Source organism: Quercus lobata, chromosome 2 (assembly GCF_001633185.2).
Source record: "Quercus lobata isolate SW786 chromosome 2, ValleyOak3.0 Primary Assembly, whole genome shotgun sequence".
Lineage (NCBI taxonomy): Eukaryota > Viridiplantae > Streptophyta > Magnoliopsida > Fagales > Fagaceae > Quercus > Quercus lobata.
In genome coordinates, this window is record NC_044905.1 from 26,128,400 (window position 1) to 26,189,347 (window position 60,948).

General features: G+C 36.6%; 4 protein-coding genes and 1 long non-coding RNA gene across 7 annotated transcripts; 2 read left to right on the top strand and 3 right to left on the bottom strand.

Annotated features, from left to right (window-relative positions):
* Positions 1 to 7,053: 7,053 nt before the first annotated feature.
* Positions 7,054 to 8,724, top strand: LOC115977881 (UDP-glycosyltransferase 88F3-like). Its single transcript, XM_031099909.1, is given in 2 exon segments — positions 7,054 to 8,029; positions 8,031 to 8,724. Coding segments are annotated over 2 exon segments (1,440 nt in total). The 5' UTR covers positions 7,054 to 7,154; the 3' UTR covers positions 8,596 to 8,724.
* A 19,198-nt stretch (positions 8,725 to 27,922) lies between these two features.
* Positions 27,923 to 32,671, top strand: LOC115975110 (UDP-glycosyltransferase 88F3-like). Of its 2 annotated transcripts, none has more exons than XM_031095761.1 (2): positions 27,923 to 28,262; positions 30,511 to 32,671. In XM_031095761.1, the coding sequence occupies exon 2, from the start codon at positions 30,858 to 30,860 to the stop codon at positions 32,298 to 32,300; it is 1,443 nt and encodes a 480-aa protein (XP_030951621.1). In that variant the 5' UTR covers positions 27,923 to 28,262; positions 30,511 to 30,857; the 3' UTR covers positions 32,301 to 32,671. The 2 variants fall into 2 exon arrangements, with proteins under 2 accessions (XP_030951621.1, XP_030951620.1); XM_031095760.1 differs by having other exon boundaries at positions 30,840 to 32,671.
* Positions 32,672 to 38,954: 6,283 nt separating this feature from the next.
* Positions 38,955 to 46,040, bottom strand: LOC115975111 (transcription factor bHLH80). Of its 2 annotated transcripts, none has more exons than XM_031095762.1 (5): positions 45,433 to 46,040; positions 45,186 to 45,326; positions 44,982 to 45,047; positions 39,662 to 39,730; positions 38,955 to 39,371 (listed from the first exon to the last, which is right to left on the bottom strand). In XM_031095762.1, exons 1-5 carry the CDS (start codon positions 45,931 to 45,933, stop codon positions 39,300 to 39,302), a joined length of 849 nt encoding a protein of 282 aa, XP_030951622.1. In that variant the 5' UTR covers positions 45,934 to 46,040; the 3' UTR covers positions 38,955 to 39,299. The 2 variants fall into 2 exon arrangements, with proteins under 2 accessions (XP_030951622.1, XP_030951623.1); XM_031095763.1 differs by having other exon boundaries at positions 38,955 to 39,515.
* Positions 46,041 to 51,104: 5,064 nt separating this feature from the next.
* Positions 51,105 to 51,809, bottom strand: LOC115974503. Its single transcript, XR_004087930.1, has 2 exons — positions 51,557 to 51,809; positions 51,105 to 51,387 (listed from the first exon to the last, which is right to left on the bottom strand). It is a non-coding gene; the product is annotated as an uncharacterized LOC115974503 (long non-coding RNA).
* A 6,998-nt stretch (positions 51,810 to 58,807) lies between these two features.
* On the bottom strand, positions 58,808 to 60,583 carry LOC115962051. Its single transcript, XM_031080920.1, has one exon. The coding sequence runs from the start codon at positions 60,581 to 60,583 to the stop codon at positions 58,808 to 58,810; it is 1,776 nt and encodes a 591-aa protein (XP_030936780.1).
* Positions 60,584 to 60,948: the final 365 nt, after the last annotated feature.

Genomic DNA, 60,948 nt, shown 5'->3' on the forward strand with positions numbered 1-60,948 from the left:
AAAATGAAAATCCAAAAATCAGTATTTTCAATCGATCAAAACTTTGGCTCGATCGATTGAAAATGGTCAGAAAAAATCTTGGAGTCTCTGGATGTCTCGATCGCTGTTCGATTCCTGTTCGACTGATCGAAAAGAGCACTCGATCAATCGGAAGTAACTTTTGACTGATCAAAAATTGTGAAATAGGATTTTTTGTAAAATTTTCTAGTGATTGTTCAAAAAGGTTGAAGAGGTTTCAAGCATTGTGAACGATTTTATGAAATATTTTAACTCTCTATATGTGCTTTTTGATGAAATATAACCCTATTGGTATAAATAGATGCTTATGTTTACTTGAAAAATAAGTTAGAAAAATACACAAGAAATCTTGTAGTCATTCTTTAGAATTGTTATCTGTAGAACCCAACATCTTGGTTGTATCTTGGGGACAAATTTGCGATAACCCTTTAGCAACAAGTGTGGGGGGCAAATATTGTCTAAGGAAAACAATATTATGCCTCCAAGTTATCTATTTTTTATTTGTCTTTTGTGTTAACCTTGTTCTTCAATTATTACTTTGTGTAATATCTCCAACATACATATACTATAATTTTTAAATATATGTGTAAGACTACATATACTATAATACTTAATATGCGTAAGATGGGAAAATTACATATACTATAATTTCTTAATATATGTGAGACGAGAAGAGTACACATACTTAAACATTTTCAACAAGAAAATGAAGCATTTTTATAAACTAATAGACGGGACTGCAGACAGTATGGAAATGAAGTATTCTATAAACTATTAGGCGTATAACAAAAAGATACTCATAAATATTTTCTACATGGAAATGAAGTATTCCTATAAACTAATAGACAACATGGAAATGAAGTATTCTATAAAAGTACAACAAAGATCACTAAGATCATCACAAGTTCTATCTTATTAAAAATTAGAAACAAAAATTATCATAAGTAGTATTAAACTTAGGCAAGAATTTTAACGTAAAACTAATTACGTTTATTTTTCTAATAATTTGAAAAATATATGTGTGTGTGTGTATTTAAAGCCAAAATTTAGAGAAAATTCAATTAGATTCCAAATTATTTATATTTTTACGATAAAAATGTGTTTATTTTTGAATACATCTATGCGCATGCATGGAGTTACAAGCTAGTATATTATATAATCAGTTGTCATGTGATAGGAAAAAAAAAAAAAAAACAATTAAGACCATAACCAATTTTCACATTTCTCTTATGTGGCATGCTATAATTGATTGTCTATCACTTTTATATAAAAGTAAAACTAACTGCAGACTCACGCGATATGTGAGAATATAAATATTATGTAATAAGTTGTAATATATAAAAAGTAACCATTACTTTAAGTATTGTCTATTTAAAAAAAAAAAAAATTACAAGTATTTTTTTTTTAATTTTTTTATCTCTACAAATATATCATTTATTATTATTATTATTATTATTATTATTATTATTATTATTATTATTATTATGTTTGATTAATATTTTTTTAAAGTGAACCATATTCTTCTAACTTCTATTGTAGTGTATTATATTTGCTTAATATACAACTAAACTTTATAAGTTTCAAATTTATTATTCAAATTTCTCATCTCTTAAGAAATAAGGAAATTATCATAATAATCAAAATTCATTACAAAATTACAGTGTTATATCTTAACCAAAATTAAAATGAAATTAAAGGAATAAATAATAGGCTTTATAATAATTTTTTACTCAAATAATTGGTAGGCATATTCAAATTTCTATTTCCCAAAAAAATTAAGTATTAACCCAAACTAAAATTCAACCAAAATTATAAAAGGGAAAGAGAAGACTTTTTGATGAGATATTAAAAATTAAAAAAAAAAAAAAACACAATACCAAAACACATATTGAAAAAAAATATATATTAACCTTAGGGGTGTCAATTCGGGTTAGCGTGTCGGGTTCGTGTCGTGTCGAAGTAGGGGTATTCAACTAAATGGCTCAACCTTAACCCGACCTATTTAATAATCGTGTCAAGATCCTTCAACCCTAACCCGACCTGTTAATAAGGCGGGTTGACTTAACCCAACCCATTTGACACGCTTAATAAACGAGTCGTGTTGGGTTGACACAAATGTAACACAACCCATTTCAACCTGCATAATATTAAATATAACATCCATCTAGATATAATTTTTTTACATCCCAAAAAGCAGTGCATACACTTCAAGTCTTCAACCCACATTCAAAATAATATAGTTCAACAAAAATATAACATTCATCTAGAAATAAGTTATTTACACTCTAAAAGAAATGTATACACTTCAACCCAAATACAAAATAACAAAGTTTAACAAAAATAAAAATAATATAGTTCAACAAAAATATAATATTCTTGGAACTCGCCAAATGCTAAGTATCAATATTGAAAGAATTTGAGCAAACAGTAGACTAATTCTGACTATGACCATGATTATCATCCATAGATTCTTTGTTGATGTTCAAATTCATAACATCTTCCACAAGTTCATCCAATTTCATTTGTGTAAGTTCTATGCCCAAAAAAAAAAGAAAGTATTAGTAGTTCTAGAGTCTATAAAGTTTCAATTTCCAATTATATCCCTTGTAAATTTTTGTAATTACTTACTTTTCTTTTTAAATTTAAAATATATGTTGGATATAAAAGGTATTTGACAAATCTAAAATAAAATAAATATTAATTTGTTATACGAGTTAAACAAGTTGTGTTAAGTGGGTCATTTCAGATTAACACAAATAAATTGGCATGTCAAACGTGTCTATTGCGGGTTATGCGGGTTGACCCGTTTATAACCCGTTTCTTATCGTGTCGCTATCGGATCGACCCGTTTATGACCCAAACCTACTAAGGTCCAACCCTAACCTGAAAAAACCCATGTCGGGTTCGTGTCGTGTTCGTAGGTTGGGTTGAACATTGACACCCCTAATTAACCTTAATTAGAATTATAAGAAAGAACAAAAATTCACCGAAAGAAAGTAGAGAGAGAGAGAGTACTCACAGTTTTGTGTGAGAAAATATGGATTGAATGGAAAAATGATATCAAATTTATATAAAATAAAATTGGTAGAAGAAGAGTTAAAATATAAAAAAGAGGAAGAGAGTATAATGGTAAAGTAGTGGAGAGATAAAAAGGTAAAAAAGAAAGGGAAATGTTGGAAGAAGTGTAACAATAGATGTGTGAACTAATAGGGAGAAGAAGTGCTTTTTTTTTTTTTTTTTTTTTTTTTTAAATAAGGGGAAGAAAAGTTTAAATATAGAAAAGAAAATATAAAAAATAAATGAATAACGTGGCTGCTAATGTGGCTCAACAAGAGCGTAATAACAATAATTACTATGCTTCAGCTTTTAGTAATATACTAATCGTTAATCCGTGTGATACATGGAAAAACTATTAAATATGACTTAGAAGATTATTCAATCACACACACAATCTTCTATTTTTTCCTATTTGATTTGATTTATTCTTTCTATTTTTTCTCTCTCCTATATTTATCTTTAATCTTTATTTAATTTTTATCTTTTTCTTTTATCCACCATAGAAGTTAATACCTGATTAAAAAAAAAAAAAAAAAAAAAAAACTCTACACTCTAAGTGTTTGTTTAAGAACAGTTTATTTAGCTGAAACTGATTTTTTTTTTTACTGAAAGTACCATAGATAAAGCTAAAATGTAGCTGAAATAGTACAGTAGAACCCATAAATAGTATCAAAAAGTACAATGAGACCCATGAATAGTAGCAAAAATAAATTGAATAGTAGCAAAAATAAACTAAATATTTTTTTTTTAATAAAAAAAACTGGCTTTTTAAACCAAGCCGCAAGCTAAATGTATATCTATATAGGCGTAAATGCACTTTTAGTCCTACATTTTGAACTTTTTCCATTTTGGTCCTTACATTTTATTTTTTCCACTTTTAGTCCCTAAAACCAATTAGCGCGTCTCATTTTAGTCCTTTCCGGCATCTAACTAGCGGAAAAGGTTGACGTGGCAGCCGGAGCGAATAAAAAAATAATATAAAATGCCAGTCAACATTTAATTTTTTTAAAAATAATTTATAAATTTTAACTAAATAAAAAAATTAAAAACATAATTAAAAACAAGAACACAAAGAACACAAAAAAAAACCCAGAACCAAACACAAAGTCAAATTTAAAAACACAAAAAAGAAGAAGAAGAAGGAATTCAAAATCCCAAAATGGCAGAACACAGGAGCATAGACCCAAAAAAATCATACATTCTCAAACCTTCGTCTCTCTCTCTCTCTCTCTCTCTCTCTCTCTCTCTCTCTCTCTCTCTCTCTCTCTCTCTCTCTCTCTCTCTCTCTTCCAAACCCAGCTCAAACACAAACCCAGAACCAACCCTTCCATAACATTCTCAAACCTTCCTCTCTCTCTCTCTCTTCCAAAACTCTCACAAACATCTTTCAAACTTTATGGCTGGCCTCCTTCACTTATCACCACTGCCACCACCACAATCGGCGGTGGTTTTTTCTTTTCTTTCTCTGACCGACCCTCTTTTCTATATCTCTCGATTCGCTCAAACTCATACCTAAATGGCTCAAGCTCATCCTCTCTAAATTCTATCTCATAGATCGATGTCTTTCTCTCTTAAATCGGTGTTTTTCTCTCTCAGATCAGTGGGTCTCTGTCAAATTGATGGGTCTTTCTCTTTCATCTCTCTATATCTCTGCTCAGTGGTGGAGATCACGGTTGAGGTTGAGATTGAGACAGATGGTCGTGTATTCCGATGGTGGGTTTGTGGATTGTGATTCCGATGAGTGGGTTTTCGAGTTGGAGATCTGGGTTTGTGGATTTATGGCAGATTGGTGGGTTTGTGGGTTGTGATTCCGATGAGTGGGTTTTTGAGTTGTAGATAAGTGGGTTTATGGGTTTGTGGCGAAATGGTGGGATCTAGAGGATGGTGGAGATCAGTGCGTGTTCGAGTTGGAGATCAGTGGGTTTGTGGGTTCAAATTTCTAGGTATGTAGATCTTGAACGACGCTTGATCCACAAAAATGAGATGTGGAGGTTAAAGGGCAAAACAGAGGGATTGAGCTGGGTTTGTGTTTGGTTCTGGGTTGGTTCTGGGTTTGTGGTTGAGCTGGGTTTGTGTTGAGCAATCAAGTTTTCTTACAATATTCTTTTATGATTTTTCTGTATTCGATTTCTGGGTTTGTATGATTTTTTTGGGTTTGTGCTCTTGTGTGTTCTGCCATTTTGGGATTTTGAATTCCTTCTTCTGCTTCTTTTTTGTGTTTTTAAATTTGAGTTTGTGTTTGGTTCTGGATTTTTTGTGTGTTCTTTGTGTTCTTGTTTTTAATTCTGTTTTTAATTTTTTTATTTAGTTAAAATTTATAAATTATTTTTAAAAAAATTAAATGTTGACTGGCATTTTATATTATTTTTTTATTCGCTCCGGCTGCCACGTCAGCCTTTTCCGCTAGTTAGATGCCGGAAAGGACTAAAATGAGACACGTTAATTGGTTTTAGGGACTAAAAGTGGAAAAAATAAAATGTAAGGACCAAAATGGAAAAAGTTCAAAATGTAGGGACTAAAAGTGCATTTACGCCTATCTATATATTAATTTAGACTTATAAAAAAAAGTTTGGCTCTTGTACTTTTTTTAATTGGAATCTCCTTTTATTTTAATGAGAAACTGTTATATCACCCACTAATTAAATAAAATGTGGAGATTAAAACTACTATCACTTATTATCATGTATTTAAAATAAAAGAAGATTTCTCGATAAAAAAGTACTGGAGGTAAGTCAAACCTATAAAAAAAAACTATATTTATGATTTATCTACTCTTCTACATGATAATATATTTTATTTTTCCTTTTCACTTTCTTCCCTCCTTTTTCTTCGCATATCATCTTTTTTGCTCCACAGTTGGCTTCAGCCACTGACACACGTTACCTCTCCACACTATTTGACACACTACTCCACATCCACAAAGGGTAAATTAAGATCTGATTTCAAATAAAAACATATATTTCACTCTTTTTTGGTCTTTCCTCATACAAGTTACAAATCTCTCTTTGTTTCCTCATATAACTGGCAGCCATTGCATCAAGTATTGGTCCACAGACAAAGGTCTCTCTCAGCAGCAATGGCCGAAGTTCTTTTTGCTTGATAAGGGACTGCATTTTTGTGTTTAAATTAGTGCCAGTCAAAGTACCAATACGAAATATATCGGCCGTACTAGTTAGGACGATAGCTGCTTCAAAAGGCTGAGAAAAGAGAGAGACAGCAGCTACTTCAAAGAAGGGAGGAGAGATGAGAAGAGAGAAATTTTTTTTTCAAAAAATATCGAGATTTGTAATTTGTATTTGATGAAATAAAAAAGATATTTATTATTATTTTTTTAATAATGCTAATGTATAAAAATATAGGAGTTCTAAAGGTTTTGGTTTTATATGTGTATATATATATATATATATATATATAAATATAGGTTATCAGTTTTTTTTCATAATTCATAATAAGTGGTATTAAATAATTGAAAAAATATATTTATATATATATATATATATATATATATATATGAAATTAGCCATGGTCATAAAATTTATCATAAAGAAAATCAAAGCACCTATGAGATTTCAACAAAAGATTCCAATCACGATTGATAGGTTTGATCGACAACCTATTTTTTCCTCACATGTGTGACTGACGACCTATTTTTGTCATTTTCTTACATCAAACTGCAATCTTCAATAGTGTACGTAGAATAATTGTTTTTAGAAAAGAATAATTGTTGAGTAGGTAGCTTTTACAAAGTAGGTAGCTTTCACAAAGGTGGTGGACCCAGAGGCCGATTACACAATAATTTTCAAATGTAGAGTTGGTTTCAAGACTGATTAGTTAGCTTTCAAAAATTAGAGGCGGTTTTCACAAATGAGTTAAAAGAGTACAGTAAACTCTACACATAAGTATCACTACCGGACCTATTCCTCTTTTGAGAGAAAGTAGCAAACTCTTTTTTATTTTGCTGAATAGAAAGTAGCAAACTCTGATAGTATTTAAGCATTGCCTGTGAGGGTTCAGCGTTGTACTACTGCTACGAAAGTAAACACTAACACACGAAAAAAAAAGAAAAAAAAAGAGGCAGAATGCAAGACACAATAATTTTATTCCCAGCTCCAGGCATGGGCCACGTGATTTCAATGGTTGAGCTAGGCAAGCTCATCCTCCACCACTATTCTAACAACTTCACCATTACCATCCTCCTCACCGCCGGCTCTTTCTGGAACACCCCAAGTGTCACCTCTTACATCCATCGTATCTCTCAATCCAACTCCAACATCTCCTTTTACAGCTTACCCTCTGTCTCCGTTGATACCACCCCAACTCGAAGCCGTGCAGCCATGGCCTTTGACTTCATCCGTGTTAGTTCAACCCATGTCCCAAATGCACTCCAACAAATCTCCCACACTTCCACCATTCGTGCTCTTATTATCGACATTTTCTGCACCTCTGCTCTTTCTATAGCCAAACAACTCAACCTTCCTGTTTATTATTTCTACACTTCTGGTGCTTATGCTCTCGCTGCCTTCTTATACTTCCCCAAAATCTATGAACAAATAACAAAGAGCTTTAAGGACCTCAACAACACCGAGCTTCACTTGCCTGGAATGTCACCATTGAAATCCACACACATGCCTGAACCGACCCTTGACCGAGACGACCCAGCTTATTGGGATATGGTCTATTTCTGTTCACATCTTCCGAAATCAAATGGAATTATAGCTAACACGTTTGAGGACCTGGAGCCAAAAGTCATAAAGACCATTGCTGATGGTGTGTGTGTTCCTGATGAGCCAACTCCGCCTGTTTACTATATAGGACCTTTAATTGCTGAAGCCGAAGAACGAGCAGGTGATGATGGAAATGAAGGCGGTGATGAGAATGAGTGTTTGTCATGGCTAGACAAGCAACCGAGTAGAAGTGTTGTGTTCTTGTGTTTTGGTAGCCGGGGATCTTTCAGTGGCACAAGTGAGAGACATAGCTAATGGCTTGGAAAGGAGTGGACAAAGGTTCTTGTGGGTGGTGAAAAAGCCACCACAAGATGAGAAAACTAAGCAAACTGAGCAGAATACATTGGAGTTTAATTTGGATAGTGTGTTCCCAGAGGGGTTCCTAGAAAGAACAAAAGATAGGGGCATGGTGGTGAAGTCATGGGCACCCCAAGTGGCGGTGCTAAGAAAGGAATCCGTTGGCGGGTTTGTGACACATTGTGGGTGGAATTCGGTGTTGGAGGCAGTGGTTGCCGGAGTGCCGATGGTGGCGTGGCCACTCTATGCTGAGAAGCATCTGAATAGAAATGTTTTGGTGAAGGATATGAAGATGGCTATTGGCGTTGAGCAGAGAGAGGCTGATGGGTTTGTGAGTGGGGATGAGGTTGAGAGAAGGGTTAGAGAGTTGATGGAGTCGGAAGAAGGGAGAGAACTCAGGGAAAGGATTTGGAAGATGAGAGAAATGGCTTCGGCTGCTTTAGGAGAATTTGGTTCGTCTACCAGAGCCTTGGTTAAATTTGTTGAGGCACTTGGGTAGTGCCGGTAGTGGATTTGGATACTATGTTGAGTGAAAAAATTTCTCCTACACATGTTTGTGGTTGTGGAGAAGATGTAATGTAATGTAATTGAGCAATTGAGTGAGTTTCAGAAAGATTGTGTTCAAATCTTGTCAAATTATTTGTTGTGAAAGATTTCTGTTAATACATTTCTGGTTGCAGTACTCCTTGAATCCCTTGTATTTTTTTATCTTCTTTTGAATGATTTATTTTCTAACTAAAGGATACGACTAATTTATTGCAAGATAAAGGAATTGGATCCTAATTTTGCCATGATATCGAAGGAGAAGAACTTGGATCCAACTATTTTGGCATTGCTACAGAGGTGTAGTTTGGATGCAAATAGAGATCATCGTGACTACACTGATATCACTGTCATTGACTCGGAACAGTGGAGACAATGCTATGCCCGATCAATTTTTTTTTTTGTCAGAAGAGATGATGATTCATGAGCTTGAAGAGTGGCTTCCATTGTCTAGACTCTAGACTTGTACTACACCATGTAGAGGGTGTTGGAACTTTTTAATATTAAACAATTAGAATGAGTAAATGTTATAATATAAATGTAAAGATGTGGGAGTGAATATGGAAGATGAAGAGTTATGAAAATGTTTAATCTCACATTGAAAATGAGAGAGACTATTTTATTCTTTTTAATTGTGATGATTAATGGGCTAACATGAATTGTCTCAGATATTGAGCTAGATACGTGTGCAAGGGGGAGGTGAATGCTTGGTGACTCTAGTAAAACCAAGGTTCTTAGGAGTGGTGAGGTTGAATTGAAATTCACTTATGAACGTGTGCTAACATTGAAAGATGTACTTTACACTCCGTCCATGAGGAAGAATTTGATGTCAAGTTTTTTGCTTAATAAGGCTGGCTTCAAGCAAACTAGGGAATTTGATAATTATGTAATCACAAAAAAGGGATTATTTGTGGGCAAGGGTTATGCTTGTGATGGAATGTTTAAATTGAATGTTGAGAATAATAAAGCATCTACCAGTTCAGTTTATATGCTTTCTTCTATTAATTTTTGGCATGCTCGTTTGTGTCATATAAATAGTAGATATGTGGGAATCATGAGTAGTTTAGGATTAATTCCAAGACTGTCAAAAGATTTTGAAAAATGTGAAACTTGTAGTCAAGCTAAGATTACAAAAAGACCTCATAAAAATGTTGTAAGAAATACCGAATTGCTTGAGTTAATTCATTCCGATTTATGTGAATTTGAGGGAATTTTAACTCGTGGAGGAAATAGATATATTATCACTTTTATTGATGATTTCTCAAAATATACAACTATTTATTTGTTGAAAAATAAAAGTGATGCTTTTGAAAAATTTCAAGATTTTTTAAAAGAAGTTGAAAATCAATTTGGTAGAAAAATAAAAAGAATAAGAAGTGATAGAGGCCGTGACTATGAATCAAGTGCATTCAACTCATTTGCTCAGTCTTTGGGAATTATCCATGAAACTACTGCACCATATTCACCTGCTTCTAATGGTGTGGCTGAAAGAAAAAATAGAACTTTAATTGAGTTAACAAATGTCATGTTAATTGAATCTGGTGCACCTTTATATTTTTGGGGTGAAGCTATTTTAACTGCATGTCATGTTTTGAATAGGGTGCCACATAAAAAGTCACACACCACACCTTTTGAGATGTGGAAAGGACATAAGCCAAATTTGGGATATTTGAGAGTATGGGGTTGTTTTGCTTATGTAAGACTTACTGACCCTAAAATGCCTAAATTAGGTATAAGAGCTACTACTTATGCTTTTCTTGGTTATGCGATTAATAGTGCAGCTTATAGATTTTTTGATCTTGAAAACAAAATAATTTTTGAATCTAGTGATGCAATTTTTCATGAAGAAAAATTTCCTTTTAAATTGAAAAATAGTGGGGGTGAAGAAAATATTTTGTCACAACCTAGTTCTTCTACTTCACATTTACAAAATCAAGAAAATTTTGAAATGGAACCTAGAAGGAGTAAAAGAGCTAGAGTTGAAAAGGATTTTGGTTCTGATTATTATGTTTTTAACATTGAGGAAAATCCCCAAAATTTAAAAGAGGCTTTAACATCACTTGATGCTATATTTTGGAAAGAGGCTGTAAATGATGAGATGGAATCTCTAATTTCTAATAGAACTTGGAAATTAGTAGATCTTCCACCGGGTTGTAAGACCATAGGTTGTAAATGGGTCCTTAGAAAAAAGTTGAAACCGGATGGGTCAATAGATAAGTTTAAAGCTAGACTTGTTGCAAAAGGCTTTAAACAAAAAGCTGATCTTGATTTCTTTGATACATTTTCTCCGGTAACAAGAATTACATCTATTAGATTGTTAATTGCCATTGCTGCAATTTTTGATTTGAAAATTCATCAAATGGATGTAAAAACTGCTTTTCTAAATAGGGACCTAGAGGAAGAGATTTATATGGACCAACCTGAAGGCTTTGTAGAGCCTGGACAAGAAAGCAAGGTATGTAAGCTAACTAAATCCCTATATAGCTTAAAACAAGCACCTAAGCAGTGGCATGAAAAGTTTGATTCCTGCATGATTGAGAATGGTTATAAATCAAATGAATGTGATAAATGTATTTATTCTAAATCATGGAATAATTTACATATTATTATTAGCTTCTATGTGGATGATATGTTGATTTTTGGCTCAAATATGCATGTTATAAATGAAACAAAAAATATGCTTAAAAGCCATTTTGATATGAAAGATCTTGGTGAGGCTAATTTTATTTTGGGTATGAAAATTACAAAAACATGTGATGGAATATATCTTGATCAATCACATTACGTTGAGAAAATATAATTTTCATGATCATAAAAGTGTAGCTACTCCTTTTGATTCTAGTGTTCATTTATTTCCTGTGAATAATGATGATGAGATTTTTAATCAAAAGGATTATGCTAGTATCATTGGTAGTTTGCGTTATGCTACTGATTGTACTGGACCTGACATTGCATATGCAGTAGGAGTGCTTAGCAGATTTACTAGCAAGCCTAGTAAAGATCATTGGCTAGCTATTGAGCGAGTTATGAGATATTTAATTGGTACCAAAAACTATGGCTTATTTTATAAAAAATACCCTGCTGTGATTGAAGCTTTTAGTGATGCGATTGGAATACTTTGTAAGGTGATTCTCTCTCTACCACTGGTTATATTTTTACTTTAGGTAGTGGTGCTATTTGTTGGAAATCTAAAAAGCAAACGATAATTGCTAATTCAACAATGGAAACTGAATTAATAGCATTAGCTTCAGCTAGTGAAGAGGCAAATTGGCTTAGAGATTTGTTATATGAAATTCCACTTTCGGAAAAGCCAATTCCACCTATATTAATTCATTGTGATAGCACTGCCGCAATTGGTAGAGTTAAAAACCGTTACTACAATGGTAAATCCAGACCTATAAGAAGAAAGCACAGTACCGTGCGATTTTATTTGAGTAGTGGCATCATAACTGTGAATTATATTAAATCTAATGATAATCTTGCAGATCCATTTACCAAGGCCTTGGCAAAAGATAGAATCTGGAATACATTGAGGGGGATGGGACTAAAGTCCATAGAATCATGAGCCATGTATGAGGATACCCAACCCAAGGACCAGAGATCCTGAGAATTGGGTTCAATGGGAAAAACGAATCATATGATGGTCGTAAGAAATGCACTATTTATTTTTTTTTAAATTATTTATTCTGTAAATAATTTTTTAATTGTTCATCCTTATGATGTAAGTGCATTTATCCTGTAATGTGGAGAGGTTGAGTAAAAAACTCTTAATGAAATTTGTAACTCGTATGAGTAGGGTGTTAGAATTACAGGAGCACCCCTGACAAATTTCACCTATGTGAGTGTGGGGGTGGGGCCGCTTCCTATGAGATTTGGACTTAATCTGAAATACACTCATGAAACTGGGATCAGCACATGGCCGTAAAGTGCTAGCTATAAAAGCTCATGTCAACACCTGGGTTGTTATGTGTAAGCAGTGATGCTTAATTTCCCTAAAGCAGTCCTAGTTCAAGTCGGAGACCACTACGACTCTGGAGTTGAGATCGCTGTTTTACTAAGTGAAAGTTCAATGCAGAGCACACCTTCATGATGCATAGTGACCCATCTTTGCCTGGTAATCTCTCTTTAACTAAAATTTAATATTAAAATGAGTGGGGGATTGTTGGAACATTTTAATATTAAACAATTAAAATGAGTAAATGTTATAACATAAATGTAAAGATGTGGAAGTGAATATGGAAGATGAAGAGTTATGAAAATGTTTAAGCCCACATTGAAAAGGAGAGAGACTATTTTATTCTTTTTAATTGTGGTGATTAATGAGCTAACATGAATTGTCTCAGATATTGGGCTAGATACGTGCGCAAGGGGGAGATGAAGAGTAGAGGTATCAAAAATGGAAATGAATCAGTCCCTTGGATCCTCCTACTTGACAGCCCATTCAATAATATTCAAAAGTATTATTTAGTTTCTCTTTGTGTGTTATTTCCATTATTATTGTGTTTGCACCAACAGAGGGTATTCCAGACTTCATCCTTGAAACAATCATTGTGGCAATTTTTCGTCCAATGACTATCAAAATCATTAATGCTACACACCAACTGGTAGTACGATTTCTCTTGCTTGACTAAAAATTTTCGTTTTAATTTGGTAGCACTCTGATTAATTTATAAATCTTTCTGGTTTAATGGTGGGAACTGGGAACTAATGGAAATATATACTTTAGAGGTGTTTTTGGTGTAATTATTTCTCCTCATTTAGATATTTGGTGTAAGTGTTGTATTTGTAGTTTGCGTTTGGCTTTGCAGTGCTGCAGTTCTCTCTAACATGCTAAAATGTCTGAATGAATTTTCTGAAATTAAATTTTAGAGGTATTACAACATACAGGTATTACACATATAAATTAAACTAAATTATAGAGTTTTCAAACAAGTTCGATGGCACAGTCTGAAAAGTTGAAGTTGCCGGCTGCAAACAAGTTGTACAAGAAAGTATAAACGGACTAATATATAGTATAAGTCCAAACAAATCACCTTACAATACTCCAAATCCAATAGCAATGTTTTAAAGGTAAAGAGTGCAAGAAAAAGCTTGAATAGACGATGATGACCAAATATTTCGTGTTGTATCTGTGTTTGGTTTGATTAGAAAATATTTTTAAGTGTTTGATTGTATCCCAATAAAAATTACGAAAAACCGGCGATGATGGAGACCAGAGTCTGACAATGGCAAAGATTGGAGGTTACCAGCGGTGGTTGGCGACTGGAGACCAAAGACCTTAGTGTGAGGTGGAGTAAAAACTAATTTCCATTGTGAGTATCCTTATTTTATGGTCAACTAGAAAATAATTTCTAGTTGACCAACATTTTCAATGGCCCTAAACACTCATAAATGTGGAAAATACTTTCAATCGCCTGAAACACCTACAAATTAAAAATATATTTTTAGGAAATAAATTTTCATTGAACAAAATACAAAACCAAAACCAAAACCGAAACAGGAAAAAAAAAAAATCTGATATATATATAATTTTAATTGTCCAAGTCCAAGTCATCTGTTTTGACCAAATTTGAAGTGAACCCATTTTTACTCCAAGTCAAAGTGTTCGAATTCAAGTGGGTATTTTTAGTTCGGGTTATCGGTTGGTTCCAATTTTATAAAGTCTATATATATATATATATATATATATATATAAAAGTTTTCCATTCATTTATTTGAAAACATGCAAATAAAATTAAGAGGAAATTACACTTTACCCATGTGTAGATTGTCTAAAGAATATTTTGTCTACTTGTAGTTTAAAAATTAACACTTTACCTACCTAAGGTTAGCTTCGTTTGTCTCTCCAATCCGTCTTTATTAAAAACAAGGATAAGTTTGTATTTTTGTTATTATTATGTCTCTCTCCTATCAAAACATTAAAAACTAAAAAATAAGGGAAAAAGAAGATCAAAAAGCTAAGTTTTGTAAAAATTAAAACCTAACTTTTACATATCTTTTCATGTATCAACTTTTATGTTTTCTTTTCATGTCTACTAAAATTTTATCATTATGTTAATTTATTACAGGTTTTCGTGCCATTGGATTTGGTGTCTTTTTCTCCACCGTCAGTGCCTTTTTCATCAACTTCGCTCCCAGAGTAAAAACCCATCCAGTAATTCTCTTTCTCTTAGCTTTTCTTCTTTCGGAATGAATTTTCTTATTAGGAAAAAATAGAAAAGAGAAAAAGGAAAACTGTTCCAACAAGATATGCCTTGTTCTGTGGTGGAGAAGTTTTTGCACTTTAATTTGTTATTTTTAATATTTTTTTATTTACCATACCACACCTTTGGTGTGATAGTCACACAACAAGTATAAGTACTTGTAAGGGTGTGGAAGGTAAGGGTTAAGGTTCAAGTCTCCAAGAGAAAATTTCACATACATATACACTTAAATTAGGATAGAGTATAATTCTTTTATATTAAAAAAGAAAAATTATATTTAGAATGTCACTTAAAAAGTGATTATCGAATATAATTGGGTTATAAAAGGAAAAAGAAAAAACAACCATGATTACCAAAAAGAATGCAAAATAATTACAATTAAAGGAAAAGTTAATGGCTTTTCATGTGGTGCCTATCTGGCTATTGGCTAGTCAACAAATTGTTGACCAAGCTTGAGCAGTAAGGACTAGGGTTTTGAAATCAAAACCATTTAATGAACCGAAAAAGAAAGAAATTCAAGATTTTTGAGGTCGGACCGAGGTTCAACTAAGGTCAAACCGTGATGTATCATTTAATTTTTTTAATATATTTGATATTTAAATTGGTTTATATTTATTAATTTTTCATTCCTGACCAACAAAATGTGCGTGGCCCAATGGTTTGAAAAGAGGAGGAAAGAAAGACCTAAAAGTTAAGTTTTAATTTTTACAAAACCTAGTTTTTAGATCTTCTTTTCCCTTGATTTTTTTTTAGTTTTTTACTTTTTAAGAGGAGAGAGAGACATAAAAGAGTAACAAAAATATAAATTTGTCCCTATTTTTAACCGAGGTAAGTAACGGAAGATAAACGGAGCTAATCTTAGGTGGGTAAAGTGTCAATTTTTAAACTACAGTTAGGCAAAGTGTTTTTTGGTTGAACCATAGGTGAGTAAAGTATAATTTTCCCTAAAATTAATTAATTATATTCCATTAATTTCTTTACTTTTTTTATATTTTTTTATTACTTCTATCAAATTTATTTTTTTGAGAAGAAGGCCAAAGTGGCCTATTTATTCAATAGCTGAAAAATCCAACAAATAATAATTATAAAGATCTAGTGGAATAGACTTCATCCAAACCGATAAAGGAGAAGAAAACTTTGCTCTCTTAGCTAAGGCAGCTGCGAGTGCATTACCTTACTTACAAATGTGAGAGAGAGAAAAACAGTGAAGAGAGTTAATAGACAACAAGATGTCTCTAATAATATGGCCAAAGGAAGAATAGAATAACTGTCCTTTACGAAGCGCATTGATGGAGGTCTCAGAATCACCTTCAAAGAAATGCCAACTTCATGAACAAATTGGACTGCACGTCTTGCTGCCAATGTTTCCAGAGTTAGTACCGAATTAATTTGGTATGGGAATTTTCTCAGTCATAGCTGCTAGGACCTCGCCTCAATCGTTCTAAATCACCACACCTAAACCTGCTGCATTTATATCCTTAAAAATGGCCCCATCAAAATTAGTCTTAACACCACCCTGATCAGGAGGCTTCCACTGTAGTCTGCAGGGATGCACCTTCTTCCTTAGGGCAGGCCGAGACTTATGAAATTCTTGGAGATGTTTTTGTGCCAAACCAGCTATCTGATGCAGCGGTTAGACCACCTCGCCAACCCGAACTGTATTCCTTTTATTCCAAATTGCCCAACAAGTCATAACAAACACTTCAGAGTTGATGTGTGAGCTAAAAACTAACATTACCAGAACAGAAAAATAGTGAATTCTGGAAAATTCCGAAGGCAAAGTAGGGAAGCAAGAATTCCAGATCGGTTGAAGTTTTTCACAAGACCAAAGAGCGTGCATGGTGTATTCTTCTCTCACTTTGCAGAAGCTACAAATATATGATTGGGTCACCTTTTTCTTTAATAAGTTCTGCATGGTAGGAATGGAATTAGTACAAGCTCTCCAAAGAAAAGATTTAACTTTGTTCGGAACTTTTAACTTTCACAGGTTTGACTAAAATTTTTTTGTGCCCGCAGTATTCGAAGATGAAGCTGCATCTCTGCTACTCGATTCACAAAGCAAATTATACCCCGACTTAACCGTATACAAACCATTGTAGAATGTGGCCAAAACAGAACATCATCCTGTGATGACGATCATAATGGTATGGTCTTATTTCTATCACTTAAATATGATATATCAGTTCTCATGATTCTCAGACACAGACCGGACCGTACCGTTTAACTTGGTTAACCGTAAACCCCTCGTCATTGAGGGTTTTTTTTTTTTTTTTTTTTTTTTTTTTAATATTAATCCTAAGAAGAGCCTCTCTGTGTGAAAAAAGTATGGAACTACTCGAACTGCAGTAAGACCATACGGTTCTAAGAACCGTGGCCAACTTTAGCGGTTTGCACGGATCTTTTTTTTTTTTTACTATATTTTGGTTGGAAAACAAATCTCAGTTGGTAAAGAATTTAAATATTTAAAAAAAAAAAAAATCAAGAGAGACAAAGAAAACAGAAAGCCATGTTACTACCATCACTGTTAATTTTCCGATAGTATACTGATTATCCCCACCTCCCATTTTCTTTTTCTCCTTTTTGGCAACACTTTGCCCAACAAGCAGCAGCAAGAAACTAATCTCCTCATATTGTTTCTTGTTTCTTGGGTAGTGCACTTATAACTTGTATGTATTCTTGTTTTTGTTAAAGTGTGCCCACTGTTTCGCCTGATCAGAGCCTCTCCAACAGCTTGACAAAATTTTTGCACTGTTTGGAGAGCAAATAGTTTTAACTACCTATTTTTTCAAATACATTTTTAACAGACTTTTTAATTATTTTCTATTATATTTAAATATTATTTTTTCATCATTTCTTTAATATTATTTTTATTCTTTATTCATAATGTGCACAGAAAAAGAGAGAGAGGTTGAATATTTTAGTCATAAAAATTCATTTGAAGAGCAATAGTAACTTCTCATATGTGTAGAATACTGTAACTTATCTACTCTATTTTTTTACAATTTGGAAAGGTTGTTGAGCTAATTTTTGTGGGTTTGCTCTCTAAACATAGTTTTAGAGAGGCTCCCTAACACCACTATCCGGCATAGTTTTCAGAACCGGACCGGACCGGGAGGTCGGACCGTGAAAATCGAGAACCGGGATAAAAACCGGATTTTTTAAGCCTAAAGAACCGGATTTTTTGTTAATTCCGTGAACCGCTAAAATCGGGGTTGGACCGCACGAACCGGTGAGAACCGTGCGGTCCAACCCCTTAGCAATTTTTTTTTTTTTACAATTTTATTCTATTTAATTAAATTATCCTTTCTAAAAAAAAAATTAAATTATCCATCTCTTACAAGGAATAAAAAAAGATTATAATTAAAATCCTTCAAAGATATTCAAATTTACTTCAAAAATTAATCATAAATTTTAATGTTTTCATGGTTATTATTTTATTTTATTAACTTTCTTATTTAATTATTAAATATATGCTTGAAAATCATTAAATTTCCCTCACATATATAGATATATTGTCAATTTTGCTAGTTTTATAAATTTAATATCTATATTTAGGCTTTAATTAATTATTAAATTAATTATGACGTCATCACGGTTTGACCCCGGTTCGACCTCGGTTCGACCTCAAAAACCTTGAACCTCTCCCTTTTACGGTTCAATAAACGGTCAGGGTCTGAAAACCTTGCTATCCGATACCCTCGTGACCTTGTGAAGCCTAATAGATTAATAGTGAAATTTGACTTTTCAATTGTATTTAACTTTTGTCACCCGCGAATATTAATATCACTTATCAGCTTGTAAGTTGTATCTTTATCTTTTTTTTTTTTCTTCTTATATATATATTAACCATAGGTGTCCTCTTCTTTTTTTTTCTTTTTTTTTTTATTTAATTTTTTTATAATGTTATTTCAGGTAAGTGTCCTTTTGAAGTTATAATTCTTATATAAGTCCAATTAATGCATGCCCTAATACATTAATCATTCATTTTTTTTAAAATACTTTATGGGAATTGAAAAAACTACAAAAAAGAGTTAGTAACTTTTTCATTTTCCCATAAAAAGTTTCTTAAAATGGTTAATTAATATATGTCTTAAAGGACCAATGCATACTCTGGATGCGATAGTCACTCCACAAGTATAAGTACTTATGAGATGTGAGAGGTAAGGGCTAGGGTTCAAGTTTTTAGGAGGGAGCTTTACATACATATACACTTAAATTATGTTAGAGTAGAATTTCTATCTTATATAATTTCTATCTTATATATATATATATATATATGTTTTAAGGGCACCTGTTAGTAAAACCCTTCTTATAATAATAATAATAATAATAATAATAGAGATGGGTTCAAGTTATACCTGATGTAACTCTAAAGAGTTACACATTTTTTAAACCATTGGATTTAAGTAGATCCAATGGTAAAAAAAAGACCCTCATTACTGCTAAAATTCTTATTAGGATCTTGTAGGGCCCGAAATATGAGGTCCCAACCCACTTTGTGTTAAAGGCCCAAAGCCCAGGCCGAGGAGCCCGACTGCCAAGGACGCGCAATGAAAGCTGCTTGAAGGCACAAGGATGTGGCCGAGGACGACTTTACGTCCAACATCTTACAAAAACGCCTGAAGAAAAGGACAGATTCAGTACAAGAGCAGCACAAGGGAGAAAGCTGCCAACACCTTAATGTGGAGCCCAGCACCTGACAAACCCATACCCCATACCATCCTATCCAGCTTTTTCCCAACCACTCTGACGTGAGGATTGATAGGATGAGTAATTGCCCCAAAACAAAGAGAAACTGACACGTAGATGAAGAAGGGGAATTGAATACTAGTATAAAAGGGAAAAGAGTGCAAAAAAGAAAAGAGAGGGGGGAGGGAGCCCCGGAGAAAGGAGGAGACAAAGGAGGAAGAATGGTGAGAATGTAATGCTCCTCGGACTAATTCCGAGGAGCCCACCTTTCTCACCACATCCATGTAAGGCTTAGCTATACAGGCCAAATCCATCTGCGTATGGGCTTCCATGAAAATTCTGACTAAACCGCTGTCCAACTACCAAGGTCCAGCCTTTCCAAACCCACTCTCTACAAATCGTATTGTTAGGGCCCCTTGACATACGAGCCCATCCTTGGGTCGTTAAAAATTGTGTCCCTACAGATCTCATTAATTATCTCTCATTGATTATATTTTATATCTATCTCTAAACCCAAAAAAAGTCTAATATTTGACTCTCTCTCTCTCTCTACGTTTCTCTCTCTATCTCTTTCTCCTCCACCGTTATTCCACCTTCATGGATAGATTGCCAGCAGAAGGTTGTGAAGCAATGCTCTCTCATCCCTGCAAATCATACATTCAGAAAAGAAATATATATGATGAACGGACTTTAAAACACAAACCAGCAATAGCTGCTAACCATAAACGCAAGAAAGCATGAAAACATCATAAAAAATATATATATGTAGACTCCACCTAAAACCGTTACCCAAGGCTTGCAACAAATAATTTACAAGTAAATGATCAAAAACCTTTTGCTGACAATTGCTTCACAGCGTTTGCAGGGGTGAGAGACCATTGTTGGTTTGTGTTGAAAAGTCCGTTCATCATACATATTTCTTTTTTGAATGTATGATTTGCAGGGATGAGAGACCATTGCTTCACAACGTTTGCAGGGGTGAGAGACCATTGCTTCACAACCTTCTGCTAGCAATCTATCCATGGAGGTAGAACAATGGTGGAGGAGAAAGACATAGAGAGAGAAACGTGTAGAGAGAGAGAGAGAGAGTCAAATATAACACTTTTTTTGGGTTTAGAGATAGATATAAAATATAATAAATGAGGAATAATTAATAAGATCTGTGGGGCCCAATAATCTATGGGCCAGGCCCATTTGCTCGTGGAGAGTCCGAAGGCCCAAGCCGAGAAGAGCTATGACCCAAGCCCGATACATAGAGCACAAGACTGTTTTGGAATACAGCCGAGGACAGTTCAGTCCTCGGCAGATCCAAAATCCCACCGGAATAAAGGGGTAAAACTGGTATAGGACTAAACTTGAAAGGAGACCTAAAATATCTTGGGAAAGTTACCCCTATGACCCTTCCCAGATAAGATTCTGCACCTAGCAGAGTCGTATTCTTCAGCCTTATCAATCATCCCCAACAATTTTGGGATTAGAGTGATGAGACAAATATCAGTCTTGTAAAAGTTGACCCTACACGTGGACGAAGGACAGTTAACGCAGACGAGTATAAAAGAAGAAAGTAAGTAAATCTAAGGGGAGGCCCATCCCACCTCCAAAAAGAAAGAGAGACTACATGGGTGAGAACCCCTAAACAACACCTGAGATGACGGAAAAAACCCATCGTCGGGTAACCGGGGTAAGACCTTAATGGTCCTCGGATCAAGTCCGAGGAGACCCATCCCATAGGATGCGACGCCGTAGGGCTTAAATGTTCAAGCCCAAATCCTTTTTCTACACGAATTCCTCTAAAACCAAGACCGGGCATCGCCCCGTGACCAACGGCTAACTTTTCAAACCCACTCTCTACAAATCATATTGTGAGGGATCTTTCATATGCGAGCCCAACATCATTATTGGGCCGCGAAGGAATTGTGTCCTTACAATTGGCGCCGTCTGTGGGAAAAGCTTGCGCGTTGGCGAAGGTGGCGTTGGAGTCAACTCTCTAGCAAGCAGAAATTCTTGGGGTTTCCTCCGTCTCCGGCGACATACAGTTGCTGCTCCGGCGTAAACTTCTGCAAGGGGTTATGCCTTGCAGTGCCAAGGGCGTGGGCATGTCTAGGGGCTTCCGGGCTCAAGCCACCTATTTCCGCCCTGGCATAGGGGTTTATTGTCGAAAAATAAACTTTACAAGTTTTGGACAGAACCAAGGCCTTGCATGGTCCTCGGACTCAAGCCTATGGGGAAACCAAGTACAAAAAATAAACCTTACAAGTTTTGGACAGAACCAAGGCCTTGCATGGTCCTCGGACTCAAGCCTATGGGGAAACCAAGTTCAAAAAATAAACCTTACAAGTTTTGGACAGAACCAAGGCCTTGCATGGTCCTCGGACTCAAGCCTATGGGGAAACCAAGTACAAAAAATAAACCTTACAAGTTTTGGACAGAACCAAGGCCTTACATGGTCCTCGGACTCAAGCCTATGGGGAAACCAAGTGCAAAAAATAAACCTTATAAGTTTTGGACAGAACCAAGGCCTTGCATGGTCCTCGGACTCAAGCCTATGGGGAAACCAAGTACAAAAAATAAACCTTACAAGTTTTGGACAGAACCAAGGCCTTGCATGGTCCTCGGACTCAAGCCCATGGGGAAACCAAGTACAAAAAAGAAAGAATCATAAGTTTTGGACAGAACCAAGGCCTTGCGTGGTTATCGGACTCAAGCCTATGGGGAAACCAAGTACATAAAAGAAAAACTGTTACTTGAACATTGAAATCCATCCGAGGAGAACTCCCCGTTAACAGTTGGGTTGATCCCTAAAACTGCACGGATCCCCCAGTCTACCCTCGGATCCCCAACACCAAAGGGATTGATGTGATATAGTGCAATATATTACCCAAAAACACAATCAAAGTCCCTCGCTACTCGGCCACCCTCTCGGACATTGGTCTAGCATGCATCGCGCAACACTCAGCGGTTATCCCGGTTAGTTCCAAGAGTTTAATTTATTAAGGCTTACCCTTGTTATACTTGATAATATTTGTGAGTTTAAACTGGTAGGAATTTGCGTTAAGACATTTTTCTGCCCGGAATATCATTAAGGGCAAGCTTACATTTAATATTCATGCGCAAAGTAGTTGTTGCAGAGAAGAAAAGTATGTATAAAGAAATAAACTTATCTTTTATTAAGACAAAGGAACAGTACAGTGTACAGTGAAAAGTTAAAACAAGCTTACATTACAACTAACTACGCAAGTGAAAAGAAAAGATACAATAGAATGAAGAAAAGCCGAAGAAAAAAGGCGCAGATGAGAGATTGGCTACTGTTCCAAGATGTCGTCTAAGGAAACTATTCATCGACGCTTCTACATGCCCATAACTCAGGCAGCCAAAGAGCCCAACTTGGGGCCTGCACCGGTGAAGAAAAGGTGCAGGGAACCTGACCTCAGGCTAACACCATCTACAGAAAAGGTGCAGGGAGCCGGAAGTTGGGGAGCCCCCGCAAAAATTTGCCTGCTACAAGGCAGATGGCGCTGATGGCGGAAATTCCTTCTTCTGACATACCAAAAATCTAGCATGACCAGAACCTGCTTCGGATTTTGACTAAAAGAGGGAGGAATACCATCTTCCTCCTGTCAAGACGGAAGACTGGCTTGAATCTGTGCCATCCTTGTCCATACCATATCACCTTGAGGATTCGGTGCCTCTGAAGCGTGCGGAGACCTTTCATCCCCATCCACGCCTCAAACATCTTGCTTTGAGGCAGTGGCACTAGAAAGAGAGATCGCGGATATGGAAGAAATATGGTTCTGAAGGGAATAGGAGAGTTCATGTGCAAGTGAAGTGATCCCCTATCCCATTTATACTCAGAAGTAAACCGGTGGCATTTAATTCACGTAGCGTCCCAAGGAACGCTACAGACAAAATGTCTCTGGCTCGATTTCCAACGTCGTCTGCAACCCTGGGGTTAAAGGAGTCTCAAGAAGGCGCACCTCGAACACTGGGACGCCAAAAAGTACCGCGTGATCAAAGACTACGGAAATACCTCTTAATTTGTGGGTCCAGTAAATTCGCGGCCCAGGCCCGTTCAGCATATGGTCCCAGGGACAGAACCAAGGCCTTGCATGGTCCTCGGACTCAAGCCTATGGGGAAACCAAGTACAAAAAAGAAAAAATCACAAGTTTTGGACGGAACCAAGGCCTTGCATGGTCCTCGGACTCAAGCCTATGGGGAAACCAAGTACAAAAAAGAAAAAATCACAAGTTTTGGACAGAACCAAGGCCTTGCATGGTCCTCGGACTCAAGCCTATGGGGAAACCAAGTACAAAAAGAAAAAATCACAAGTTTTGGACAGAACCAAGGCCTTGCATGGTCCTCGGACTCAAGCCTATGGGGAAACCAAGTACAAAAAAAGAAAAAATCACAAGTTTTGGACAGAACCAAGGCCTTGCATGGTCCTCGGACTCAAGCCTATGGGGAAACTAAGTACAAAAAAGAAAAAATCACAAGTTTTGGACAGAACCAAGGCCTTGCATGGTCCTCGGACTCAAGCCTATGGGGAAACCGAGTAAAAAAAAATAAATTACAAGTTTCATACAAAACCAAGGCCTTGCATGGTCCTTGGACTCAAGCCTATAGGGTAACCAACTGCTCGGATGGGAAAGTTCCCGGCTCAAATACTGTAAAATGTTAAGGCCGATAAAAGTGTTAGGATGATGGTGGGACACTCCACTATTTGGTAGCCTAAGGGGGCTGTTCATTTTGGTGGATGATATGTCTTTGAATGATTACTTCCTACACCGCATAGAGCATCCAGCTCTAATCCCAGCATTGTTTCGGGCAAGTATCGTTATTCACAGGTACGCATTGCTATGTCAAGCAATTCTGTTAAAGTTATGGTGACATCTTTTTATCAGCAAGTATTTTGGCCTTATTTGTCATCGATTCAAATGCTATATTATTGTGCCGAGCAGCGTTTGCAAATTTAAAAAAAAAAAAAGAGCATAGAGACAGAACATGCGAAATAAAATAACAACAATTTTTATTAATACGAAAAATTATTACAACGTACAAAGAGGGGCTCAAACAAGCCTATACAAAATGTGAACTGCCTAAGCAACGATAACATCCGCAATACAGATAAGTAAACAGTCAGGCGTCTTTTAAACTCGTCTTCAAAGTCTCTCCAATCTCTGCCTCAATACTGCTCATATTACGATAAGAACCTTCTTTGGAAAAGATGAAGGAGAAGGAAATAGTAAGGAAGAAATCAATGAAGAAGATGGAGGAGATGAATGAGGAAGATGGAGGACATGAGTAAAGAAGGAGGAAAAGAAGAGAGAAGAGATGAAAAGAAAGAAAAGGAGCAAAAGAGGGAGAAGAGAAAGCACCAGAATGGATCTGGTGCTGGGAAGACTAAGAAAGGGAAGCGGAGAGGGCCACCAGTGAACGAAGAGAGGAAGAAGCAGAGACACTTAGTCCCTGCCTCGGTCCTGACTCCTAACACGCTGGAGCCATATTAGGTGAGCTCATAAGAGAGCGGTTGGTTATGATGATGGGAGTTCTCGACTCAGTCACGCCAAAAGTTAGACGTGATGAGTCCCTACTTCGGATTTTGGCTGAAAGGAAGGTGGGACGAATCTTAAGTCTCCGCCACCCTTGCCCTAACCTAGCCATTTCGAACTTTATTAGAACACGGTGCTTTGAGGAGGCGTATGGTTCCTTCATCACTCGTTATGGTAAACGTATTCTGATTGGGTGTATAACAATTGGGTTAAGTGAACGCTAAGGAAGGATGAGGGTTTCAGATCTTAGAAAGATGGAGGGGTGTCTACACAAAAGTGACGGCTTCCTACTTGCCTTCTTATAGGAAAGGCAAAACGGAAGGTATTAAATTCATTCAGGTTTCCAAAAGAATCTGAAGAATAAAGATGTGTCCGTTTCACTTCCCCACCTCATCAGATGAGCCATCGGACGTAAATAAGTCTCGTAAAGGGAATGTCATTAAAGACGCGTCTTGGACAGCCAAACGGCAGGAGCGAGTCACGAGCAAATTAAAGGGAGCGCCTTGTAAGCCGATATATCTTCTGGGCAGGTGGAGAAACCGTCAGCATTAATGGAGGGCTATATTAAAGGAGCAGTAATAAAAGCTCGGCATTGCCAAAACCCCCCTTTCCAACCGGGAGGTTAGACAGCCGGGTTTTGAGGGGCTATTGTGGGGCTCAATAATCTATGGGCCAGGCCCATTTGCTCGTGGAGAGTCCGAAGGTCCAAGTCGAGGAGAGTTATGGCGCAAGCCGAGGAGAGCTATGGCCCAAGCCCGATAACATAGAGCACAAGACTGTTTTGGAATACAGCCGAGGACAGTTCAGTCCTCGGCAGATCCAAAATCCCACCGGAATAAAGGGGTAAAACTGGTATAGGACTAAACTTGAAAGGAGACCTAAAATATCTTGGGAAAGTTACCCCTATGACCCTTCCCAGATAAGATTCTGCACCTAGCAGAGCCGTATTCTTCAGCCTTATCAATCATCCCCAACAATTCTAGGATTAGACTGATGGGACAAATATCAGTCTTGTAAAGGTTGACCCTACACGTGGACGAAGGACAGTTAACGCAGACGAGTATAAAAGAAGAAAGTAAGTAAATCTAAGGGGAGGCCCATCCCACCTCCAAAAAGAAAGAGAGACTACATGGGTGAGAACCCCTAAACAACACCTGAGATGACGGAAAAAACCCATCGTCGGGTAACCGGGGTAAGACCTTAATGGTCCTCGGATCAAGTCTGAGGAGACCCATCCCATAGGATGCGACGCCGTAGGGCTTAAATGTTCAAGCCCAAATCCTTTTTCTACACGAATTCCTCTAAAACCAAGACCGGGCATCGTCCCGTGACCAACGGCTAGCTTTTCAAACCCACTCTCTACAAATCATATTGTGAGGGATCTTTCATATGCGAGCCCAACATCATTATTGGGCCGCGAAGGAATTGTGTCCTTACAATATCTTAATCAGAATAATAATAATAATAATATTATTATTATTATTATTATTATTATTACAAGTTTAACTAATCAACATATAAATAGATAAAGAAATATTATATTCATTTTTAATTGGATTATTTTTAGTTAATTTTTTTATTTTTACTAATGTAAGGACTCAATTTGTAACAACCCCAAAATGATGTTGGGTTCGCACGTTAAGGGCCCAAACAATATAATTTGTAGAGCATGGGTTTAAAAGGCTAGGCCTTGATCACCGTGCGGTAAGTGGTCATGGTACTTGTAAGGAGATGAACCATGTTTGCTCGAGAAGTCTTTCTCCTTGGCATGGCCTAGGAGGCTCTGATTCTTGGCCTTTTTTCCCAGCCCCCCCTTTCTGGATTGCTTACTTCTCTTTTTATATTAGCCTTTACTCTTCCTCCAACATCCATGTGTAGGTTCAGCTTTCCAGGGCTAATACTTGTCCCATCAGCCCATACCCAAAGTGGTTGGGGGTGGTTGTAAAAACTGAAAAGCATTGCTCTGTCTAGCGCAGAGTATTTAATTGCAGTAATGACAGCATTTCCTTTGTCCTTTGTCGCCATATTATCCAGGGGTCCTTTCTCCATCAACATAGATGTGTTCGGTTTTTTTCAAAACTGTTCCTATACCGTTCTTGCCATTTCTTTTAGGAGTGCCTTGGGGATGCTAAGAACAGAATCATCCTCTGCTGTGTCTTAAGGCTATTTAGACTTCCATTGTATGTCCTCGGCTATATCCCTCCTCGGCTCGAGTCTTGGGCCCTAATGTAAAGTGGGCCAAGGTTACAAATTCTTTGACCCCACAACTAATTATAAATATTTATTTGTATTTTAAATAATTATTAATTTAATTATAACGTCATCAAGAATCGATTGCGGTTCAACTTTAAAAATCCTGAACCACTCTCTTTTATGATTTATTGAATGGTTCGAGTTTAAAAATCATACTGGTTCCATTCCATTCCTTGGCCAAACAAACTACAGAAGGGTGTGCCAAAGGCTAAATTTTTGGCATTTGACACACCAAACACCAAAAGACCTCTTTTAAAGCTAAATTTTTTTAGAAATGCTATGTTCACAATATTTTCACAACAAATTCTAAGTGGTAGATTGTTATTAATTGTTATTATTGGAGTAAAAAAGTAATCTCAGTACAAATTTAAACTAATAACAATTAATTATTTATGATTTGTTATAAAAATATTGTGGACATAGTACTTTTCAAAATTATTATTTACTTTCTACTTATCATTTTTTTTTTTCAAAATTTTTACCATCAATAAACAGCAAAATTTTATCTTTGGAATGGTAGGTATAAATGCTATTCATTTTTTGTTCATCTTCCCTCTCTTCTCAAACAAAATATCTCCTCATTCTCTCTCAGCCACTCATTATTTTCAGCCTCGCTCTCTCTTAACTCTTGTTCACTTTTGTGAGCCAACACTCCCAATCCTCTCTACCACTTTTATCACACAAATTCTAGCATCACTCGTTTTATCTTCATCTCCCTCACCGAGTTTTTTCTTTTTATCTCCACCTCCCTCACTTTAATGCTAATGATATTATAATATATTGGTAACTTTGGTTTTCCTAGTACAAGATGATACCCATCTCTACATACTCTCTAATAATAATAATCTGACTTCAGTCTTCTCGTTCACGTACACACTACACTACACTACTAGCAGAGGCCAATCAGAAATCTAAGCTAATTGAATTCCAGGTTAGACAAATTTATGACCATTTGCTACCTATGCCTTCTGCTTTTGATTTCGAATTCATTTTTTGCTTTGTTTTAGTAGAGAATGATTACGTTATTACTTTTTCTTTTCTTTTTTTGAATTTCATAACAAATTATTGTTTTCAGCTGAAAATTCTAATTTAGTTGCTGCACCGTAATATCAAATCAATTATCAAGGACCTTTCTTCCTTGTATTAGTCAGAATTTGTGTTTCACTGAATTTTTTAAAAGCTTCAAATGTTTGATTGTTATGAGTAAAGGTGGGTATCATTTTTTTTTTTTTTTTTTTTTTTTGTATAATGAAATTGAAATGTGGATGAATTAGCATTGCCGGTCTAAGCTTAATTTTGGTTCATAATATAAAGGGAAGTAGGGAACCTTACCCAGTTGCGTTCAATTTGTTAGAATGTTATTACTCCCATTCCCATAGCAGAATGAATTTTATATTAAGGGTGTTTTAAGTCTTGTGTGATACCATATATATATATATATATATATTTTCCCTGCCTACATTGTGTAAGAGACTTAGAGCCATGAAAATGTCACAAATTTCATTGCATAGGAAAAAAAAAGAGAGAGAGATAGAGAAAGAGAAAGAATTCTGTCTGTTAAATGCCATATTGTGGCTTGGGTGGAAGGACACATGGGATCAAATGCCATATTGTGGTTATGCTATTGGAGCTGTTGATAGATGCCTCTATGTACCTATTAAGGTCCTCACTACCTCGATCCTTCTCCAATGCCTTGGTTGCAGCCTTCAAGTGTGCACAGGCTACCAACTCTCTGGCTCTATTGAAAACCAGTAACAACCCATATTAGCTCTCAAAATAGATTTAGAACAGCTCATAATTTCTATTTTGGATGACCCAAGTGTTAGTAGAGTCATCAGAGAGGCTGGTTTTTCAAATGCTGGGTAGAACAAGCTGTTTCTTTGGAGATCTTTTCTCAAATTCAAAGTCCTATGAGTAGCCAGTCCAAGGAAAACGCCAAACCTCTAGTTCTTGGTACTAAGCTCCCTCTTTCTCATCCTTTTATAAGTTTGGAAATCTTCATAATTTCTAGTCTTATATATTCTTTCAATTGGGTTGGTTCATGATAATTTTGAATCAAATAATGTTTACGATTAGCTAAAGGAACTTAAAAAATTAATGACAATTTGTCTAGATTGAGATGTGAAGGTTTTTGTGAGTTTTTTTTTTTTTTTTTTTTTTTTGACAAAATCTATTTGTGGTTTAGTTATTAAATCTTTTGGAATATTTTGTGGAGATTGGCTGTCACGTGCTAAATGTTAAGTGTAAATTTTTTTAAAAAGCATCTTTGACATTTTCTTCATGGGGAATATTGTTTTATGGAAAATACTAAAATTATTACAAAAAGTTCACAAATTGATGTGACAATGATATGATTTGTGCTAGTTAGTGTTGGTAAAAGAAAGCTTTAAGCGCGCTTAAGCGTGAAGCCCTAAGGCTCTAGCGCTTTTTGCCTCTAAAGCGAGGCACACTCAATGAAGTGCACTTTAGGCGAGCTTTTCAAAAAGCTGAAAGCACTTTTTTGCTCTTTTTTATAAAAAAAAAAAAAAAAAAAAAAAAAAAAAAAAAAACAACAACAACAAAAACAAAAACTGAATTAAAATTTTAGGATCTTGGCATTATTGATTTAAACCATTGATTTGGCATATATTTAGTGTAACTTGTCAAAAAGACGTATAAGTTTGAGTGTAACTTGTCCTAAAACCCACTACCCCCTAGTTCTTCTCTATTTTTTCCCTTTTGAGTATCCACTTCACACCAATTACCATACCGTTATGTCTTTATATTCTTAGCTCATTTATGACCAAAAAAAAGTATGGTATAATATATTTTTGGTAATTGTTTAGTTACTTTAGTAGTTGATGTTGAACATAGAAGACTAATTCTTAAAGACTTATAGTCCATAAGTGATTAAATTATTAACTAATATTAGTAATTAGTCATAGACTCATAGGGCATTATGGCTATCGGAGATTTAAGAAAGGGTGTTATATGGAAGTACTCATGTTTAGCTGATCTAAAAAATTAAAATGACTTGACTTGTAATTTTTATGTTAAACTACAAAAGTAGGGCTTCTATAAATGTTTTATGAATTATATAAAATGTTTTATGTCAATTTATATGATAAATTGATTGTTTGATTGATGTGTTTCTCATTAATTATTATTTTTGAAATTTTAAAATTATTATTTTTAAATAGGCGCTTCACTTCAATCAAGCGAGCACTTATGCTTTGCACCTAGGCTCCAAGAGATCTTGCGTTTAAGTGCGCCCCGTGCTTTTACTGGTGCTAGTTCAAAAAGATAGTAAATAAGTATTTGAATTATTTGTCTTATTTGTGACATGTAATTATAGAATATTTATTCTGTGAATATTCACGTGAATATTCTATAATATTTATATTGGTGACATATTTGTTTGTTAGATTTATCAATCTTGTTCTATCTACATCATCAAACAAAATTAAATATGAATTATGATTGATATGTGAAAACCTTTTCTTGTCTCCTACTACAATCTGTCCAACAGTAAACAAATTAAGCCAAAATGCAAGACACGATGGTCCTATTCCCAGCTCCAGGCATGGGCCACATGATCTCAATGGTTGAGCTAGGCAAGCTCATCCTCCACCACTACCATCATAAGTTCTCCATCACCATCCTCCTCACCACAGGCTCCTTCCAGAACACCCCAAGTGTCACCTCTTACATCCAACGTATCTCCCAATCCAACTCCTCCATCTCCTTTTACTGCTTACCCTCTGTCTCTGTTGACACAACCCCAACTCGAAGCCGTGCAGCCATGGCCTTCGAGTTCAACCGCCTCAGTACTGCCCATGTCCCCCATGCACTCCAACAGATCTCCTACACATCCACTCTTAGGGCTCTTATCATTGACCTTTTTTGCACCTCAGCTCTTCCTATAGCCAAACAACTCAACCTTCCTGTTTATTATTTCTACACTTCTGGTGCTTATGCTCTCGCTTCTTTCTTATACTTTCCCAAGATCCATGAGCAAATAACAAAAAGCTTTAAGGACCTTAAAACCACTGAGCTTCTCTTCCCCGGAATGTCAACATTGAAAGCCACCCACATGCCTGAACCAACCCTCGATCGAGACGATCCAGCTTACTGGGACTGGGTCTACTTCTGTTCACAGCTTCCAAAATCAAATGGGATTATAGCAAACACGTTTGAGGACCTGGAGCCAAAAGCCATAAAGACCATTGCTGATGGTGTATGTGTCCCTGATGAGCCAACTCCACCTGTTTACTATATAGGTCCTTTAATTGCTGAAGCAGAAGAACGAGCAGGTGAAGATGGAAATGAAGTTGGTGATGAGAATGAGTGTTTGTCATGGCTTGACAGGCAACCAAGTAGAAGTGTTGTGTTCTTGTGTTTTGGTAGCCGAGGATCTTTCACAGTGGCACAAGTTAGAGACATAGCTAATGGCTTGGAAAGGAGTGGACAAAGGTTCTTGTGGGTGGTGAAAAAGCCACCACAAGATGAGAAAACTAAGCAAATTGAGCAGTATGCATCGGAGTTTAATTTGGATAGTGTGTTGCCAGAGGGGTTCTTAGAAAGAACAAAAGATAGGGGCATGGTGGTGAAGTCATGGGCACCCCAAATGGCGGTGCTAAGAAAGGAATCCGTTGGCGGGTTTGTGACACATTGTGGGTGGAATTCGGTGTTGGAGGCAGTGGTTGCCGGAGTGCCGATGGTGGCGTGGCCACTCTATGCTGAGCAGCATCTGAATAGAAATGTTTTGGTGAAGGATATGAAGATGGCTATTGGCGTGGAGCAGAGAGAGGATGATGGGTTTGTGAGAGGGGATGAGGTTGAGAGAAGGGTTAGAGAGTTGATGGAGTCGGAAGAAGGGAGAGAACTCAGGAAAAGGAGCTGGGAGATGAGAGAAATGGCTTTGGCTGCTTTAGGAGAATTTGGTTCGTCTACCAGAGCCTTGGTTAAGTTCGTTGAGGCACTTGGGTAGTGCCTGTGGTGGAATTGGATACCAGGTTGAAAGTGAAAATGTTTCTCCTACACATGCTTGTGGAGAAGATGTAAACTGTGAAAGCATTTGAGCGAGGTTTGGATATGGTGAATGGTCAAATCTTATCAAATAATTTGTAATGAAAGACTTGTGTGATACTTTCTGGTTCTCAGTACTCTTTTTAAGTCTGTCCTGAATTTCTTGTGATTTTCCCTTCATGTCTGGAGAAGGAAATGTGTCTTCCGCAAATAGTAATATTATTTGATAGAGTGAGAGAGCTTTGAGTTGTTTAACCTTTCCTAAGTCTCCAAACAAAGATTCATGAGCCAAGTACTCTCATTTACTATATTTTCAGTTTACTCTATAGTCTATACCATCCAATAATATTCATATAAAGTGATTGTATAATTAGTATATATTTATACATGTATATATTTTGATGGGATATATGGGAGTATATTGAAAAGGTTCAATACCAAAGATGCTTCTGAGGAAGAATTGTAGAAGCCACCAAATTGACATTAGCAATTTTTTTCCCTTTCTGGATAATTGGAACTAACGAAGTGGAACGTTGGGCTCGGCTCAAACGGTCGGTTCTTTTTTGACCAGAAACAATAGTCATTCTAACATATGAGATGGAATATAATACGATATGAAATATTGACATGTTAGTTTCATACAACTTTCATTTAAGGCATTAAAATTTAGCTCTAAAAATAATACACATAAAAAAAAAATAAATAAATAATAAAAAAACATTTTTTTAAAAAAAGAGGGGAATCGACGAGTATATTACGGAATTGGATAAATGACTGAAAATTAAAAAAAGGATTATATATTGTTATGTTATATTACCTTTTTGACTATTTATATATTCTAATTTAGTAGTACATTAGATTATTTTTGTATAATTTCGTAAGATATTTTAGAAGAGCAAACTAATTTATGATAATAACTAACTAATTTGACATATATATTTATATTGACCGTGCTTTCAAGAAAAATTTTAAATTTTTATTTATTTTCTCGTATTGTTATAGTTTAAAATAGATTATGTTTATATGTTCAAAAGATAACATATAGTAATAGATCCAATACTATAGTAACGATCTTAATAGATTAATTAATGGAAATTTCAAAATTGAAAATGAAATTATTGATATTTAGTATACAACAAATATAATGTTGAATATTAAAAAAAATTATAGAAAATTCATATAAAAAGATTAAAATTTATACCATGTTTCATATTAGGTCTTAGATTTTTTTTTTTATTATTATTTATTTTTTATACAAGATAGAATTCTACCCTAGCCTAATCTAACTGTATATGTGTGTGAAACTCCTTTTTGGAAACTTGAACCTCGACCTTTGCCCCCCACACTCCACAAGCACTTATACTTGTGGAGTGACCACCATTTCAAATTTATGGAACCATTTTAATTTGACATCACCTTCCAAAAATATTATTTTGGGTAGTTGTGAAATAGAAAAAGATGAAATAATTTTGTAGCATAGAAGATTCATTTCCACATTTTCACCATAATTGAAATTTTCCCTCTCTAAGAGCATTCACATCAGTCTTGACAAAAGTTTAGCTAAACTAACCCCAAAAACTCATCTTTTGTTATTTTAACAAATAAACATTGCATCAATCTCAATATTTATTTCTCTACTTTAATACATATTATTTTCTTCTCTCTTTTATAATAAATAATACATACATATATATATATATTTATTTATTTATCTTCTCCATTCTCAAGGTATCCACCTTCAAGTCTTCAACACCATCACTGCCAATCACCACCAAGTACCACCGATCACAAAAAATACGATCACAAGCCCAGACATCTTATGCAACCAATCACCAGCAACCACCAAAGATCAAACCCATTAAACAAAGCTTTATCTTTCTATCATATATTTTTCAAATAGCTGCATATTAATTTATAAACAAGTCGTAGAAGAAATACAAAGTTTTATCAAGAGTCTACCACTTTTCTATAACATGGTACTGTCTAAATAATGGAGATGAAAAATAGGATGAATGGAAGTTTAAAATTGAAATGATATCATAAGTTTAGGGCATTAATTTCCAATATATATTAAAAAAAAATTATAACCTAATTTAGAATATGGCATAAATTTTGGATTTTTTTTATGTTTTTTTTTTTTTTTAAAAGTATAATATCGTGAAGAGTATGTAGTACTAAAATTTATCAAATTGGAGTATTTACTACAAATATATAGGAAATGCATTTAATATATTTTTGCTTCCAATATAAAGGATATTTATATTGTTTTGGATATTTTTACTTCATTTGATAAGGAAAATATATATTTTTAAATGTATATACATATTTTAATATGGTAATATTCTGATTGAAGAATTCAACTTATCTTAGTGAAAAAGTGACCATTATTGTTATCTTAGGCTCCATAAATCTAACAAGCATATCAAGATTCATTGTCACTTTATGAATAATGAAACATATTTCATTCTCTTTGTTCATTATGATAAGTTGAATCATATTCTCATAAAGTAGCCAATTGTTAGCTTGTGCCTCCTTTCAATTATTGTCTTTTAAGTTAGGCATGTTTAACCTGTATGCTATAACTTGAGAGGAAGTATTAGTGTTACTTGCTATTTTTAATAGGGGTATTGCACTCCCGACATTCCACCCCAAACCTAAAGGAAAAATACTCCCCTCCATTTATATTAATAATGAAATATTCAAAATTCCTATAAGATTCTCTTTACCAAAGGTTAGCTATAATTATTAAAAACATAACTGATAAATTTAGAATTAAAATGCAAAGTTTACCAAGCACCAAAAGATTTGCAACGACAAATCTTTCCACAACACATTAAAAACAAAAAAACAAAAATCATACTAAATATTTTAAAATACTATTTAATTAAAAAAAATTTAAATGTATTTTAATTTTGAAAGGAAGAATAATTTTGAAAACCTGCCTAATAGAGTTTAAATGGATGTCAAGGGGGAAAAATGTTTTTTCCCCTCAAATTTGGGTGAAATGTCATTTCCCTAAACCTCAAAAGAGTTAGAGTGTAAATTGTGTAATTACCCTTTTTTATTAGCATGTTATTGTACATTATTTTTTATTAGTTTTGTGTGTGTGTGCGCGCGCATGGAGATAAGTAGATAGTGGTGGAGAGGAAGATGAAACCACAAATATACGACACCACAAAATATACCATTAACTAGGTTATAAGTTATAACTCGAACACCACATGTTAGAGCATATTCACTTAGCATCTTCTTCAATCATTCCATAAATCCTAATATAAATATGCCAAGCAGCCAAGGTGAAGGACAATTAATTATAGACCTAGACCTCTCACCCTCTCCCTTATTTTTTTTATTTTTTTTTAATTTCATATAAATAATATTAAAAAATAACACATATATATTTTAAAGATGGTACCCATAAAACAAATCTATTACTTTTGTGACAGATAATTGATAGACAGTCTTACTCAAATAATAATAATAATATTTAAATTTAACTAAAAATTGAATAATTCTACATTCATATTGTGCCTTATCATGTCTTTTCTTTCGCATCTTATCACTAAAGGGGAGGGTTATCGATTGTCCTCTTGGTGTATATATTCTTGTATACTCACTATCTGTTGAATAAATGTTTAAAGGAGGCACAAGAATAAGAAAACCAAAAATATTGTAGGCTAAAATGTAAAAATAAAAAATAACCACTGCGAGAATAAGAATACCAAAACTGACCTTATACTATCAATTTTGTATTGACCTTTGATGTTTAAGAACTGTCCAAATTTACCCCTCCATCTTCTATTAACTGTAAGTGACAAAAAATTGCAACATGACTACTTTACTATATAATTTATATATTAAAAAAAATACACGCACAACACGTGACAATTTTTAGTCAATTATATAGTTAATAAAACTAAGATAGAGGGGTTTAATTTGGACAATTCTTACACCTCAGGAGTCAATAATACAAAATTAATAGCACAAAAGTCGATTTGCAATTGACCCAAACCCAAGGGTCTGTTTGCATTTTTGCCCAAAAATGCATTAGTATTTCTGTATTTGGCATTCTGCAGTCTGCGTACCTATAAAAAAAATCCTTAACTATGTCTTCAATGAATAAGCATCTAAAAATGCCAACCAAAATGGAAAATATAGATGGGTTCGGTTAATGGGTTGCTCAGAGCACTCACAACAGTGAAGGTATATTACTATATTGCTAAAATTTAGCTCCACAAACACAAAAATCTTGCTGCAGCAGTGGAGCTAAATCTAAAAATTTTAGCTCCATTGCTACAGTGCATATCTATAGATAGATGTGCATTGTTCACGAGAGCTAAAAAATAATAATATTTTAATCCCTACCCAATTAAAATATTACCTCTCTCTCTCAACTCTGATCATCTCACCTCTCTCTCTCTCAACTCTCACCGATGCCAGCCCACCCCCACACTGCCGACCCACGCCACCGGCTCACGCTGCAGACCCACACCGTCAATCAACATCTCCGACCCATGCCTCCACCGGCCTCAACGTTACCGACCCAAGCTGACCCAAGTCCCAAGCCGCCGATCCATGCCTCCGCCGGCCTCAACATCACCAATCCAAGCTGATAGTAGAGGTAGTTGTGGTTGGTGCTGTGGATGTGGGTTTGGTGGTTGTGGATGATGTTTGATTTTTTTTTTTTTTTTTTTGGTGGGTTTGATGGCTGTGGTGGTGGCAATGGTGGTTGTTATGGCTATGATTTGGTGGTATGGTGTTTGATTTTTTTTTTTTCCTGTGGGTTTGGCGACTGTGGTGGTGGATTGGTGACTATGATGGTGGTTTGGTTTTTTATTTTGTTTGCGATTTTGGTTGTGTTTGTGTTGGTGGTGGTGGTTGTGGGTGTGATTGTGACTGTGGCTGATGGTAGAGGTGGTTGTGGTTGTGATTGTGGTTGGTGCTGAGATTTTTTTTGGATAGTGGGATATATTATTTTATTGTAAGGGATATATTATTTTATTGTAATGTTTATATTATTTTATTGCATTAATAGCTAAAATAGATCCACTGCTGCAGCATGTGTGTAGGTATAATAGATAAAGTAATTTTTGGTGGAGCTAAAAAGCTAAATTTTTAGTTTCATTGCTGTGGATACTTAGGGCATTTGTTAATTGACAATTTTAGGAAAATCTTAATATCACTTTTATGAAAAATATAAAAAACTGCCAAAAAAATCAATCACTTTTTCCTTTTCTCATAAAAAGGTTTTTAAAATAGTTCATAAATCAATGTTCTTAAGACATCCATTAACTTTTTTTCAATATAGATACATGCCAATGACAACTTACAGAAAGCCAAAGCCACCAAATTGCTACCAGAAATGAAAGTGGCTAAAAACCTAAAGGAAGTATATATACCAGTTTGTTAAAATATAATAAATTACTTATTTATGGGTTTTCTCTTTGGCTCTTTCAATAATGTGATCTTCCATGTTATAGTGGAAGCTTCTCTCAAAAGTTCAGGTTGAAGGGTATTCCCAACACCATTTCCTACTTGAAAGGCACAAATATCATTTCAGGAGGCTTCACCAGGTATGTTCCACAACACAGGTTTGTTTACAAGCCATATTCTGTCCAATACCCAAATATCTTATGCTTAAAATCTCCACTAGATATCAATAAATATCATGCTTTTAAGTTTTGAACATTGACTTCATCCCTACTTCAATTCAAAATCATTTTGTAAATTAAGAGAGCTTACATAATGCCATAAATATTACTATTTTATGTTGGTTTAGTGAAAGCACAAACCAAACAAAGAAAAATAATAATTTATTGTAGTGAGAAACAATCATTAAAAATAGGATTTATTCTCATCTATATAATTTCACACTCATAATTCTAATCTTTTTTAAAATAAAAAATTATAGTCACAATACATTAATTAAACTCTAAATATGCAGAAATTCATTATTTGGGCTCAGTTTTAGTTTAATAGAGAAAATTAGAGTTAATTTCAAGATACAACTACCAAATTTGTCTAATAAAAAACTTTTACTCTTTTTATAATAAATATGTTATAAATACTAATTTTTCTGAAATCTATCAATTCATCTTCAATCAATGTATGTCAAGCTAGAATACTTCACAGCCATGACAGCTGAATACCACGCCACTCTACCAGAACAATGTATGTCAAGCTAGAATAACTGTTGCTAAATGACACATTGTCATACTCCACAACCATGACTAAATTATAACTCCCACAATCCACCAAAACAGAAGATTCTCACCTAGAAGAAGGGAGAAACAAAGAACAACATATAATTTTTGACATTACTCAGAACAGACAATTCAAAACCCAAATAATTTGAATTATTCTACAAAATTATGTGATTCAAATATATGTATTGATAACATCGCATGTGAAACTAACCTTCTCAATGACGAAAACATAGTAATTGAGAGTGAATATCACTAGTGAATTGTTTATGAGGATTGTTTTAAAATAATGGTCCATTCACTTATCTTTCAAAGGGATCTTATCAATCATATAGCTTCTTGATAAGTGGATAGCAAGTTTTATGAAACTAAAAGTTTTCTCTAGACACGATAGCGAATATGGAAAATACATCTTAAACAAAGAACGTTGTGCAGCAATTGACTTAATATATTATTGTGTGCATTAATTTACAAGTACTATCACAATAACTTCTTCATTTCTTTTCTTTTTCTTTCTTTTTTTTCAAGCGTAATCACAACCATAGCAAACTTCAAAGAGCAGTTTTGACAAGATGAAGCAAACATTCTTGATCATAGACTAAATTATGAAACCTGAAATCTATATAGAAGGGGAGTGCTAGATCTTGTAATTACAAGGTGAATATTTGAGAGAAGAGAATATTAGTGGCAAATTACCATGATGAAGCTTGGCTGAAACCTCAAAATTAGATAATTACACATGACTCTGGGAGCTATCTTTATTCTTTAATACTTTCTTCTGTGAAATCTTTGACCACGCATTTGCATCTCTGTTGTTGCTCTGAGAGATCCTGCCATGTTTCAGGATTTTCAAAATGTGCAAAAAATTATGCCTTCTGTTTTGCACTTCACTTGAACACCACATCCATTCAAATTATATTTTCTCTTATTTTATTTATTTCCAATCCCATACCTCTTAGCACCTACTCATTTGCCTAAAAGAGGAAAAAGAAAAGAATTTTTGGAGTTGTAAAATTATGTAGGATGAAATAGTAATTGTACAATTTCATAATTTCAATCATCTGCCTGTGTCTTCTTTTGAAACTCATAAAATTTCTTTTAAGTTCAATGCAGGGAGTACCTGAATCTGCTTTTGAAGAAGCTTAACATACTCTACTGCCTCTTCTAACATATCTGCAGTGTTTGTTTGCTGCAAGCGACAACAAAAATGCCAAATTTAAAAATTGCAGCTAAGTCTGGATGCAATGAGATTTTATACTTCATTCAAAAATTAAAAATTCTAAAAGGTGATTAATATATTCTTCTTTCATGATTCAAGGTTGAGTTTTACAAAGTACCAAACCTGACTATGCAATTTGAAGCCAATTTAGTTTTTATAATACCTTTTATTATAAGTACATTTTATTTTTTTGATATCAACCTATGTAGCAAGATTGTAAGCCAATTTAGTTTTTATATATAAATATATATATATATATTTTTTTTTTTCTGAAAGCTAAAACAGAAAAAGATATCAGTGAGTTTTAAACTGAATTCTCCCAACTAACTGAAATGGACTCATTCATTCTATTAAGTTCTATTTAAAGTAACATCTCCATTACCATCTTATTTGATAACCAAGATACACCAGGCAATTAGAAAAAATTATGACCTCAAATTATATTTAGTATTGCAACAATAATCAGAAGATTAATTGGTTAATTTTGTTCAACATACTTGACATTCTTAACCTTCAAATATGCATCTTGTTTGTTTTGTTTGCTTTAAAAAAAAAAATGGATGCAAAATATGACAGGTTAACTACAAAACCAATCCACAAAAAAAAGGTGTTGCTTTGAAAAATCCCTCTATACCATCTACATCTCCTCCAGTCATGCAATTTACACGGACAAATCTGTTTGTAAAGCAATTTATTATACAGTGTGAATAGGAAGAAGAACATTGTCTCCAACATTGGATGAGAAAAATCATAATATTAGGAGAAGCCAAAAGTAAAACATAAAAATAAATAAATAAAACAAAAAAACAAAACAAAACAAAATTCTTCTGATTCACCAATATGATCAGGGTTGCACATTGTGGCCCATTTATTAGTTCCATTTCCCAGATAAGCATATAACATCTATCCTCTCCCAAAAAATTGAAATTGTTTATAAAAAAAATGATTTAGCTCTAAAAAGACAATTCACATAAGTATCTTAATATATTACAGTACAAAAATATGCTGAGAAGATAACTAATTTTTCCAGATATCCAAACACATTAAGGCATTGTTTGGTTAAATGAAGAGAAGACAAAAGAAAGGAAGGAGCTGGGAGGAGAGGGAAGGGAAGGGAAAGAAATACATATTCATTTGTTTGGTTTGCAACAGGGAAAGGGAAGGAAAAATAACTATTACACGGGCCCCACATTAAAGTTTCTCTCTTCTCTCTTATTTTCCTCCCAATTTGGGAGGAAATGAAATGGTGGGCCAGGGAGGAAACCAATTCCCTCCGCTTTTCCTTTCTCTCCGTTCTTTTTGTCTAACCAAACAAAGGAGTTGGCTTCCTTTCCCTCCATTGCTTTCCCTTCTCTCCTCTTTCCTCCAATCCAAACAAAGGGTAATGTAACTTGCTTTGCAGCAGATGGGAAAATTTAAAAACACACACTAAGCCTAAATTGTCCGGTGAAAGTTGAAATGAGGGAGACCACCACAAAAGTGGTTGGTTTCTCCATTCTTATCATTACATAAAATGGTAGAACTACAAAATGTACCTTCACTTATGCATAACTCTCTTGCTCTTCCCACACATGTTCATCATGCATGGCTTGTTTCAAAGTTTTAAAAAATGATTCCTGTTTATTGCTTGCATCTCCTACCTAATCACTCAACAAACCATTGATGTTGCAATTTGCTTCCTCATGACTATATCTCACACACAATGACATTTAGCCTTAATAAGTTTGATTTGCTTGATGAAAACTCTCAAAGTTGCTTCTGGTTATATCAAATATCATCAAGGGATTTTTCTTGTAGAAGGTCATCTACTTTAGGAGAGATCTCACTCTATCATCTCAAAGCTGTATAGGACATAGCCCTGTACTCTGTATCTGAATTACATCTCACCATATCATTGACTCTTTTTTCTCTTCCGACTCCAAGTAACAAGATTATATATCCTACATAAATACAAAGGTCGGAAACAGGCCTATCCCGGTGATCACCAGCGCAGTCTGCACTGAAGCAACATGTCAAAATTGCCTTTGAGTTTGAACATTATGCCCTTGCAAGGAGCATCCTTTACATAAACCAAAAAATGATAGGAAATATGCCAATGAACATGAGTGAACCGCCTATAACAACAAAGTGATGTCAAGCTGAGTCACAGTCAGGTCAATCAACTTCCTGAAAAGCCTTCAATACTTTCTGGGATCTTCAAATTCCTCATTCTGAAACCACCTTGCCACGTGAGTTACTGCCTTGGCTTCTTAAACCCTTGATAACAGGATAAAAAATTTATACTGAAATGTATTATCCAAAAAACCTAGAGGAGCATACAAATGTAACAGAGGCCCTTAAAATACAAGAATAAACTTTAGCTGTGAATCATGGGTTTCTTGGATTGAATGGCAGCAGGGTTTTCAATAAAATTTGGTCTAGGGTGGCTAGTGAAACTAAGTTGGGTCTATCAAAGACGATTGGACAAGATCAAATTTTGCTCTCTTACCAAAGTTGATGTAGCACAAATTTTCTAGAGAATTTTGCAGGAAAGAGCAAACTCCCCATGTCCACAGGTAGTATACTAGGGATGCACCAAAATTCACTGAAAGTTTCATAAATTTAGAAATTCCTCCAAGAAAATGAATGACCACTTAAGACGAATGCTGAATTCCTTCAAAAGTACATTGCTTTCTTTCTTTCCAAAGGGTCCGCATGACATATAGTGGAATGGCTCCCCATAGATCAGCAAGATGTTTACCTTAAAGCCCTCTCCAACATTTCAGCAAATCCACTACCCTCTTTAGACTTATCCCAATGGAGTCCACAAAAAAAAAATATATATATATATATATATTAAAAAAAAAAAACCATAAATTTTGCACATAATCACAGTGAATTAGGAACCTCTAGCTGTTGTCAATGTGAAAAGAGCTACTTTAGTAGGAAACTTAATCTTCCAAATGCTTTTCCACAGAAAGTATAGTGGGTTTTCAGTAGTAAGAACCCGATAATAAGACTTCAAAAATACCAATCCTAGCAGGAGATACAACACATCCAGTCTTCCCCATCCCTTGTAATTTTGGTGGAGTACAAAAGGCCGAGAAATTATTGTAAGTTCCCCATATACCAGTCATGGACAAATCTGGTGAACAAGATGTCCCAATGAATAACTCCACCATTCCAAATCATAGTCCACCACAAAAACCTCTTTATTTTGGGCTATACAATAGTGTCAAAGAAGCCTCCTTAAATGTAACCTCCCCACACAATAGTTCAAGCCCAAAACGAACATGGAAGCCACTTCCCACCTATCACTTGACAAAACAAAACATTAGAGAACCTCCCTTATGTTTCTCAAGAGACACACCATAGGGTTCCTTAAGCACTCCTAAAACCAGACTGCCCAGTTCATTTCCACACTTTATAACTACTACGGTTCTCCATAATGTATATGTTTCCGTGGCATAAGGCCAAAGCCACCTTCCCAACAATGCATTAGTAAAGTGTACTAGACCTAATGCCCAATCCAACATATCAAACTGGGTCATAAGATGTCTTCCTACCAAGCGAAATTTAACATCATCTTCTAGACCTCCCCAAAGAAAATCTCACAGTAATTTCTTAAAATGATGAATGATATTAATTAGCATGGGGAATAAAGAGTGGATGTATGTGGGAAAACTAGAGAGAGTACTATTTATCAAAGTGTTTCGGCCTCCTTTTGATAAATATAGCTTCTTCTAGCCTGCAAACTTTCTTTTCATCTTCTCCAGCATTGGTCCCATATTTCTTTGGACTTATACCTAGGCCCCAAGGGAAGCCCCAAATATTTCACGAGCAATGCAAAGATTTTGCAGCCCAAAATCTCAGCCAAAGCTGATATTCTTGGAACATCTCCAATTGGAACCAATTTACTTGGATTAATCCTTAAGCCAAACACAGCTTCAAAACACAGAAAAATGCATTTCAAATAGCCCATTTGTACTGCCATTTCCATAAAAAAATCAAAGCGTCATATGCATACAAAAGATTTGTGATCATCGATAGGTCAGTGCCCTTCCTCCCACTGTAAACCCCTGAAAATACTGCCCATATGCAGCCTTCAAATACCTCTATCATTATTACAAATAAGAGTGGCAACAGTGGGTCACCATGTCGTAAGCCCCATAAACTATTAACAAATCCAATAGGACTCCCATTTACCAAAATAGAGAATATAGCTGTGGAAAAAAAAAAAAAAAAAAAAATCCATTTTCTCCACTGCTCCTTTAAACCATATTTCTCCAAGTGTAAAAGAAGCTTCCAATTGACGTGCTTATTCAAATTTTTTTTTTTTTTAAATTATAAGTATTTCAACTATTTTAATGCCCCACTTGGTTACAAGCTCAGCTGGTTATTCAATTTAATTATAGTAGTTTGCTTTTAAAAATTATCAAAAGCATAAATAACAGAAATTGGGGGAAAACAACAGAGATTCAGCCATCAAAACAAACATAATAGATGCTAGCCACGAGTAACAACCAACGAACAACTTATATAAAGACAATACTAGCCACAATAATCAACGCAATTGCCACCCCTATATAGTCATTACCAAAATTGTAAAAGTAAAAGTAGAAGATTACCTTTAATAATACAATTTTCTCTTAATTATTACTTATCATACAATAATATTCTCTAAATGGACTAAAGCAACAAACAGACAAGCAAAGAGTGAATTGAAGGAGGCCAAGGCAGTCCTTGGGCCCCCAAGCCCCCTTATTAGAACTTTTCAATTTGGTATGATAGATAAACAGAAATTTTACTTTGACCATCAGAAAATTATACTTCATATGTCCTATTGAACAAACTGAATTTCTTTGCTTTGGTTCCCCATCTAAAGTTTCCTAGACCCGTCGCTGTGGACAACACTTTCGACAGTTTACTTTTAATATTTTTTGCCAAAATGATGGATCTAACAAATAGAGAATTTAAATTCAAGGGAGTTCACATCTACCGACAACTAAAACTGTTGACTACTTGTGGCAAGTGGCAACTAATCTTTTTTTTTTTTTTTTTTAATCTTCTCTTGAGAATCTACTTTTTGCTCAAGCATGTTTGCTGGTTAGCTTCAATTAGCAACACAACACAGAGACCACAATGTTTTCCTTTCACTCAATAAAGAAAACACCATGAATGGATTAATTTTTCATCAATAAAAGACGAACAAAAAAAGGTTTAGCTGTAAATTAGAGGCTACCTTATCCATGTTGGGCACCAGCTCCTGAAGCTTTCTTATACGATCACTTATTCGAGTCCTTCGAACCTAAGACACAGAGAGAGAGAGAGAGAGAAAGAAGAGGTGGAGGAAGCATCAGTTAGGAATAAACACAAACGGTTGACATTGGTTTTCTAAAAAATATATATATGTAAGAAAGTGAGTGATCATCAATCTCACACTCACCCTCTCAGCAATGCTTCTAGGATGAGTAGCGCAACCTCGCTTTGCCCGAACCCGACAAGGAACTGAGTCCTCCAAAAGCTTTTCCATCTCCATATCTATGAAGCTACCAACTCCACCACCACCGCTACTTTGCTCTCCTTTCTATATTATCAAAAAAATATATATACATAGGTCTTAAATTTTTGTTTATAGCAAACTAACCCCAAGAAAAAGAAAGAAATTTACAAAAAAAAAAAAAAAAAAATACCAGTTGATGATGAGATGGGAACTTTGCAGTGAAGCGGTGGTTGAGCTCCCTAGAGCGCTTTGTGGCAGTACCACCACCGCCGCCGCCATGAAAAGTGTTGGAGTTGGAGTGCGAGTCATAGTTGTTGTAATTTGGTGGGTTTGGGTTAAGACCAAAGTTGGAGAAGTAGGTTTCGGAATCAGAATTCCCGAAAAACTCAGCTGGAGAGCTGTTCTGTCTGAATATGTTTGAGTCGAAGACTAAGAGGCTTGGATCGGCAGAGGAAGCAAGTAACTGAGTTAAGCTCTGGGTTGGCTTTAATGGGTCTTCTTCGTCTTCTTCTTCTTCTTCTTCTTCTTCTTCTTCTTTCTCTTCTTTTTGGTCTACTGGTTTTTCTTCTTCGAGAAGTGCTTCTAACCAGGTGGCAGGAGCTGAGCGGAACCGAGCGAGTCCACCACCTCCACTCAGTTCACCACTACCACCACCGCCACTGCTACTTCTACCGCCAGGTGTCGGTTGCATCTGGTTCTCCAATTACTGCTTTTGCTTCTTCAATGGAGGAGCTAATAAATTATCAATTTTGGAAATAAACAAACAAAACCCTTGTTTCTTTCTTTTTTGTTTGTTTCTTTGTTTTTCTATTTTTAATGGTCTGTCGTAAACTCGTAATAAAGGCTAGATAGACTACACACTTCTTCGATTAGGACACTAATTGATTTTGCTTTGTTTTTGTTTTATCCTTTGTTTAATAAATTAAGATACTAATTGATTTTTCTTTATTTTTGTTTTATCCATTGTTTCATGAATTAAGACACTAATTCAATTTTTTTTTTCTTTTTTTTTATATGCGTGGAGTTCAAAACTCAAATTTTTTATTCAGCCTCATAAGTTTTACTAGTTAAATAATCTGAAATTTACTATTTACAATAACTTAGTTGCAATATTTTTAGTCGACTAATAAAACAAAAACGATATTTTTTTTTAATGACAAGTCAATTCAATACAATCATTTGTTTACATTTAATTAAGGATACTGATTTATTGTATTGTATTTAAGAAACTATACTTAAGTTTTACTTTCTATTTTATATTCACTAACTTTTAATATGTCATTGTCATGTGTTTTTTATTATTATTATAAATTCTAAAAAGAAAAGAGTAAGTGCGGCAAATTACAATTGGTGAAATGAGGGGCAAATGGCTATTGACCCTTTATTTTTAAACTATTTAGCCAAATGGCCCATTTTTCAAAAGTTTTTAGTAAAATTTTTTTATTTTTGAAACTTGATATTATTGATGTCGAGTTTTGCTTAAAACTTATTAGTAATGACGATTTCTATGCAAAATTTTAAAAAAATTTAAGTGATAAAATATGCCGAATATCATTCGATATTTAAAAATTATAGACATTTTATAAGATACTTTGAAAATATGATTGCTTTTGTTACCTACTTTAAAAACAAATGATTTTTAGCCATTTTTTCCTGTGGAATGAAACAGAAGAGCGATAAGGAAATCTTAGTGGGGTACGGTGTGAAAATGAGATTACACTAATGAGAATCAATAGTCTCAATATTAGTATAAAAATGGTTTCAAAAAGTTATTCTGTACACGACAATGATATAATTTTTTTGGGGGAAAATTAGGAGCCACTACCCAGTAATCACACCATTTTCAGATTATTGTTTGTGCTGATTTTGATGGCGGTTGGCAATGGTGTAGCCCCAGCCGTAGCATTAGCTTTAGCATTCACGCTCCAATGGGCAAGCACCATTTGGGGCTATAAATTACTCCGAATCTTAATCTTCTAGCAGTATTTGATTTGTATGGCTTGGGAGAAAGTGATTACTACACTAGTACTTATTATGGTTGATTTAAGGTGCGTGTGCCTCTCAAAATATGCTTTTTCTAGAAAATTTAAGGAGGGGACAAAGCAATTAGTCCCAGCCACAAATGCTCGTTGAAAAAAGCAGGCTTTGACGGCAACCTCTTTTTTTTTAGCATTATATTTTTAACAAAATATTTATTTAAATTATTAATTAAAAGGTATTTAAAAGGTTTCATTACAGCACTATCAATATAAAAGCATGGTTTTAAAAAAATAAAATGGTCAAAGAATCGGAAAAGAGATCAATTTTATTTTTTTTTTCCTGTTTTTTGGGTTTGGTTTTATATTGAATTGGAGGGTTCGATGAACAGTGTATAAAAGAGCCTAATATTGTACTATATAAGAGTTTAAATTTGATAAGAATGTAACAAAGCTCATGATTTATACTATATAATAAGAGCTTGCCACGTTAGTATTTTACAAATTAATGAATAGAGCCTCTTACATAGAATCCATACTCATTAACACATTATTTCATAAATGTTTAAAAATCCAAAAATTGAACATTGAATTAGATGCAAACCAAATCTAGGGACACCCTTTCAATTTCGAAAGGAGAAAGGGAAGAGCTCCTTTGTCCTCAAGGCATTGTGGAGCCTAAGGCAACTACTCTAAGTGAGGCCTATTTTTATATTTTAAATATTAATAAAAGATTTATTTAATTTTTGGTTTTTTTCATTTAAAATCCATTTTTATTTATTTCCATTTGTTATTGACACATAGAAAAAAAATCAACATATACAACTAATAGTTTGCCATGTGGCGTTATTTTTTCATATCATAACCAAAAGACGAATGAAGTTACAAAAGATAATATATATCATTGTTTTATACATTGTCAAAGTCATCTTGTGCATCCAAAATTTTGAGATTCAATTTTTATTAGATATAAATATAATAATAGATAGATAGTGGGGACCTCATCTTGATTTTAGTTTGAGTATGGATATAGATAAGTCATCTGTCTCTAGCTAAAGTTACAAAAGTAAAGATGATCTCGCATTGGTTTACTGGAATTTCCGAATTTGTATTGATTTTTTTTTTTTTTTTTTTTGTATGAGCATAGCTTATAAATTATTGTATTGTATAATTTGCATTGGAGTTGAGTTCATGCGATCCAACTTTGAAATTATTTCACTCTCAAAAAAAAAAAAAAAAAAAAAAAACTTTGAAATTATTGTATGTCTTAGCATTTATGTAGCATAAGGTTATAAGTAGTTTTATTTTAGTTTTTGGGACTTTTTATTTATTTATTACAGTTGTATTTCTTGGTAATATATTTTTAAAGTAAAATAACCTAATAAAGATAAGTTATTCTAAACAAGTACTTACAAAATGTAAGTAAGGGTGATCAAATCATATCACTGGTGCACCCTCATGTACTTGATCATACCCACAAAAGCATACTTTGTTTCACAATATGATTGCATTATTTGGCTAGTAACCCTTAAAAGAGACTTAAGTTATGACTCTTTATGAAATTGTGCAAGTACTTTTATCAATAAAAGGAAAGTGTATAACTAAATAATGTTGTATTTATTTGGTATCAAAAACAAAGTGTTGTATTTATTAATATTCTGCCCAAATTTCTTCTAAAGAATAAGTCGTAGTGTTAGGATCATCAACCAAACCCTAACCAATTATCAAGCTACATGCATGCAAGTGGTATTCCTCGTCCTTTTAAGTGTTTGATCTTGTTTGATTCTTCTAATTAGTTCAAAAACATGTTTGTCTATGATGATTCAAGCTGATTTAGGATCAAAGAATGCTAGAATTACCTTTTTTTTCTTTTTTGTTCGAATAAGTTGTTCTTTTGCAGTTATGCTCTTTCATACGCTCTTTCGTATGACGACAAAGATTTATGTTTCCATGAATGACATGTGTGGTGGCTCAGTCCAATGGGATGAAGGTTTTGGACTAAGTTCCCCAATTTACTTGTATTTTGGGTCAAGAATATCCAACAATGGGAAGCCCCAAAGATGGCGAAGCGGCTAGGTGCTCGGTTAGTAAGTAGGGCAAGTGGGCCCATTTAGGAAACTTATTATGAGCTTGGTGCAAGCCGATAGTCGTGGCCCATACAACATGCTTTTATGTTTTTCTTGACATATTGGTTGAATGGATGACATGATATGATGTTAGTTACCATACTCTTGAAGACCTGCTCATTGGGCAAGGTAGGTGCTTAAAACATTCTCATCTCATAACTAAACCTCCAATTTTAGATCAATGGCTCGTAGACTAATTCTTATTCCATGTAATTTTCATTTTTTTAATGTAAATAGGACCCAAAGCAATGTAATTTCCTAGATTGTATAAGACATTAAAGCTTTGTAATGTTATTTTTTAGCAAACATAAATTATTTTCAATCAATAAAATGAGGAATTCTTTTATTGTATGGTTTTCTTATATTTCTTTTTTCATAAATTAAGATAAGTGGTGACTCCAAATGTACAACCCTTGAGATTTAGAGGTACAATATCCAAAGTTGATCCACAATTTTGAGAGGTATCAAACACGGTCTCACTCATTCACATGGATTTAGTCCAAACAAACAAATAGACCAAGATCGTAGTCTCTCAAACTCCCCAATTCAAGTATCTTAACAATACCATCACCTTTATCAAAATATTTCATCTTACAATGTTTTAGCAAACGTGGCTATTGATTTCTTAAATGGGGTGATAATGAAAAATAAAGAGTAGACACTCTTGACTCTTTTTAATACATTATGATGATGCTCAGATCGTCAGTCAATTTCGATCGTCCAGATGGATGTCGTCCACGACCAACCCAATCCTCAGTAACGAGTGAATGGAAGAACGGGTGTAGTTCGCCGGCGTGATACCTGCAAAAAAGTCTCTGATGCCAAAGTCAGAAAGATTGACAAAAGAGAGCTGTGTGAATAATGTGCTAGAGTTCTTTTCTTCCCTCCACCCCTTTTGGGGTTATGTATTTATATACGTGCACTCACAGGTGGTTTCTTCTAGCCGTTGGTGGAGTCTTGATGGAGACTTTATTCTTGCCTGGTAACGCCCCTGCGGGGTGTTAATGATGAGCTGTCCCTCCCAACGGTCTGAAGATTGATCAATGTTTTATAACGGTTCCTCGAGGGGTGGAAGTGGGTTTACTCGTCCTTGAGCAATGACCATTTCTTCTCGGACGATCTTGGTTAGGCCATCCGCCACTAGTCGTAAATGTATGGACAATGATGATTTGATCGAGCCTATCAGCTGCCCCCCTATTCCTTGATCATCCATATCATGGACGGTCGTAGGAATATGAAAGGGTTTTACAGGTTCATTTGAGTAAATATGTATATATTTATTTTACATATCCCTTTTTTTTTCTTTTTTTTCTTTTTTTTCTTTCTTTTTTTTACAGTTATGGCGTTTGGGGTTCTGCTCCGCATTGATTGCTTAATGGCGGTTGTGGCTCACTTCGCGGCCACGTGGCTGAATTTCATTGGCTGGGGGATCTCGTTTCCGGTGAAAACCTTTTCAGTTTTCTCGCACTTTCCAAGGTAGAACCCTTTGATTTCTTTGGCCTTTACTTTTCTCATTTTCCCATCTTCTGTGCGGTTGGTTTCTCCCTCACTTGCGTGTTTTGCTCCTAACCTTCTCAGTTTTCTCCCTAATTTCCAGGTACGCCCCCCATTTACGCTTTCTTTCCTTTCTGAATTTTGCTTGCATCTGTGTCTTTTAAGTTCCTTCTCTTCTCTATACTGTCCCTTCTTCTTATTGAGTGGTGTTGCTCCTCTTTAATGGTGGATAACTTTGAAGTTAGGCGCAACTCTCCCTCTGTAGCTTTTCTTAGGGCTGTAATCGGTTCGGTTCGGTCGGTTTTTTTTTATCTAACCAACCGAAACCGAAATTTTCGGTTTGTAGAAGTCTCATCCGAAACCGACCGAAATAGTTGAAAAACTGTCGGTTTCGGTTTGTTTCAGTTTCGGTTGGTTTTTCGGTCGGTTTCGGTTCCTTAACATTTATTTTCTAAGAAAGCAAACAAAGAAAAAAAACAAACCCAGAATATAAAAAAGAGAGAATAAATTGAAAAAATAAACAACCAAGCACATGGGTTTTTTCAAAACCTTAACTTTCTTTGCACATAAAAATTGAAAAAATAGCATTTTTTTTTTAACACGAAAAAATAGCATTGATTCAATATTAAACAAACCCAGAATGGCAGAATATAAAAAAGAGAGAAGAAATTGAAAAAATAAACAACCAACTGACCAAGCACATGGGTTTTTTCAAAACCCTAACTTTCTTTGCACATAAAAATTGAAAAAATAGCATTGATTCAATATTAAACAATCCCAAAATGGCAGAATATAAAAAAGAGAGAGGAAACTATGGAGAAATTAAAGAGAGAGGGGGGTCACCGTGAATATGAAAAGATTAGCCGGCGTTGGGAGCCCGGCGTGTGAAGGCCGTGGAGGCTGGTGTAGGAAGGCCGATGTGTGGAGGCGGCATGTGGAGGCATGGAGCGATGAGAGAAGAGGAGGGGCTGAAGGCTGAACTCTTTGAAAGACAGAAAAAAAATTTGAGAGAAAGAGTTGAGGAAGGGGGCGGCTGAACTGAAGAAAAGAAAAGAAAAGAATAAATAGGGGAGGGGTATTTTCGTCTTTATCTCATGCCCTAGGGTTTTAAAGAATTAAATAGCAAAAAAACATAAGCCCCCACGCGAAGGCTCGAACCTGGGATCACTAGCAAAGGTACAACGTAGAATACCACTAAGCCACTAATCAGATACGTACTAGAGTTACATAAATATATATATATTCGGTCGGTTCGGTTCGGTTTCGGATGAAAAAATCCAACATCGAAACCAAAACCGAAAATTTCGGTTTTTAAAAAATGAAACCGAAACCGAACCGAACCGAAACCAAACCGAAAATTTGGCAACAATTCGGTCGGTTTGTTCGGTTCGTCGGTTTTCTGCACACCCCTAGCTTTTCTCTTTGCTCGTTTAGGATCCTTAGTGGAACTTTCCGGCGACCCATTGGGTGCGCTTTTGCCTAACGGTTCATACCCACAAGTCGAGGAGTTTGTCAGTAGGGGTAGTGGGTTAGGATTGGCGTTGGGTGTCTTATACCCTTTACTCTTAGAATCTCAGGTCTGGTTTCGGTCCGTTCGAGGGATCCTAAGAGGGGAAAGTATGGGTTTAGAGGAAAGGTCAGGTGATTTAGAGAGGGGATCGTCCTCTAACGCAGGTGAGGAAGGAGCCGAGGTTGATACGGCGACCACCGTGCTTTCTCGTGCTCCCTCGTCCTCCCATTCTCCCGCTCTGGCTGTCGTCCATCCCTTCCATGCCCTTAAGGAAAATTGTTCCTTGAAAATAGAGGTTTTTAGCAAATTTAAAGATAGATTCCAGTTTCCTGAGGGGACCAGGGCTCGTCTTCCCAGGAAGGGTGAAAAGGCTTGCGCCTTTGCCCACGGGGAAGTTTGCTTTTATGAGACTACTTTTTCGTGTGGCCTCCGGTTCCCCGTCCATCCATTCATCATGGAGCTTCTTCACCATTTTAACCTTGCACCGGGGCAACTTATGCCTAACTCTTGGAGAATAGTTGTTAGCTGTATGGTGATTTGAACGACCATCGCCGACGGAGACATGATCACGATCAATGAATTCGTCCATTTGTACCATCTAAAAGAGTCCAAAGAATTTGGATGAGTTTGTACCCTGGAATAGGAAGTTGCGTCTGGTAGTTGATCTTCCGTCATCCTTTCGCTACTGGAAGTCTAGATACTTCTTTGTGTCGGGTGACGGTTGGGAAACGTTGCCTAATGACTTGTGGGGGAACGTTCCTAGGCTGCTGCGCCGGTGGGAGACCCCTTTGATTGGTGCGTTTGCTCCTCATGAGATGCCCCCTTTTTCTTCTTCTTTTTTTTTTTTTTTTTTAATTTCCTCTTTGATGTCGTCTTTTGCAGTGAAAGATTGTCCAGAGCTCGAGGGCAAATTTGTAGAGCGAGTCCAGGCGGCAATCAGGTACGCAAGGACGATCGAGGATTTTGGTGAATTAATCGACCCGCGCACTTTAGCTCGTCACTGTTTAGGGCCGGAGCCTTCCCTCTACGTCCTCAGTACCCTCGATCATGAAGAGAAAAAATGTAAGCTATTCTTTCCAATAGATTTGTCTTCTTTTTCTTCGTTCTTTGCTCCTTACTTTCTTTTTATTCGTCCTTAATCTCTTGTTTTCTTTTTCTTCGTCCTTAAATTCTTTTGTGTAGAAATGACTTCCAAGTTTAACAAGGAGATGTACAAGAAAATTAAGGACAAGAAGAATGAGCCTCTTTCCAGCATAGGTCAGAGGAGGTTGAGAATTACTGATAAGGAGAAGGAGAAAGAAAAGGAGGTGGTGGAGAGAGGCTCGTCCACACCTGCCCTTGATCTGGATGAGGGTTTGGCTGCCTCTCCAGGCATTTCGGTTGAGGAGGTGGCTCGTCCTTTCAAGAAGCAGAAATTGGCGAGCAAGGGGAAAGAGAAAGTTGGTGCTAGCGTTTGGTCGGACGCCGAGACGACCATGGACCGTGCCAACGAGCTCCTTACCCCCGGGGAGATGAGGGAAATTACAAGCGTTCCTTCGCACAAGATGGTGAGCTGTCACGTTCACAAGTTCGTGCAGGTAGTCCACCACATTTTTGCCTTTTTCTTCGTCTTTATCTGCTTGATCATTTTTGTTGATTTTGACTGAACTTTTTTTTCCTCAGGTGTTGGGGGAGACCATGCACATTACCACGTAGTATCTGGCCAATGAGGAGAAGGCCGTCGTGGCCAACTCGAAGGTGGAAGCACTGGAGGCTGAAGCTTCGGGCTTGCGGAAGGACTTGATCACAACCATGGACTCCCTCAACGCTTCCAAGGAGCAAGTTCAAGCCCTGACGGAGCAGCTGAACGTTGAAAAGCAATCCGTGAAGCAGAAGGACGAACTCCTGGCAGCAGCTGCTCAGAAAATGAAAGTCGTTGTGGCCAAGGCCGTCACTGCCTTCCAGACCACGGACGAATATAACATCATCCTGTTCCAGTGGTACTTCAAGGGGTTCGAGCTGCTTCGGAGATATTTGATCAAGCATGGACCTGGTACGAACCTTGAAGACTTAGACTTTGAGGCTGTTGACAAGGAGATCGAAGAGGATGAAGCAGCTCAGGCAGCGGTGTCTACCGATGCGGAACCTTCTCAGGCGAACAGAGACGACGATGTTGCCCCTCCAGCTTGATTTTATCTTATTGAAAAAGTTTTTATTTTCTGTTTGTATGTATTAAGTTCTCATGAACAGCTGATGTTTGGATGCCCCATTTGTTTTTTTGGGCCCCTTTTTTTGCCTCTGAACAATTTAACTTTATGTAGTAAGTCTATTTAACAATTTGGCTTTATATAAACGTCCGAGTGTTTACCTTTGCCTTTGATGATTGCATGTGTTGTGTGAAGATTTTCTTTTGGATGTTCATCTCTTCCCTGTTTGGGGGCTTTGAAAAAGTTTGCTAGCCCACTGAATTTGTCCTCGTCATCCTATGCCTCTTGAGGTACTTTTGTTTCGTGCCCCTTTTTTGGGGATTTTGCTTACTCGTCTCAGATGATGCCAATCTCTTCGTCTCTGGACGGCGTTCATATAAATATATATATATATATATATATATTTTTTTTTTTTTGGATTATGGACGAGGTTTGTCTGTTCGAGGAATTTTATCGTCTTGCTTTTCTGGACGATGTGTATCCATTTAAGGAATCCGATCGTCATTTTTCTTTTTGGGATGATGTACATCCGTCTAAGGAATCTTATCATCTTTCTTCTTTTTGGGACGATGTACATCCATTTAAGGAATCTTATCGCCATTTTTCTTTTTGGGACGATGTTCATCCGTCTAAGGAATCTTATCGCCATTTTTCTTTTTGGGACGATGTACATCCATTTAAGGAATCTTATCGCCATTTTTCTTTTTGGGACGATGTTCATCCGTCCAAGGAATCTTATCGTCTTTCTTTGTTTAGGACGTTCGTTTGTGTTTTTTGGAAAAAATTGTGGCGCATGACTTGCTGAATAACACTTAAGAAATACTGGATAATACTTATGAATTGAATAATAAGTAACGGGCTTTGAATAATTGCATACATAAGACAGGAAGTATTAAATTGGGTTTTACAATCAAGCTATGGTTCCTTTTCGTAATACCTCTTTAGATGTTCGACATTCCATGGACGAGGTAGTTTTTTTCCTTCTAAGTCTTCCAGATGGTAACTTCCCTGACGTGAATAATGGACGACTTTATAAGGATCTTCCCAGGACGGTCCCAATTTGCCTTGTGCCGGATCTTTTGTTGCGGGGGTGACTTTTCTAAGGACGAGGTCTCCAACGTTGAATCTTTTCAGCTTTACTCTTCGATTATAATATTCGGCTATCTTCTGCTGGTATTTGGACATTCTTTGGGATGCCTGATCTCTGATCTCGTCCAGGCTGTCTAGGTTCTGTTTCAATTGGTCGTCATTGGTTTGTTCGTTAAAGAATTCTCTCCTAAGACTAGTGAGCCCAACTTCGATCGGGATGACTGCTTCTATGCCGTATGTCAGACTGAACGGTGTTTCTCCTGCTGGTGTACGTGCTGTCGTCCTATATGCCCACAAGACGCTTGGCAGTTCTTCAGGCCACGTTCCCTTTGCCCCCACTAACCGGGACTTGATAATCTTGAGCAGGGTCTGGTTGGTTACTTCCGTCTGTCCGTTGGCCTGAGGATGACCCGAGGATGAGTACCTGTTTTTGATGCCCAAGCCCGAGCAAAACGATCTGAACTTTTGGCTGTCAAACTGACGACCGTTATCTAATATGATCGTCCTCGGTATCCCGAACTTGCAAACAATATTTTTCCACACAAAATTTTGTACCTTTGCTTCGGTGATTGTTGCCAGAGCTTCTACCTCCACCCACTTTGTGAAGTAGTCGATAGCGACGAGCAGGAACTTTACTTGTCTCTTCTCTTGAGGTAAAGGACCCATGATGTCGATCCCCCATTGTGCGAATGGCTAGGGTGAGGAGATTGTGGTCATCTTTTCCCCAGGGATTCTTTGAACATTCCCATACCTTTGGCAACTATCACACTTCCTCACGAAATCAGCTGCGTCTTGCTGCATTGTTGGCCAAAAGTAGCCTGTTCTCATGATCTTCCTGACGAGGGACTTTGCCCCCATGTGGTCTCCGCAGATTCCTCCGTGCACTTCCTCCAGGATGTATTTGGCCTCCTCCCCTTCTATACATCTCAAATATGGTTGGGAGTAACCCTTTTTGTAGAGTTCGTCATTAAGTATCGTAAATCTGGCTGCTCGTTTCTGGACCTTTTTAGCTTCTTTTGGATCTGATGGTAGTCGTCCTTCTCGAAGGAATGACAAAATCGGGCTCGTCCATCCACTGCCAGTATGCACCGAGAGAGTTTGAAGTCCCTGGATGCTAGGAGAGTTTTGTTCTTCAATCTTCCAACCGAAACTTTTATTTTGGTTGTGTTCTGAGGCACTTCGTGCAACCTCGTCAGCTTCAGTGTTCTGATCCCTAGGGATTCAGATGAACTCTACGTAATTAAAGGCGCTTACCAGCTGGTTCGTCAATTTGAGATACTTCTGCATCCTTGCCTCCTTTGCTTCGTACTCCCATCTTACTTGCCCTATGACGAGTTGGGAGTCGCTCTTGAGCACAACATTCTCACCTCCGAGTGCCCAAGCTATCCTCAATCCCATCAGTAAGGCTTCGTATTCCGCTTCGTTATTGGTTACAGGGAATTTGAGCTGGACCCCATACTTGAAAACACTTTTTTCAGGGGAAGTGATGACGATGCCTACTCCGCCTCCTTTCTGGGTGGACGACCCATCAGTGTTTATCGTCCAGAGACTCTCTATGCTCCCGGGGGTGGTGAATTCTGCTATGAAATCAGCCAATGCCTGTGCTTTTATTGCTGTCCTTGGACGGTATTTTATGTCGAACTGGCTGAGCTCGATTGCCCACTGTACCATTCATCCTGCCGCTTCGGGTTTGTTCATTGCTTTTCTGATGGGTTGGTCCATCATCACAATGATGGGATTGGCTTGAAAGTATGGACGAAGTTTTCTCGAAGCCACAATCAGGGCGAATGTGATCTTCTCTACGCGAGGATACCGCGCCTCGGCACCCTAAAAAGCTTAGCTGACGTAATACACAGGAAGTTGCAACCCGTCTTCTTCTCTAATCAACGCAGCTGATGGCCATAACAGACACAGCTAAGTACAGGAATAAGTCTTCGCCCTCTTTCGATGGGCTTAAGAGCGGAGGGTTGCTAAGATAGCGCTTCAGCTCTTGGAACGCCGTTTCGCATTCCTCCGTCCAGGAAAACACCTTCTTCAAAGTCTTGAAGAATGGAAGGCATTTGTCTATAGCCTTCGAGACGAATCTGTTGAGGGCTGCTATTCTTCCCGTGAGGGATTGCACTTCTTTGACCGTCTTGGGTGAGGACATTTCAAGGATGGCTTTGACCTTCTCGGGGTTTGCTTCAATCCCTCTCTGCGAAACCATAAACCCGAGGAATTTTCCCGGGGAAACCCCAAAAGCACACTTAGATGGGTTAAGCTTCATGCTGTACTGCCTGAGCGTATTGAACGTCTCCCTAAGATCGTCCAGATGATCTTCTTCCTCCTTGCTCTTGACGAGCATATCGTCAACGTAAACCTCCACATTTCTCCCAATTTGCTTCTCGAACATCTGGCTCACCAACCTTTGATAGGTGGCACCTGCGTTCTTGAGCCCAAAAGGCATGACCTGGTAACAGTAAAGTCTCTGGCTGGTGATAAAAGCAGTCTTCTCTTGGTCTTCTTCAGCCATTTGTATCTAGTTGTATCCTGAGAACGCGTCCATAAACGTGAGAAGTTTGTGCCCTGCTGTGGAGTCCACTAGCTGGTCGATTCTGGGTAGTGGGAAACTGTCTTTTGGGCAGGCTTGATTTAGGTTTGTAAAGTCGACACACATTCTCCACTTCCCATTTGCTTTTTTGACCATGACTACATTGGCCAACCACTCTGGGTAGTGGACTTCTCGGATAAATTTGGCTGCAAGTAACTTATTTACCTCGTCCATCATTGCCTTGTTTCGCTCGGGGGCAAAGACTCTTATTTTCTGCTGGACGAGCTTCTTTCCCGGGTCAACATTCAGGTGATGCTGGATGAGGCTTGCTGGGATTCTCGGCATATCTTCGTGACTCCATGCAAATATATCAAGGTTGCTTTTTAGGAAGCTGACGATCTCTTCCTTCGTCTTGGGACTCAAGTTCGTCCCTATTTAGGTCGTCTTTGGCGGACTCCCTTCAGCCAGCTCTACCGTTTCAAGCTTCTCCACAATCTCTGGCGATTTCTCTTCAATCGTCCACGTATGGTTCTCTTTTGAGGCTAGGACGGCCTGATAGCATTCTCTTGCCAATACCTGGTCTCCTTTAATTTCTCTGACCCCCTATTATGTTGGGAACTTCACCTTTAAGCAGTAGGTGGAAATAGCAGCCTTCTAGCGATTGAGCATTGGTCTTCCTATGATCACATTGTAGGACGAGGGTGAGTCCACTATCAGGAAATTGTGCTGGTTGGTTACCTGGAGGGGGTATGATCCGGCCATCACTGTCAACGTCACTATGCCTCTAGGGTATACCTTGTCTCCGCTGAAACTGACGAGTAGAGACTCAAAAGGACGGAGCCTTTTTGGGTCTAGTTTTAGTTGCTGGAAGGTAGGAAGATAGATTATGTTGGCTGAGCTTCCACTGTCGACCAGGACTCTTCGCGTGTTGAACCCCTCGATCATGATCATAATGACGAGTGGGTCATCATGAGGTTGCTTTACACTTCTGGCATCCTCCTCAGAGAAGTACAAGTCTCCATTGGTGCGTCTTTGCTTCAACGGAGGTATACTGTGGACACTGTTTACCTGCCTTTGGTATGATTTCCTGAGGGATTTGGATGATCCTCCAGTGGTTGGTCCTCCGGCAATGGTTTTTATCTCCCCTAGCACGCTTTGTGGACGAGGTTGGGGGCGGTCTTCGTCTCTCCTTGCACTAACTTGCTGGCTTTTCTGTCCGTACCTGCTGGAATCTCCCCTTTTTATATACTGTTGTAGCTTCCCATTACTGATGAGCTTTTCAATCTGCTCTTTGAGGTCCCTGCAATCCTCCGTGTAATGCCCATGATCTTTGTGGAAGCGGCAGTATTTCCTCTTGTCGCGCAAACCAGGCGCTGAATGGAGTGGTCTTGGCCACTTGAGAGACGGTTCGTCCCTTATCTCTGTTAGAATCTGGTCAACGGGCATCATCAGTGGTGTGAATTTCGATGGACGAGGGTTCTTTTCCTCCCTCCTCCTATTTCCATCGTCATTCCGTCGATCAGCCCGATCCCTTTTTAGCCTTCGTTGATCGTCCTCCTTTTTCTTCTTCTTTTCCTTGCTCTTTTCTGCTCCGTCAATGGCTGCTAAGGCTTCTTCTGCGTTCATGTACTTCTGAGCTTTCAGCAATGCCTCGGCCATTGTCTTAGGAGGGTTCTTTGCCAAAGATGCCACAAAATCTCTAGACTTCAACCCCGCTTTGAAGGTCGTGAGATATACCTTGTCATCTGCCTCGTCTATTTCCAGCATTCCTCGGGTTAAACGTGTCACATAAGACCTCAATGGTTCCTTCTCTCCTTGTCTGATGGTAAGCAGATGGTCGGCAGTCCTTTTTGGACGCTGCCCGCCTACAAAATGACGGACAAAGGAACTGCTTAACTGCTCGAAGTTATCAATGGACGATGTTGGCAACTTGTTGAACCACTCCCTAGCTGCTCCTTTGAGGGTTGTAGGGAAGGAGCGACACAAAATCTCATCAGGTGGCTGTTGAAGGCCTAAGGTCGTCCTGAAGGTATTCAGGTGATCCAAGGGATCTTTCAACCCGTCGAAAGGTTCTAGCTGGGGTAGACGGAACTTAGAGGGCACTGGGCACTCCTGGACGGTCATGGTAAAAGGTGAATCCGTCTTCCGGACGATCCTCTCCAAGCTTTGGTCCGTTTTTCCTTTGATGGCGTTCCTTAGTTCGTCCATCTCTTTCCTCATCTCTCTTAAGAGATCCGAGCTTGCTTCCTTCGGAGTGCTGGTTCGCCTTCTGTTGCTGTCTTCGTCGTCGCCCCTGTCTGCACGATTACTTTCCTGTAGCAGCCGTTGCTTCATCTCTTGGTTCTGTCTGGTGAGTTCTTCCATAGTTGCTGAAAGCGACTGGATTTGTAGGGCCAATGCAGCGGGATCTGGGTTTGTACTGGATTCCATTTGGACCGGGGACAGATCACGTGTTGAATCGTCCCCACAGACGGCGTCAAACTGATGATGCTCAGATCATCAGTCAATTTCGATCGTCCAGATGGATGTCGTCCACGACCAACCCAGTCCTCAGTAACGAGTGAATGGAAGAATGGGTGTAGTTCGCCGGCGTGATGCCTGCAAAAAAGTCTCCGATGCCAAAGTCAGAGAGATTGACAAAAGAGAGCTGTGTGAATAATGTGCTAGCGTTCTTTTCTTCCCTCCACCCCTTTTGGGGTTACGTATTTATATACGTGCATTCACAGGTGGTTTCTTCTAGCCGTTGGTGGAGTCTTGATGGAGACTTTATTCTTGCCTGGTAACGCCCCTACAGG

Excerpts from the sequence above, each read along its gene's own strand:
- LOC115975110 (XM_031095761.1), top strand. The coding sequence starts at position 30,858 with ATGCAAGACACGATGGTCCTATTCCCAGCTCCAGGCATGGGCCACATG.
- LOC115975111 (XM_031095762.1), bottom strand. The coding sequence starts at position 45,933 with ATGCAACCGACACCTGGCGGTAGAAGTAGCAGTGGCGGTGGTGGTAGT. Across the intron at positions 45,327-45,432 it reads TCCCATCTCATCATCAACTG|AAAGGAGAGCAAAGTAGCGG; the intron begins GTATTTTTTTTT and ends TTGATAATATAG. Across the intron at positions 45,048-45,185 it reads CTAGAAGCATTGCTGAGAGG|GTTCGAAGGACTCGAATAAG; the intron begins GTGAGTGTGAGA and ends TCTGTGTCTTAG.
- LOC115962051 (XM_031080920.1), bottom strand. The coding sequence starts at position 60,583 with ATGGAATCCAGTACAAACCCAGATCCCGCTGCATTGGCCCTACAAATC.